Genomic DNA, 71,805 nt, shown 5'->3' with positions numbered 1-71,805 from the left:
AGACCACAGCAGATAGCATGTCGACATTCCTTAGGAAATGGGAACATTTTGTACTTTGCTGACATGCTGCTGTAATTAAGTTCAGCATCCTTGTCTTGGGGTTATTCAGCAGAGCAACCTGGCGGTGCTCATGCTTACGCAACCTTGAAATCCACAAGGCTGCTGTGTTTGGGGATAGTTGGGGTGGAGGGCTGGCGTTGAAGCATCTAGGATATTTCAAAGCAAGGAAGCGCCAAGCAGATGTCAAACAAAGCCAGGCTGATGGATAGAGGATGATGACCTTTGTATCCCTAGGACACTGTTCTGCCGTGCGCATGAATGGATGTGGGACAAATTCAGCGCCGCATATTAGGTGTGGCCGCAGATTCTGAATGGCTAGACAGGAACAGAATTCTTTCCAAGGCTTCAGCTACTTTGCAAATCAATTAAGATAAACCGGAGCGGACTGATTCATCTTGCATGGCCTAGATTTTGCTTTGTTTTGCTAGACTCCTCGTGGACCGCCAATGTGTTTCCAATTTGCAAACCAAGAATGTGTATTCAGCATCTCTTGACAGCTGAGGCACATCTGATTGAAAACATGATGTGCCTCGTTGAATCTGACGGAGGCTCACCGAATCTAGCAGTCCTTGCAAAAGCACCAACAACCAACAGGTACTGGGGCAGGAGTCCTCCAGATGTTTCTGGACTGCAGCTCTCATCATCCTTGAGCACTGGTCATGCTGGTTGTGGCTACTGGGAATTGGAGTCCGGCAGCATCTGGAGGGGTGAAGGTTGCCCACCTCTGTTCTAGGAGGTGGACCATTAACACAAGCCAATAATCCTCTATTGGCCCATGATCCGATTTCTGTCTGCTCATGAAATAATAATAATAATAATTTTTTATTTATACCGCGCCCTTCCCGGTTCAAAAACCGGGCTCAGGGTGGCTAACAACAAATTTAAAACGCTTCATTATAAAAGCAGCATAAAATACAGTATAAAAACATGAATAACAGTAAAATTCAAAAATCAATTTAGGGGAAATAAGCATTAGATAATCCCCAGGGCTAGCTGGCTGAATTGGTCCTACTTGGGCCAGCGAGGAGACCAGGGGAGATTTAGTTGTGGGGTCTCAGAGCGGGTAATCTTCATAAAAGGGGAGGGGGAGGGAAGAGAAGGGAAATAAAATATAAGGATGAATTCAAATTAAAAGCCAGGCAGAATAGCTCTGTCTTACAGGCCCGACAGAAGGGGGTTAAATCCTGAAGGGCCCTAGTCTCATTGAACAGAGCATTCCACCAGGTCGGAGCCATCACTGAAAAGGCCCTGGCCCTGGTGGAGGATAGTCTGACTTCCTTAGGGCCTGGGACCTCTAAACTATGGTTATTCGTGGACCTTAAGGTCCTCTGCAGGGCAGACCAGGAGAGGTGGTTCCGTAGATACGAGGGCCCTAAGCCGCAAAGGTCAAGACCAGCACCTTGAACCTGACCCTATACTTCACCAGGAGCCAGTGCAACTGGTAAAGCACTGGGTGAATATGCTCCCATGGCAGGGATCCCGTGAGGAGTCTCGCTGCAGCATTCTGCACCCGCTTGAGTTTGTGGGACAGTTTCAAGGGCAGCCCTGTGTAGAGCGAATTACAGTAGTCCAGCCTGGAGGTGACCGTCGCATGGATCACTGTGGCCAGATCGGGGCGGGAAAGGTAAGGGACCAACTGCTTAATGCGGCGAAGATGGAAAAATGTCGCCTTAGCTGTTGATGCAACCTGCGCCTCCATGGAAAGGGAGGCATCAAGGATTACACCCAAACTCTTAGCAGAAGGCACTGGCACTAATTGGGCCCCTGCAAGAGAAGGAAGAAGGAAGCTAGTTAGTTCTTATTTAATAGAGCCAGGTTGTGCTGGTCCCGAGGGTTAACCGTGCGGTGAGGTCCATGTCCAGTCCGAGGTCAAGGAGGCTGTCCGTCAAAGCTGAAGCGGGGTCCGAGGCAGGGAGTCGGGTGAGGTCAGGAGCTCTGGCAGAAGAGCAGGACAGGGTGCAGGCAGGAACAGGCCACCAACAATGTTGCTCCCACAACCTGGGACTGGAGCTGGCTGGCTTTTATCTGCCCCGAGGCATAGGGCGGCCCCGGTCCACAGGTGACTCGCCTCTCCTGGCCTGGAGGCAAGCACTCCTCCTGCGGGAACTTAGTTCCCTCCGCCTCTCTGCCCTGAGCCTCTGCAGCTCAGGAGAGGCTGGAGGGTTGCCGGACCCAGAGGCAACCTCAGCTTCCCCTGACAGGGCTGAGAGTGGAGCACCTGCAGGCAATGGGTCCTCCATCACCTCAGGAGCAAGCAGACTCAGCTGGTGCCTGCACCTGAGGATCCAGCACAGGTAAGGACCCTTCAGGCTCAGGCCCCAGCCCCGGCTCAGCTGGTTCTGGAGGCGGGGAATCCTATGCAGGCTGGGATTCTTCAGGTTCAGCATCCGAGTCCGAATCCCAGGCCATTACAGATGACCCATAATCCCACCTGCCACCACTGATCAAATGATGCCAGTGGTATAGAGCCTCAGGAGCATGGAGATTCCTCTTCCTGCTGCCTAATATGTGGAAGATCCTGCCAGTGGCAGAGTGTGAAAGATCTCCAAAGGGGATGGCATAAGGGGCTCAGCCAGAAAGGGGTGAACTACCCTGATATCTTTTGGATTCTGAAATGGCCCCATTGCCATCATATCCAGGCCCACTTGCTGCACCAGAATAACCGTCCTCCTTCCATCTTGGCTGCTGTCACAGACTGGTTGGACGCAGAAGAACGGTGGGAGGAACCAGCTTGGGAACATCCAAGGGGAGAAGGCTCAGAGACCAGGGAGTGGTGGTGGGATGAAGATACGTGGTCAGAGGGAGAAGACTGAGAAGAGGAGGTGTCGGGAGATGAAGAGTTAACAGGGCTTAGTGAGCTGGAAGAGTCTGTGTCAGAAAGAAGCCCAGAATCAGAAGCTGAAGTAGCAGAGGTGGAGGAGGAGACCAAGAGGCTGAGGCGAGCCAATCTGGTGAAGAGTCACAGGTGTTTCCCTCTCTTGCTGTGACATTCTCCCCTCTCCCCTTGTCTTCCAGAACCAGAAGGGGCATGAAAAGGGCAGAGAAAAAGTTGGCTGCACAAAGGCACAGTCTCCAATTGCTTGGGGGTTAACCAAGAGGCGAGGTCCAAGTCCAGTCCATGGTCAATGATGCAATCAGGAGGCAGTCCGTAAAAGTTGAAGCTTGGTGCAGGGCAGGGTACAGGTAGGAACCAACAACATTGCTTCCGGAACTCGGGACTGGGGCTGGCCGGCTTTTATCTGCCCCGAGGCATAGCGCGGCCCCAGTCCTCAGGTGACTCGCCTCTCCTGGCCTGGAGGCGAGCACTCCTCCTGCAGGAACTTAGTTCCCTCCGCCTCTCTGCCCTGAGCCTCTGCAGCCCAGGAGAGGCTGGAGGGTTACCGGACCCAGAGGCAACCTCAGCTTCACCTGACGGGGCTGAGGGTGGAGCACCTGCAGGCAATGGGTCCTCCATCACCTCAGGAGCCAGAGCAGACTCAGCTGGTGCCTGCACCTGAGGATCCAGCACAGGTGAGGACCCTTCAGGCTCATGCCTCAGCTGGTTCTGGAGGCGGGGAATCCTGTGCAGGCTGGGATTCCTCAGGTTCAGCATCCGACTCCGAATCCCAGGCCATCACATTGGAAGAGGCCCTAGAGAGGAGGGGAGGCACTGGCTGAGGAAGATGGGGGCAGGGGGAGCTCACTGCCCCTGGCAGTGCGATCCCGGTGGGGTGCCATCATGGCTGCCCCCCACCATCGCTGGGCGCCACGCCCCCGCAGGCATCACACCACACCCCCAGGACACACGCCACTCCCCTGTGGGCGGCACGCCATGCCCCCAGGATGTGACCATGCCCCCAGGACATGTGCCACACCCCCGGGATGCATGCTAGCCACGCCACGCCTGATCTCCGCCCCCCGGTGCCGGAACATGAAGCTCCGCCACTGAGGAAAAGCAGGGATTTTCAGTCTTGGCAACTGATTCACGGGGCCAGACCTACTATTACTTCAAGGGAAGTAATAGTGCCACTGTATTCTGCTCTGGTCAGACCTCACCTGGAGTACTCTGTCCAGTTCTGGGCACCACAGTTCAAGAAGGATACTGACAAACTGGAACGTGTCCAGAGGAGGGCAACCAAAATGGTCAAAGGCCTGGAAACGATGCCTTATGAGGAACGGCTAAGGGAGCTGGGCATGTTTAGCCTGGAGAAGAGGAGGTTAAGGGGTGATATGATAGCCATGTTCAAATATATAAAAGGATGTCACATAGAGGAGGGAGAAAGGTTGTTTTCTGCTGCTCCAGAGAAGCGGACACGGAGCAATGGATCCAAACTACAAGAAAGAAGATTCCACCTAAACATTAGGAAGAACTTCCTGACAGTTAAGAGCTGTTCGACAGTGGAATTTGCTGCCAAGGAGTGTGGTGGAGTCTCCTTCTTTGGAGGTCTTTAAGCAGAGGCTTGACAACCATATGTCAGGAGTGCTCTGATGGTGTTTCCTGCTTGGCAGGGGGTTGGACTCGATGGCCCTTGTGGTCTCTTCCAACTCTATGATTCTATGATTCTGTTCTATGATTCTACTTAGGTCTGACTCTCAACCAAGTCTGTGAAGATCATGCTTTTTCTAATAAAGCGTTAACTCTGACCATGAATGGTGAGATGTAGCTCTCGAATGCTAACAGCTGCCATCTGTGGCAATGACTGCATGTGCAGCAGTGGCCCTGCCAGTCCAGAAAGCCCAACCAGTCAGTAGCTAGCTTTGGGTTGTTCCCTAAGGTCCAGGCCCAGACTGTTCTCTCTTACAACATAATGTGAAGTTTATTTATTTTATTAAACAAAACTCACATACCTGTTGGTTTGTAAAAATAAAGGAACCGCCCTCTGAACATTATACAACCCCATAGAACAAGACATTAAAACGATTGATAAAAACAGGGTTGAAAACAGGTATTGAGCATATCCAGCTGATGATTAAAAATAAGCACCAGCTAAGAAGTACTGAAACACGTGTAACTTCCACGTGGCATGATATGCTTGCCTAAACAAAACATGTTTTAACCAGGTGCAGAAAATAGTACAGCGTAGGAGCCTGCCTGTTGTCAATAAGCAAGGGGTTTCAAGGTGTAGGGGCTGCCACATTAAAAGACTGGATTCTTACAACTGCAGAACAAGCTGGGAGCCACAGTTTAAGAAGGATTTCCCCCCTATATTTTTTATTAAATTTTCCGTTTTACATTTTAGAATATTCATTTAAACAACCTTAAAAGATCAACGACTTCCCTTCTTCTCTTTCCGTGGTTCATTTTGCATAACGTAAATCCCTGCATATTTTACATAAACAAAACCATTCAGTATTCCATTATTACATTCATCAAAACTTGTTTACACTGTTGAATTTACAGTGGTACCTCGGGTTACATACGCTTCAGGTTACATACGCTTCAGGTTACAGACTCCGATAACCCAGAAATAGTGCTTCAGGTTAAGAACTTTGCTTCAGGATAAGAACAGAAATCGTGCTCCGGCGGCGCGGAGCAGCGGGAGGCCCCATTAGCTAAAGTGGTGCTTCAGGTTAAGAACAGTTTCAGCTTAAGAACGGACCTCTGGAATGAATTATGTACTTAACCCGAGGTACCACTGTATCTTAATGCTGCCAACGTTTTCAATTGTACACAACTTCCCACATATAATCTATAAATATTTTCCCATTTCCTTTAAATGTATGTTCTTCTTGTTCTCTTACTCCTGTCAGCAACCATGCTGCAGCATTCTGCACTCAGCACAGTTTCCAAATCAAGCACAAGGGAAGCCCCACTTAGAGTGCATTGCAGTAATCCAACCTTGAATAAATGCTTTTGCATTTAGTTTAGCTCTGAAAAGTACCTATGGGGTGGTTTTTGTGCAGGTGTCCAGCATATGGAACCAACAGCGGGGTGACCTCATGTCCTGTCTTTGTCTATTTCCTATTCATCCATTTAAGCCAACACATGGACAGCAACATCTGAAAAGAGCTGTAAGCTAATAGCTTACATTTATTTATCTCTTGTGTTTATATCTCACCTTTTTTTCTAAGGTTGGCATCCATGGTTCTCCCTCACAACAGCCCTGTCAGGTAGGTTGGGCTGAGAGGCAGTGGCTGTCCCAAGTTCACCCAGGGAGCTTCTGGGCCAAGTAAGAATTTGAACCTCGGTCTCCACAGTCCTTGGATGTAGGTGGCGCTGTGGTCTAAACCACTGAGCCTAGGACTTGCCGATCAGAAGGTCGGCAGTTCGAATCCCCGTGACGGGGTGAGCTCCCGTTGCTCGGTCCCTGCTCCTGCCAACCTAGAAGTTTGAAAGCACGTCAAAGTGCAAGTAGATAAATAGGTACCCCTCCAGCGGGAAGGTAAACGGCGTTTCTGTGCGCTGCTCTGGTTCGCCAGAAGCGGCTTAGTCATGCTGGCCACATGACCCGGAAGCTGTACGCCGGCTCCCTCGGCCAATAAAGCCAGATGAGCGCCGCAACCCCAGAGTCATCCATGACTGGACCTAACGCTCAGGGGTCTCTTTACCTTTACCTCCAAAGTCCTAGTGCAGCACTCTAACCACAACACCACACTGGCTCAACGATGGTTGCACAGACTTGCACTGCACCTCAAATATTGGCAAACATTAAAATGAAATCTGGATGTCAAATACAGACATTCTGTAGATCTTGAGCATCAATATGTCCGATTCCAAAAAGTGCTCCATTTCCAAATAACACTCAACATACTCGTGTGCCATAATGGGAAGCTGTTGACCTGGAAGGGGAAAGTGGGCAAAAAGCGTGGGATTTCCATCCCCGTGAAAATATTTATGCTTTGGAGATCTGGGTGGTTGAAGGGCTCAGGAATAGGAAATGGAATCTTTCATCTCAGGGTTATCTGAGGAACTGAGATGCCAGACTACTTGCAATCAAAGAAATTTGGTATTTCAGTATGTTTATAGATGTGCATCAGCTCTACGTGTGAGAAAGGAAATCCTTGTGTTAACATCTTTCATGTCTGAAATATACCGTTGGCCAGCACTTATCTCTTGATGCTGCTGAACCAAGGGGGATTTCCCCCCCTCTAAATCTTTGTCCTAAACTGACTTCCCTGCAGCCTTTGCTTCTTGCCTTGATGTTGGTGGATAACGCGAGCAAATGTTTCCCTTTCGTGTGAGCTTTGTGCGCTTCCAAAATCCGCTCTCATCCAGCTTTCTCTCGGGGGTTTTAAATTCCAAATTATCCATTTTTATTTATTTGCTATATATTGTGGGTATGGGGAATCTGCCCTGAGTCCCTTCCGATTCTTGGGCTCCTATATCTGTGGGGGTAGAATGTAAGGGAGCATGCTTGCCAAACCAGTGCCTTTGTCTAGGCGATGGCTTTGGCTGGCTAGTTAAGAGCCACGATTATTGTAACCAAAGAAGTTACACTTCTTTTCCTCTATGTTTTGGTGTTCCTTTGGTGTTTTCCTTTCTCTTTCTCCCTCTGCATTTGTTTTTATTTAGATTAGTTTCTTTTATCTTATTGTATTATGAAAAAGCTTTAATAAAATCTTAAGAAAGAAAGAAAAAGAAAGAGAAGGCGCCTGCTGAAACTCTTCTGGGCCTGTAATACTAAAGGCTTGGTTCTTTGTTGTCGTTGAATGAGCCAGGTATACAGTCTGTGTACATGATCACTGAGCTGAATGAATCAACAAGTGTACAGTGGTACCTCGCAAGACGAATGCCTCGCAAGACGAAAAACTCGCAAGACGAAAGGGTTTTTGGTTTTTTGAGTTGCTTCGCAAGACAAATTTCCCTATGGGCTTGCTTTGCAAGACGGAAACGTCTTGCAAGTTTGTTTCCTTTTTCTTAAAACCGTTAATACCCAGGGTGCATTAGAGGTGCGACTTGACTTCGAGGAGCTACTCATAGCACACGGTGTGGTAGCCTGCTGGAGAATGTTGGGGCCACTTCTTAAAATTACTGCAGGCTTAATACAGTGGTGCTTCGCAAGATGAAAAATTCGCAAGACGAAAAAACTCGCAGAACGAATTAATTTCATCTTGCGAGGCACCACTGTATGCTGTTTCACACAAACGTTTGTACATGGGTGAAGGCAGCTGGTACAGTCATACCTCAGGTTACAGATGCTTCAGGTTGCCTTTTTTCGGGTTACGGACCCGCCAAAACCCGGAAGTACCAGAATGGGTTACTTCCGGGTTTTGGGGTCATGCATGCACAGAAGCACTAAATCACGCTTTGTGCATGTGCAGAAGTGCTGAATCGCAACCTGTGCGTGCACAGATGTGCTGCTGCGGGTTGCGAATGCTGAAGGTTGCGAACGTGCATCCCGCATGGATCACGTTCGCAACCCAAGCATCCACTGTATTCAGTTTAATGTGTGAACCAGCCTATAGTCACATCAAGGTTTGCAATGTAGTGTGTGCCAAGAGAGAGTGATACAAAGGAAACAGAAACAAAGACAAACTCTGCCTGCTCCCATTCCAGAATGCATTTCAGAATTCATCCGAGGAATTCAGGAATTGTGGGATGCTGAGCAAAAGAGTAAACCAGAGGAACAGGGGATAGTAGATAACAAAGCAAGTCCCTCACCTCTTTCTGATATAACATTACATATACAAGGGATGCAGGTGGCGCTGTGGGTTAAACCACAGAACCTCGGACTTGCCAATCAGAAGGTCGGCGGTTCGAATCCCCGTGACAGGGTGAGCTCCCGTTGCTCGGTCCCAGCTCCTGCCAACCTAGCAGTTCAAAAGCACGTAAAAGTGCAAGTAGATAAATAGGTACCGCTCCGGCGGGAAGGTAAACGGCGTTTCCGTGCACTGCTCTGGTTCGCCAGAAGCGGCTTAGTCATGCTGGCCACATGACCCAGAAGCTCCCTCGGCCAATAAAGCGAGATGAGCGCCGCAACCCCAGAGTCGGTCACGACTGGGCCTAATGGTCAGGGGTCCCTTTACCTTTACTTACATATACAAAGTCCATTCCTAACTGCAGAGCTCCACCAAAATGTATACCTCTTCCCTGGGCTTTTTCTTCAGTTCCGGCATCTCTGAGATGGGCGCCATTGCCATTCTAAGAGAACGAGGGAGGTGTTCATGGTGAGTTCTGGCCCCTCTTTTTCTAGAGAAACAGCACCGCCTCTTCCGATCTGCCTTCTAGATCCTTCACAACCGCTCCAAGATTCATCCAGCCGATGGTAACGGAAAATCGGCTGGGAACTCTGAGTGCGCAGTTTATTTGCAGGCAGTTATTTCATTCTGCTTTTAGCAAAGAGTGGGAATTCTGAGTTCACCAAGTTTTATATATCTATATAATTCATGGTTAAGAATAGTTGAGGGGTTCATATTTGCCAAACGGTACTGCAATGCCTTGACTAAAAAAGGAGGAACTTTTTTTGCCCTGCTTGGTGACTCCCCAAGACAGACTCTGCTTGATCAGATCCTTCCGGGCTCTTCTTGGTGACAGAAACAGCCACCTATTGTTCAAATGAAGAACAATTCTGCCTCATTGAAACCAACAGCCACATTTTTATTTTTAACCAACAGGATTATCCGTTTTGACAGATTTCTCCCTAAATGCACCGCGTTCCTTCTGATCGTTAATCAGAACCTTGCCCATTGAACGGGACCCAAAATACACACATTACATTTTCTCTGGAACTTCTCCAACCTTCCACTCTTTTATGATGAGGATTTGATTTCCTTCCTTAAGCACAGGACGCAAATGGTACATCTTGAGCCACACATGAACACACGTCTTGAGGGCCTCTCTTTTTTGGGTGGGAGGAGGGAACACTTTCATCCATGAGCATAACAATCTGTGCATCACTTGAGAATCTGATGGGAGGCAGTCATCCCTAGGTAATAGAGTGAGTGGGGAGAATTGCCCAGTTAATTCTGAAAAGCTGCCTTTGGAAGGGTAGCCCACGAAGTAGGGGGTCAGCAAGTTGCAACCAGCAGAACAAATGCAACCCAGTGGAGGACCCTCAGGTGATCGGCCAACATCTAACGAGGCAGAATATTGGAACTAGGACTGGGCAATATATCAATATATCGCCCAAAACTGGTTTGAAGTTCATGTTGTGATATCGGTGTCATAATTTTGACCTGGCAATCAGGGCCGGATTTAGGTTTGATGAGGCCCTAAGCTACTGAAGGTAATGGGGCCCTTTATATGTCCAGCTGTCCTTTTTCAACAACAAATTGTTGCTGTTTTTTTGTGTTGACTATATGCTATATGGTAATTTGTGGATCTAATAGGTAGCTAAAGCCATTTGCACGTAACAGTCCATGCAGAATGTAGGCACCCTGCATATAGAAATGAGCAAACCAGCGATATTCTAGGAAGCAGGCTAGCAGGCGGGGCCCATTACTTACTCCATAGGAGCCTACACAACACAAAACACTGTTGCTGTATATAGGTTTTATTTTATTTGTTTTTTATCTTATTTTTGGAAATGTACATCCAGTGTTTTTTCCTTTAAATTATTTTGGGGGCCCCAAGAGAGTGGGGCCCTAAGCTATAGCTTGTTTAGCTTATACGTAAATCCAGTACTGCTGGCAATAGATTGCGAATCATGATGTGTGTGTATGGAAATTCTCAGGTGTCAAAAAAGGTTATTTATGTATGCCACTACTGTGGCCTGTGTTTTGTTAGCCAAAAAATGGAAAACCTAGGAGGTCCCAACTAAAGAAGAATGGCAACTTAAGTTGATGGAATATGCACAGCTTGCGGAATTAACATATAGAATAATTGAACAAGAACATATGTTTAGAGAAGATGTTTATAGAATATACGGGGAAAATTGTGTACACTTGAAAACGTTGGCAGCATTAAGATAAATTCAACAGTGTAAATAAGTTTTGATGGATGTAATAATGGAATACTGAATGGTTTAGTTTGTGTAAAATATGCAGGGATTTATATGCAAAATGAACCATGGAAAGAGAAGAACAGAATATTTTAAAGATGTTTAAATGAATATATTTTTTTTTTAAAAAAATTTATTAAGGATTTTCTTGTTTTACAGAAGTGTAGTGCCTCGTATTTTTCTTTCTTTTCCATGTAACATTTTTACAAATCCATTTCATTTGTTGAGGCATTAGGGGGAGAAGAAAAAAGAAAGAGAGAAGAAAAGGGGGGGTGGAGAGAGGGAAGATGGGTGGGGGTGGGGTCGGGTGGCGGTGTTTCTATTATGTTTAATGTGTGTAGAGTTTGGTGTCAGCATTGTTTGTGTTGTTCACTTGTGTTCCTTTGGTGGTGAGAGAGGTTGGGGTTGGCCTAGGGTGTGATTGTAATATTCTAAACTGTAAAACAGAAATACAAATTATATTTATATATATGACTTCCCTGTTTAGGGAAGCTTTTAATATTTGATGAATTATTGTATTTTAATATTTTGCTGGAAGCCGCCCAGAGTGGCTGGGAGAACCCAGCCAGATGGCCGGTGTGTGTGTGTGTGTGTGTGTGTGTGTGTGTGTGTGTGTATTGCCTCCTTCCCCTTGATCATTCTGGTTGCCTTTTTCTGAACTTTCCCTAGCTCCACAATATGCTTTTTGAGGCATGCTGATGTCAGGGAAGGCTTAGAGGATTCACACCAATCAGGAAGCTAGACAAGAACTTTAGTAACTTCTTGTTTAACAGGACAGATGTGGATAACTGCTAAATCCCCCGAAATACAACCAAGTGCATTGACACCTAGTGGCTGAAGTGTATACTGATGTTATCCACATGATACAGCAAGCTCACAATTTACATCGGAGTTATGTTCTGGGGATCGTGCCTGAAGCTAAAATCACATATAGTCAAAACACAAAGGGTGCAGTGGTGGTTGGGGTACTTATCATTATTACCTTCATCTATTCATATTTCCTAATACACTCTTACAACATATCGTACCAATTTTCCTTATTTCTTTGTTATTATTTTACACAGGGGTCACTCAATTGCAGCCACTGATGTCACACCACTGTTATATTTTTGTAAATATATCGTAAACATGACCCATTTTTGAATGATTGTTTTGTATTACCTCTCAACCAGTTAGTCAATTGTGCCATTTCTGCGTACAGTGGTGCCTCGGGTTAAGTACTTAATTCGTTCCGGAGGTCCGTTCTTAACCTGAAACTGTTCTTAACCTGAAGCACTACTTTAGCTAATGGGGCCTCCTGCTGCCGCCGCGCCGCTGGAGCAATATTTCTGTTCTCATCCTGAAGCAAAGTTCTTAACCAGAGGTACTATTTCTGGGTTAGCGGAGTCTGTAACTTGAAGCGTATGTAACCTGAAGCGTATGTAACCCGAGGTACCACTGTATTCTAGTAATTTATTTTGCCATTTCAATCTTGCTGGAATCCTTTTCCAATTACCCACAATATTCACATTTCTCTCAGTTGTGCCACGCAGCTCTGGGAACTGTAGCTCTGAAAGGCGTAGGGGTCTCCTAAAAATTCTCTGCACGCTTGACAAACTACATTTCCCAGGATTCTCCAGAGGAAGTCATGTAGACTGGGAGTGTTGCGGAAACTCTCCCTTTCCACGCCTGATTACTGATGGAAAGCATATGTGCTCCAAACACACTGGATAAACTGTTCAATAACGTTTCCTCCTAGTGGAAAAAGAAAAACCCTCTGTGTTTCTGCCAAAGAGACAGGGAACTAAGGCAATTGGCTGGAGAAGTGCTGCCGATGCAAGTTTGACCAAGCTGTGGCTCCTACGGGTGCCTGCAATGATAATAATAATAATAATAATAATAATAATAATAATAATAATAATAATAATAATTTATTTGTATCCTGCCCTCCCCAGCCGAAGCCGGGCTCAGGACGGCTAACAGCAATAAAATAATACAACATTCTAAGATGATGTAGAGGGAGCATGAATGGAACAGCAGAGATTAATGGAAATTATATCACCCTGAGCGTGAATGAGACATCTTTAAATAGCTGTGGCTCACCACCCCAGAGGATCATGGAAAATGTAGTTTGAGAGTTGTTAGGCAGCCCCTGTTCCTCTCCCACAGCCACAGTTCTTAGAGTTCACTGCCAAGAGGGATTGACTGTGAAATCTCTCTGCAGGGCCTTCTTAGTTGTGGCTCCACTCCCTGTTTTAAGGCATCAAAGTAGGCTTGGCACCCCAGTTAATTGACCGGCTAGCTATTGCTGCTTGACTGTGCTCAAGTCGGACTGTGCTCAAATGTGGCCAAGCGTTCCAAGAGGAATACAGTGGTACCTCGGGTTCTCATCCTGAAGCACTATTTCTGGGTTAGCAGAGTCTGTAACCTGAAGCATATGTAACCTGAAGCGTATGTAACCCGAGGTACCACTGTATGAGCAAAAATCACGGAAATCAACGAAAAGAAAGTTACTGTATTTTTCACTCTATAAGACGCACCAGACCACAAGACGCACCTAGTTTTTGGAGGAGGAAGACAAGAAAAAAAAATATTCTGAATCTTAGAAGCCAGAACAGCAAGAGGGATCGCTGCGCAGTGAAAGCAGCAATCCCTCTTGCTGTTCTGGCTTCTGGGATAGCTGCGCAGCCTGCATTCGCTCCATAAGACGCACACACATTTCCCCTTACTTTTTAGGAGGGAAAAAGTGAGTCTTATAGAGCAAAAAATACGGTAATATTCCTAGAACCATAGAGCTGTAAAATTGGAAGGGACCCCAAGGCACATCTAGTCCAACCCCTCGCAACGCGTGATGGTGAGTGAATGTAGCAGACCCGAAATTTGGAGGCGCCAGCGTGCACCCACCATGACTCTCTGTTAAATCATTCTCCCTGAAGACTGCAGATGTTCTGGCCTGCAATCCCAGCCAGCACAAAACACCTGCGGGGCATCATCTTTGGGAGCGGTTTTGCTGGCCATTTCGTATACCAGCATTTAATTTAAAAGAGAAGCCCTTCCTGAGATAATATTCCCCCGGGGCGCTCAACCTCTCTCCAGCGCACGTCTCGTCCATGGTCTCTGATGGAGTTAACGCAAGGCCCCTTCAATCCTCTTAAGCGTGTTGCCTTTCAGAAGACAGTGAGATCATTTCATTGCAATTTCCCGCGGACAATCTTCCCATTATATGCAGAGGGACATCAATTATGGAGTTAGAGCGGATTGCTTTGTGTGTTCATAAAAGGCCATTTAACCTCGGGTTGCATGTGCCTCTCAAGGCTCCGGATCTCAGGAACTGGCAAGACATCAAAGTAGGCTGGGCACACCAGTTAATTGACCACTCCGCCATCTGACAATCGACTGCCTATTATTTGACTGTCTTCAGATATGGTCAAGCATTCCAAGAAAGCCGCTGGGTAAATGGTACCGAACCTTTCTTCTTTTAACAAAATCATTTTGCTGCCCCTTGTTAGCAAGGGAGCAAATCACCTCCCTCTGTCTTTCTCCTGCAACAGGGATGTCAGAAAAGTCCAGCAAGGACTGGAGAAATTCTAACAAAAGAAAAATGGCAAGAAAAACTGATGAACTATGCGGAGTTGGCAAAGCAGACAGACAGACTTCGGGAAAAGGACAATAGTGATTTTGAAAAAGAGTGGGAACCTTTTATATTATATTTGCAGAAACAAAGAAAGGATATTGACTCGATGGCAGGATTTAAATAAACATTCACAATTTCGTGGATAGGGAACAAATAATGTAACAAAGGGAAAATAGGATAAATTGTAAAAACAGCAGAATACAATGGAGAGGATAGCAAATCAGAAATGGAAGTTGAGGGAAGTCAAAAGAGAGAGAGGGGGATATGTTACATAAACTGTATGTTATGGATATATTTGTGATGAGAAAAAAGAAAATTAATAATTTTTTATTTTTTATTAAAGGAAAGTCCAGCAAGAATGGAAATGGGAGTCAAAATTGCCAATGTTCTGGCCTTGTCCTAAATAAAAAAATGATTGCAGTGAATATTATTGGGACAATAGTGTCAACAAACCTAGCCATTTGGATATTCCAGAGGTCGGTCAGGGCTTTGACAGGGAAATAATTCATAATTGATTGTGCCCAACCTCAACAAATTTGCATTGTGTTTCTTTTGCACTGAAATGAATGTGGTAGAATAACAGAATGACTATGCAATTTGCACAATCAGTTACATACTTTACTCGAGTTGCCACCATGGATGGTGAGACAAATGGCATAGGTTTTGGCGGAAAAGAAACTGCAGGGGAACAGCAACAGTGCTGCATGTGAATAATAATAATAATAATAATAATAATAATAATAATAATAATAATAATAATTTTATTTATATCCTGCCCTCCCCAGCCGAAGCCGGGCTCAGAGCGGCTAACAACAGTAAAATAATACAGCATTCTAAAATCAATTCATTATAAAATCAGTTCAAATCAAATTGATGGCAACCATTGGGCTAGAGTTCTGTGAAGAATTACCAAAGGAGGGGGTCAGGCTGTGCCTTGGCCAAAGGCCTGGTGTCAAGTCCCACAGGGCCCTAGTCTCTTGTGACAGAGCATTCCACCAGATCGGAGACACAGCCGAAAAAGCCCTGGAAGTGACCGTCACGTGGATCACAGTGGCTAGGTCAGGGCGAGAGAGGTAAGAAGCCAACTGCTTAGCTTGGCGGAGATGAAAAAATGCTGCCTTTGTTATAGCTGCAATCTGCGCCTCCATGGAAAGGGAGGTGTCGAAGATTACACCCAAACTCTTAACGGACGGTGCTGGCACTAATTGTGCCCCCGCAAGAGATGGGAGTTGCCCCCCCCAATCCCATATCGTCCCAACCCAGCCAAAGGACCTCTGTCTTCGAAGGATTTAACTTCAACCGGCTCCCACGTAACCATCCAGCCACAGCTTCCAAACATCTGATCATCTGAACATCTGATCTAATGCAAGGTTGTTCTTCAACCTTGGATGTTGTTGAATCACAGCTCCTATCATCACAGACCACTGGCTAAGAGTTTTAGTCTGACAACACATGGGGACCCAAGGTTGTAGGACCCTGGTCTAGATGTTTTTCAGCTCCAATTCCTATCAGCCCCAATCAGTATGGCCAACACTTAGGCATGATGGGAGTTGTGATCTAAAAATATCCGGTGAGTCAACATGGAAGATGGAACACTGCTGTGGAGCCCTCCCATTGGCCAATGTTGCTTTTTTTGGCAGGAGTCAGTTACTGTACCAGTCCCATATTTCATGGATTGGTGCTCTGGTCAGAGCCTTTGCTGGTGTCATCAGTTTCTCATTAGTGGAGACAGTGGAAACAATATTGCACAGCCTGTATCTATAACTCCAGGAATGCGTAACTGGATTACAGCAAAGAGGAATCCCAAGAGATGAAGGAGATTAAGGGAAGAAGAGAAAGGTCAGGTCAATGGAGATGGGGAGGAGATTGAAATGCGTAAGGAAGTCTCCAGAGCTAATTGGGGTCACCTACACTAGTGGAAAAATGCATGCTGGTTCAGCTGTCAGTCAATGTAAAGCCATCAGGAGTGGCCTGTTCATCATGTCAATGTCTGCTTAAAAACAAGCTGCGCAAAGCAACCACATTACTTGAAAAAAACACCCCACATATGTCTCTGATGTTTTATCTTGGCACCATGTTCTCCCCCCCGCCTTCACTGTCCTTGCCTTCATTTGCCTACCCAGCCTTGAAATCCAATCAGCTGTGGCGATTTTATTGGTAAGCATCCATGACATACATGCCCAAGTCCAAAGTAGAACTGTGGCCTTGGGGACCAAATTGCATGGATCAGCACTGCAGGATTGAAGGGCCATGCAAGCAAATGAAGGCCAGGGCAGCGAAGGCAAGGAAGTACAATGGTCTTCCAAGAGGAATAGCTTGCGGGATGTGTCAGTTACAAATGGGAAAAGGTGGAACCCTCTTGCCAAACAAGACATAGGCTTCTGGAAATGATGCTGATGATGAACTGATATCGAAGCATCTCATAGAATCGTAGAATCGGAAGGGACCCCAAAGGCCATCTAATTAAACTCCTTTACAAAGTTCAAGAGGACAGGTGTTTATCCCAAGGAATGTACAGACTAAGATATGATACACAATAAACACATGAGACGTAACCGGCTGTGTTCTTAGATAAATAAGATATACTATTCATAGTATCAAACTGTAAATTTCAACAGAAGTAACTCATAAAGTTCAACAAACGAACAAAGCAGAAGACCCGGTGGATCAGATCATTCTATAGTCAGGTCCATCCATGGAATGGTGTCTGTTCCACCTGTCTGTTCATAAAGTCCAAACCATCCACATGAAAGGTTGTTACAGTTCCACAAAATCCTTTCACAAAGTCTAAGACAAGGATTTCCGGAATACAGTGGTACCTCGGGTTAAGAACTTAATTCGTTCTGGAGGTCCGTTCTTAACCTGAAACTGTTCTTAACCTGAAGCACCACTTTAGCTAATGGGACCTCCTGCTGCCATGGCGCCGCCGCTGCACGATTTCTGTTCTCATCCTGGAGCAAAGTTCGTAACCCGAGGTAATATTTCTGGGTTAGCCAAGTCTGTAACCTGAAGCGTATGCAACCTGAAGCGTATGTAACCCAAGGTACCACTGTATTGGCCTTGTTTCGCTGTCCTGGACTTCATCAGTAGTTGAAGCTCATATGTAATATTACAGGACAGTGGATCTTATGGCATAGTAATAGAACTGTAACAACCTTTGTTGAACTTTATGAGTTACTTCTGCTGAAATTTACAATTTGATACTATGAGTAGTATATCTTATTTACCTAAGAACACAGCCGGTTATGTCTCATGTGTTTATTGAGTATGCTTTATGTGCCCATAGGTTTGTTTGTTGTTAAGATATGATACAGGCAAGAATATGCATTTATCTGAGTTGCAGCAGTAAGATTTGACAGGATTCAACACTTTCAAAATGGCAGTCTCAGGTGACATTAGTTGACATTATTGCTCTCAGTGATTTTGCAGTAGTAAAGGTAAAAGGTAAGTCCGGTCAAAGGCAACTATAGGGTTGTGGCGCTCATCTCACTTTCAGGCTGAAGGAGCTGGCATTTGTCCACAGACAGCTTTCCGGGTCATGTGGCCAGCAGGACTAAACCGCTTCTGGCGCAATGGAACACTGTGACGGAAACCAGAGCACATGGAAATGCTGTTTACCTTCCCGCCACAGTGGTACCTGTTTATCTACTTGCACTGTTGTGCTTTCGAACTACTAGGCTGGCAGGAACAGGGACCGAGCAACGCGAGCTCACCCCATTGCGGGGATTTGAACCGCCAACCTTCTGATCAGCAAGCCCAAGAGGTTCAGTGGTTTAGACCTCAGCACCACCCGCTCCCAGGTTTTTGCAGTAGTAATCGCTTGCACATGGACATTGTAAATGTTTTTTTTAAAAAACAGTTATAAAAAGGGGGCCTGACCCTTTTACCTCTGAAGATGACCAAGGACTTTGTGACTGACTTCAACACAAACATACACCATTCCAAAACTGGCTGTAGGAAATCCAGTCTTTGGAATGTGGTTGTGTGTGTGTGAACCGTCCCAAGTGAGACATATAGGAAAGAATTTTCAGGTTTCCGTTCGTGTCGCCTGAACAGCCTCGACTCCTTTTTTGGTCATTCTTAAAGCTGCAGGGCATCAGGAGTCAGGGATGGGCAAATATGCCAATGTTGGATCCTCCCTTTTCTAAGCCTAAATTCCTCTCTCCACATCACTTTGCTTCTTTAAAATGTCCTCTCAGAAATCCATCAGTATGTTAGTGCAAACTTCTAATACACCTGTTTTATGCAATTTTGCCTAGCATACACCTGTTCACAGAGCATTTTTCATTGAAACCTTGTCAGATGCATTCATGTGCATGTTTAACCCCAATATGTGCAGTTTTGTGTACATTATTTGATTCAATGACTGCGTTGACAAATTTGGGAAAGCGGCAGTTTTGAAGGTCGGCTGTCTTTCTGGTTCATGCATTGCTTCAGAAAGTGTAAATCAGGTGGGTTCACCTTTAAATGTGAACTGGCATCCAGTTTCACTCCCATCTTGCTTAGGAATACAGATCTCTTTGCTCTGACGGTGGAGAGGAGCTTGAGGAATTTGCAAGAGCAACAGAAATCACCAGAAAACCCATAGAGCATTCACTGCGATCTGAAATTACCAATAATGCAGTCATTCTCATTTTGGGTTAAACTCACTCTCAGTGTTGCCCATCTGAATTCAGGGAAATGCTGTTGTGGTGCGTTTGATTCCTGAGCTGCTACAAGCGGCTTCTGGAAGCCTATTATGGGACGTGGGTTGTTTTGTTTTCTTAAGTCGTAAGAGCAGAAGAAGGACCCACAACAAAATAGCCACTGTTCTTGTTGACCTGACATAACTCTTGGCAATGACAATGGGTAGATCACAGTCAGTCTTTTTATACTGTGAGTAGATCGCAGCCTCTTGGGAGTCCAACTAGATTCCAATGTGGGGGGGTGTGACAAAATTTTCTGCACCGGGTACCACCTGTCTTTGCTACGCCACTGGTTGCAATAAAGTGAGTTGTGGGCAACTTACAGCTGCCAGGAGCAATGCCTGGAGACCTTCCACATGCACTGCATCAGGAAGATGGCCTGCATCCCATGGCAGGACAGAGTCTCAAACAAATATGTGACCTCTCAGGCCTACTTTCCCAGCATGCTCACACTTCTGCCTCAGCTACATCTGCACTGGCTTGGTCATGTCCACAGAATGGAAGTCTGCAGGATCCCCAAGGACTTGACCTACAGGGAGCCAGCAGGCCCATTGGCAGACCAACTCTGTGTTACAAAGATGTCTGTGAACATGATGTGAAGGCAGGCAACCTCAACCCTGCCGCCTGGGAATCCCTTTTGGATGGCTGCAGTGCCTGGCAACAGTCAGGTCAAGTATCCACTGCAGTGACTAGAGGAGAAATGACCGCTGGGAGGAGCCCACAGAGAAGAAACGCCATGGTGCATCTTCAGCAGCCCAGCTGAACGCCTTCATCTGCCCCGGCTGCAACAAAACATGTCCCTCCTGTATCAGTCTCTACATCCTTCAAAAAGTTTGACTTCCTCCCCAACGGCACACTCCTCTTTATTGGCACCCTGACACCCATCTCAGTGGACACGGGTGGTGCTGTGGTCTAAACCACTGAGCCTAGGGCTTGCTGATCAGAAGGTCGTTGGTTCGAATCCCCGCGACGGGGTGAGCTCCCGTTGTTCAGTCCCTGCTCCTACCCACCTAGCAGTTCGAAAGCACATCAAAGTGCAAGTAGAAAAATAGGTAACACTCTGGCAGAAGGTAAACGGCATTTCCATGCACTGCTTTGGTTCGCCAGAAGCGGCTTAGTCATGCTGGCCACATGACCCAGAAGTTGTCTGTGGACAAACGCCGGCTCCCTCAGCCTATAGAGTGAGATGAGCACACAACCCCAGAGTCGTCTGTGACTGGACCTAACGGTCAGGGGGTATCTTTACCTTTAACACCCATGTCAGCTGCTTTCCATACCTATTTGTCTTTTATGAAACTGGGACTGTTTAAAATCTTGTTCTCATAAATGCTAAGGACCTTTGCCTTAGCAGACAAAGTACCTGTTGCTTCTTTTAGTTCCTGCATAGTCCAAAGGCAGATTAACTCTGTGTTGAAGTCTCCCCCTGAACAACAACACCCCAGCCTTAAAAGTTTCTTCTGCTGAAGTGGAATGTGGATCCAGCTGCATCTTATGTGCTTTTTTAAAAAGCAGACATTATGGAAGCTAAACAGGATATGCAACTATTATTTAAAAACCCCGAAGCCAGCTGAATTTGAATGGATTGTGTGTTCCAAGAGCTTGCTTTTGTTTCTGCCCTGATCCAGTCTGTTGAGAAAGTAGATGTCAGCATTTCAAAAAGTAGGAAAGGAAAACCCTTTCGAAACGTTTTGCAAAAGTGTTCAAGCGACCCATGAAGAGCCGTGGCAGTCAAATTGCTTGGATCATAGTATGTCAAAAGGGAAACATTTTGCATGCTTTTTGGGGGCGGGCGGGTTGGGGTTGGTGGGGAGTTGTTCTTAAAAGAAATCTCAGCTTTGGCATCCTAGGAAACTTATTTTGTAAATTGAGCCAAGTCAGCCCATTTTCCTGCCCAGCTCTCTCTACTTTTTGGCAATACTAGTCAGTTTGGTGTAGTTGAACACCACTCCAGTCTCTGAGCGATGCGAAATTCCAGGGGTCCAGGCATATACCCATGCTTCTTTTTAGATATACAATATCTTTATTGTCATTGTCCCATACAGAACAATGAAATTGAAAATCTGCATAAAACATTCAAAAACTCCTAAAAAAACCCCATTTTAAAATACACTATACTATAGAGACCCCTTATGCTGCATTTAGAAACAGAATTGCATTTGCGTATAAACTGTTTCTCAGACGGCTAGTCCTAGTCTTTATAACCCTGTACCTTTTTCCAGAAGGCAGAAGCTGAAAGAGATCATTTCTGGGGTGTGCACTATCCTGCGCTATCTCTGCAGCTTTCTTGTGGCACCTGACAGCGTAGATTTGATCCAAGGTGGGAAGAGTGCACCCAATTATTCTCTCCGCAGTCTTTACAACCCTAGACAGCATTGTTTTCCCCCTGGCCGTGCAGCTCCCAAACCATACACACGGATCATAAGTTAATACACTCTCCACAGTACAATGGTAAAATGCCATCAACAGGTCCTTTGAGAGACTGATTTTCCGGAGGATTCTCAGAAAATATAACCTCTTCTGTGCTCTCTTCATCAGGTCTTTGCTGTTTTCTCACCAGGTTAGGTCATCTCTCAACTTCATTGCGTGGACAGGCGGAGTCCCCCGATCCTGCACGGTCCCCCCGTCATGTGGAATAACGACTCAAGACAACGTGCTATGGGATTAAATTGGCCACAACTTTATTAAATTTCAAATGTGGGTAGACCTTGGCTCAGGCATTGGGCGTTCTCCCTCCCCGGTCCCCAGCCGGGGACCTAGGGAGCATCAGGGTTATCCAGTGTGTGTGTGGGGGGGGATAGGCCGGCTCTGGAGAACATATGTTCAAGCAGAGATAGCCGCCCCCGTAACGCCGCCGCCGCAGGGGAGAGCAATGACGACCTTTCGGTGTACGGCCAAAGCGTCCCTTCAGAAAACCCCTTTAACAGGGAACCCTGGTATCGCCGCCGCAAAGAGGAAGATGGACAAAAGGATTCCGCCCAAGGCCTGATACCGCCAAAGTTGTGACGTTTTGCTATGGGAAAGGCAAAACCTGCCAATGCAGGGAAATTCCTTTCCGGCCCTTTAACAGCGACCTTAACGTAGCAGCGCCCGCATACCTGTGAAGAAAAGTTAACCTGCAAAACCTGTGAAGAAAAGTTAACCTGCAAAATAAGACATTAACTGAGGGTGGGTAGGGTGGGAGAAGCTCTGGAGCCAAGTGAGGATTCCCAGGTAAGATCCTCCCTCTATTGTGTGGGCAGGTAATCCCTCCCCTACCTGGCCTGGTCTCCTTGGCAACGCTTCCCCCAGGTGGGATTGGACAACTGACTGAGGTAGGCGGAGACCTCCAGGTATCCCACCTGAGGGAGGCAAAGCCAAGCCTATGCTGTTGGAGCCGCTCCAGATCTAGGGGCTTCACGCGTCCACGCAAAGGGCGCCCCCCCGTTTTAAGCGGGGAGCGGTCATTCCCACAAATCGAAACACCGAGACCTGTTCCACACACTTCCCCTCAATAATAAGTAGCTGAATATTCATTTTACATTTCCTAAAGTCCACAATAATCTATTTTGTTTTCTTTAAGCTAAGGAGTAAGGAAATGAAAGACAGTGGAGATTGTGGTGTCCTTATGATATATGGTTTATTTACCCATAAATAACCTGAGCCTACAGTGGAGGCATTGTTGTTGTTTAGTTGTTTAGTCGTGTCCGACTCTTCGTGACTCCATGAACCAGAGCAGTCCCAAAAAGGTCTTGTTTCTCCCATATCTGCAACCTCAAATTTAAGCAGTAATCAAGCATTTTTCTTCACATTTCAGCCCCAGAACCTTAACTCAGGCTCTGGCTTTTCCTTCCACAGCTGTGTGGGGATTAGAACCCAGATCTTTTTCTGAACCATGCCTAACACACTATATGTCCTGGAATCTCTTTCTCCTCCATTTAAAATGCTGACATTTCCTGCACACTGGGGGTTGGGGTTTGCGGTTGGGGTTTGCCGGCAAGGTCAGCTGACCAGCAGCAAGAGGGCAGGGCAAGTCACATGATCACAAGGCCATCGACACCCCAAAGGCCGTGGAAAGCAGCTGCTATGATTTACAAACAGGTGAACAACTTCTTGGGAGAAAAGCAATGACAAACCTAGACAGCATCTTAAAAAGCAGAGACATCACCTTGCCAACAAAGGTCTGTATAGTTAAAGCTATGGTTTTCCCAGTAGTGATGTATGGAAGTGAGAGGTGGACCATAAAGAAGGCTGATCGCCGAAGAATGGATGCTTTTGAATTATGGTGCTGGAGGAGACTCTTGAGAGTCCCATGGACTGCAGGAAGATCAAACCTATCCATTCTGAAGGAAATCAGCCCTGAGTGCTCACTGGAAGGACAGATTGTGAAGCTGAGGCTCCAATACTTTGGCCACCTCATGAGAAGAGGAGACTCCCTGGAAAAGACCCTGATGTTGGGAAAGATGGAGGGCACAAGGAGAAGGGGACAACAGAGGACGAGATGGTTGGACAGTGTTCTCGAAGCTACCAGCATGAGTTTGACCAAACTGCGGGAGACAGTGGAAGACAGGAGTGCCTGGTGCGCTCTGGTCCATGGGGTCACGAAGAGTCAGACACGAGTAAACGACTAAACAACAACAACAACAGAACAACTTCAGGTGCAAAGCATCCCAAAGGCCAGCCAAACTAATTTTCTTTTGCACCAGAGGCAACTAGCTGCCTGATGGTAGATCATCCTACCATCTAATTGACATTTGCCCCTTGTGTATACAGTGGTACCTCGGGTTACAGATGCTTCAGGTTACAGACACTTCAGGTTACAGACTCCTCTAACCCAGAAATAGTACCTCAGGTTAAGAACTTTGCTTCAGGATGAGAACAGAAATCGTGCGGTGGTGCAGCGGCAGCGGGAGGCCCCATTAGCTAAGTGGTACCTCAGGTTAAGAACAGTTTCAGGTTAAGAATGGACCTCCAGAACGAATTAGGTACCACTGTACATGCCATGGTACAATGTCTGTTGAATGAAATCCAATTCAGTCAGCCAAAAACATAGACTTAGGCAAAGGAGATGAAGCTGTGAGAGTTGATGTCAACATGCAGGGAATCTGGGGGTCATTTCTCATGCTTCTCGGTATCCCTGGGCAACAGTGTGCTTTGGGAACCATAGGAACTCCCTTTTTCCCATGGCTCCCAGCATCTCTAGTCTCTGCTGTGTCCACAGGTGTGCTTATGGTCCACCAGAGATGCTGCCACAACACGGGACCTTCAAGTTGCCGCTGCGTCTTGGGAGCTAAAGAGGGATGAAGGAGTCCCTCCCTGGTGGGCCTCTAGGATAGCGGGGGATCGGTCCACTCCAGAACCAGACCCCCTATATTAAAGGGGAAGGCTTGAAAACGGGGGAGCGCAGAAATCAGGAGGGGAAAGGGTTACGGCGACGGGGTGTGGCAGGGACAGAGAAGAAAGAACAAGGAGTGGGGTGGCAGGGAACAATTTCTACGGAGGAAGGAGCTGGAAAGGAGGAAAAATGGGGAGAACAGCTGTTCTAAGGACTGACAGAGGAAACAGAAAGGTCACCAAATACAAAGAAGGGCTTTGTTTCATCGGGAAGAGGCTCCCTGAAAAACACAAACAGGAGGAGGGGAAAAAAAACTGACAGGCTTGTGGAGCTGGCCTGCATCCTGAATTGGTGTGGTATAGCCTTTGCCTCTCCACAGCGCTCAGGAGAAGGGGTCGTGGCTCAGCCGTATAGCCTCTATCTTGCACGCCAAAGGTTCCAGGTTCGATTCCCAACATCTCCTGGGAGAGGGTTGGGGGAGACTCCATGTCTGATAATCTGGAAAGCCACTGCCAGTCAGTGCAGACCAGGGGTTGGCAAGGCTTACCGGGCATGGGCCAAATCACTCCCACAGAGATCCTCCGTGGGCCGGGCCGGTGAAGCACAGCATGCGCAGATGCTGAAAATCATGCCTGCACAGAAGAAGACGAAGAAGAAGAAGAAGAAGAAGAAGAAGAAGAAGAAGAAGAGTAGTAGTAGTAGTAGTTTGGATTTGATATCCCACTTTATCACTACCCAAAGGAGTCTCAAAGCGGCTAACATTCTCCTTTCCCTTCCACCCCCACAACAAACACTCTGTGAGGTGCGTGGGGCTGAGAGACTTCAGAGAAGTGTGACTGGCCCAAGGTCATCCAGCAGCTGCATGTGGAGGAGCGGGGAAGCAAACCCGGTTCACCAGATTACGAGTCCACCGCTCTTAACTACTACACCACACTGGCTCTGGGGTTTGGGCAAGCACAGAAGTGATTCCTGGCACCGCGGACATGCGCAGACGTGATTTCCGGCATCTGGGCATGCGCAGAAGTGATTTCCGGAGCCGCAGAAGAGAGTCCCCGCGCCGCGCTGCACCGGTTTAGCGCAGCACGTGGGGACTCGCCAAGTGGGCGGCTCAGTTTGGGAACGGCTCGTGGGCTGGTTAGACAGCCTCCACGGGCCGCTTCTGGCCCATGGGCCTTAGGTTGCCAACCCCTAGTGGGCAGTTGGTCAGGGTCAACCTAAGGCTGTTTCCTATTGTTCACAGGTGAAGACCCAAATGGAAAGCAGACTGGTTGGGTGAAATCTCCATGGCCATTAAGAGTGACTCACTCCAAAGTTGGAAGCAGCAATGCTACTGAATGCCAGTTGATGGAAACCACGGAAGGAGAGAGGGCTCTTGTGCTCATGGTCTCCTTGCTGGTTTCCCACAGGGATCTGGCCGCCCCCTGGGAGAACAGGATGCTGGACTAGGTGGGCCATTGGTCTGATCCAACAGCTTCTTCTGTTCTTAGGTTCTTGCTCTATTTAGTGTTTTGTTGCGGTTTCTTTTGTTGTATAAGGAAGGACTTGATCCAAATAACTGTATGGCAATATATTCTGAAAATCTTCACTGTCCCTGAAGGACCAGGTGCACAGCCTGGGAGTCATTTTGGACTCGCAGCTGTCCATGGAGGCACAGGTCAATTCTGTGTCCAGGGCAGCTGTTTATCAGCTCCACCTGGTACGCAGGCTAAGACCCTACCTGCCCGCAGACTGTCTCGCCAGAGTGGTGCATGCTCTGGTTATCTCTCGCTTGGATTACTGCAATGCGCTCTACGTGGGGCTACCTTTGAAGGTGACCCGGAAACTACAACTAATCCTGTATGTGGCAGCTAGACTGGCGACTGGAAGCGGCCGCCGAAACCACATAACACTGGTCTTGAAAGACCTACATTGGCTCCCAGTACGTTTCCGAGCACAATTCAAAGTGTTGGTGCTATGTTTAAATCCCTAAACGGCCTCGGTCCAGTATACCTGAAGGAGCGTCTCCACTCCCATCGTTCTACCCAGACACTGAGGTCCAGCGCCAAGGGCCTTCTGGCGGTTCCCTCACAGCAAGAAGCCAAGTTACAGTGAACCAGGCAGAGGGCCTTCTCAGTGGTGGCACCCGCCCTGTGGAACACCCTCCCACCAGATGTCAAAGAGAAGAACAACTAGCAGACTTTTAGATGACATCTAAAGGCAGCCCTGTTAAGGGAAGCTTTTAATGTTTGATGCATTACTGTATTTTAATATTTTGTTGGGAGCCGCCCAGAGTGGCTGGGGAAGCCCAGCCAGATGGGCAGGGTATAAATAATAAATTATTGTTGTTGTTGTTGTCTAGTCCAGCATCCTGTTCCCACAGTGGCCAACCAGATGCCTGTGGGAAACCAGCATCAGGATTCGAGCACAAAAGCCCTCTGTCCTTCTGTGGTTCCCAGCAACTGCTTTTCAGAAGCATTTACTGCCTCTTACTGTTGGGGCAGAGTATAACCATCATGGCCAACAGCCATAGATAGCCCTCTGTGATTTTGTCCAGTCCTCTTTTAAAGCCCTCTAGGTTGGTGGCCATTGGTGTGTCCTGTGGAAATGAGTTCTACAGTTCAACTATGTGCTGTGTAAAGAAGTAGAGGAGCATTGGGAGATCTTGCAATCGCAGCGGGGCGCTTTTGGCTGGGATCACCCTAGTCCCAGGTTGGTTCCTGCTGTGTTAGATTTTGCTGAGATCTCATCATGCTATTTCTTGGAGGTTTCCTCCTCACACGAGATGGAACGGGCTAGGGTTTTCCTTTTTTAAAATGCAGCTAGGTCTCTGTAAGGCAGCGGTTCTCAACCTGTGGGTCTCCAGATGTTGTTGGACTACAACTCCCATTATCCCTGATATCCGGCATTCCTAGCTAGGGGTGATGGGAGTTGTAGTCCAACAACATCTGGGGAACCACAGGTTGAGAAAGGCTGCAGTAAGGTAAAATGACCCCTGGACGGTTAAGTCCAGTCAAAGGCGACTATGGTGTTTTGGCGCTCATCTCGCTTTCAGGCCGAGGGAGCTGGCGTTTGACCACAGACAGCTTTCCGGGTCATGTGGCCAGCAGGTCTAAACCGCTTCTGGTGCAACAGAACACCATGACAGAAGCCAGAGTGCACAGAAACACTGTTTACCTTCCCGCCGTAGCGGTACCTATTTATCTACTTGCACTAGCATGCTTTCGAACTGCTAGGTTGGCAGGAGCTGGGACACAGCAGCTGGAGATCACTCCGTTGCAGGGATTTGAACCGCCGATCTTCTGATCAGCAAACCCAAGAGGCTCAGTGGTTTAGACCACAGCACCACCCATGTCCCTAGGTCTCTGTGTGCATACTCTTTAGCATCAAGTGTCAAGGTAAATGTTTACATATCACTTTGTTTATTCCGTTGAGCATGGCTGACCCAACTTCATTCCAGGCCACTTCTGTGGCCACGGCACCAGCTTGGTGAGACTGAAAAAAAAGAGAGAAAGGCTTGAAGTTGATGCTTCCTTATCACCTTGCTCTGAAGCACACACCATACCTCCTGCCTTGAGTGATGCTATTCAACACGCCATGTCCATCTTCCTTCTAAATTCCCTGGAATGCCATATATTATAATGGCACTGGTAAAGGCAGCCAGTGTGTTGACCCCGGATTTGGAGGTAAAATCATACATTCGTACTTTGGAAGCCAAATGGAATCCATTCCAGAAGTCCGTTCCAGTTCCAAAACATTCAGAAATCAAAGCACAGCTTCTGATTGGCTTCAGGAAGCTCCTGCCGCCAATCAGAAGCCCCGTCGGATGTCTGACTTCCGAAAGAATGTTCGAAAACCAGAACATGCACTTCTGGTTTTCGATCGACCAGGAGCCTATTTGTTCGGGAGCCAAGGCATTCAGAATCCAAGGTACGACTGTATAATCATAGACTTGCAGAGTTGGATCGTCTTGTTCAATGCAGGAATCTCAAGGATCCATGAAGAGGACCATTCAACCTCTGCTGGAAAAACTCCTATGAAAGAGACCCCACCATCTCCCGAGGGAGTCTATTCCACTGACTGACAGCTCTCCATGTCAGAAACTTCTTCCTGATCTTAAGCCGGAACCTCATTTCTTGTAACTCTTTTAAGCCATCCACGTTGCCTCCCCCAGCAGTGAGTTCCATAGTTTGACAAAACACCGCATGGATAAGTACTTTTTTTTTATCGGGCATCTTGTAGCCAGGGGCAGAGGAAGGGGGGTGCGGTCCGCCCTGGGTGTCGCCACTGAGGGGGGTGACAAAATGCCGGGCGGCACTCACCGTAGGGCCTGCACCGCGCCTGAGCCATGCGTCTCTCCTGGGTGACGTGGTGGCTTGGGCGCCTTCAGGCTCCGCGCTGCCCCAAGTGGTCCGCCTGCTGCCTCCCCCCAGCTGTAGGGCGGCTGAGGGGGAGGAGGCAGGCAGACTCCTCGGAGGCCCCATGGAGCATCCTGCCCTGGCTCGCCGCACCCCCACGGGCAGCTGGCCCACCCCCGTGGATGTCTGGCCCCGCCCCTGGGCGCAGGGCACAGGCTTTGCCCCAGACGCCCAATCGACTTTCTCTGCCGCTTCTTGTATCAGGGGATCTCCTCCCTCAGCTGGCATTTAAACTGGGGGAAGTCCATTTCAACTCTTCTCCATCTATGAAATAAATAAGCAACCCAATGTTCTCTCATCTCATCCAGCGCAATCTGAATGGTCACTGAACGCTGCCTAAACTGAAATTTCAATGGAAGTTGGGAGGACACTTTCCAGGAAGAACTTTTAAGATTCACAAGGTGTGTGTGTGGATTCTATACATCTTTGCTAGTGAATGCCCAGAAAACTTCAATGCAGGCCTCTTAATCCTCCCTTTAGCAATGGTTTCCTGAAGGCACATGGTGCATCAGTTTTGAGAAGTGGAGTTAGACATGGGTTTGGTCAGTGCCTGGGAGCTTGACGGTGCAAGGCCATATGTGTCTACTGCAAAGTAAGCTTCATTGAGTTCACTGGGACTTGCTCCCAGGTAGGTATAGGATTGCAAGCCTAAGACATTCTATAATTAGAAAGGTAAGAAGAAATAACAACAACAACAACAACAATTTATTTATTATACCCCGCCCATCTGGCTGGGTTTCCCCAGCCACTCTGGGCGGCTCCCAACAGAATACTAAAAACACGATAAAACATCAAGCATTAAAAACTTCCCTACACAGGACTGCCTTCAGATGTCTTCTAAAAGTCTGATAGTTGTTTATTTCTTTGACATCTGATGGGAGGGCATTCCACAGGGCGGGTACCACTTCCGAGAAGGCCCTCTGCCTGGTTTCCTGTAACCTCACTTCTCACAGTGAGGGAACCACCAAAAGGCCCTCGGAGCTGGACCTCAGTGTCCGGGCTGGACGATGGGGGTGGAGACACTCCTTCGGGTATACTGGATCGAGGCTGTTTAGGGCTTGAAAGGTCAGCACCAACACTTTGAATTGTGCTCGGAAACATACATATACATGTACATATACAAGGTTAGAGTTGTCATCAACTTTTCTCCTTAAGATAATTTTTGAGATGATCTTGGAGGGTTCTGCTCCAGCTATGTGAGGAATTTGAAGAAATGAGTTTGGCTAAAGCTAGCACAGCTTCATAAAAAGTTTCATACATAGTGTGGCATGAGGAGACAAAAAATTCAGTTCTCATCCAAAGGCAATTCTATCCAATTTGTACATTCTAAAACAATGTGAGGAAGAACACCATCCATCGGAATTCATACTTGACTGAATTTTGCAATGCATTTCTCTCAACAAAGAATGGTTGCCAAAAAATAAAAAAAGAACTTGACACTTCTAAGTCGTGTTTATTTTATTAAGGGAAAGTGTGCTTGAAAAGCAAACATATTTGGGAAAACAATGTACCATATGATATTAGGGGGAAATGCTGCCAAAAAGGTCTGTGTCAGTCATTACTGCATGCGAACATGTATTGATTAGGAGAAATGAACACAAAAAATGATGGTGAATTTTCATGAGGATTTTGAAATGTGTGTGTGTGTATCTGGGAGACCTGGACTCAGCCATAAAACTCACTGGGTGACCTTCGGCCAGTCACTGCCCTTCAGTCTAACCTACCTTAAAGGGTTGTTGTGGGGATTAAATGAGGCAGGAGAGAACCATGAATGCCCCCTCAAGCTCCTTGGGGAAACAGGAGGGATATACATGCAACAAACAACAAGAGCAACAACATATCCAAACTTGGTGCAGAACTGAATTTAAGGCTGGGAAATCGAGAAACGGAGGGGACCAACATTTGCAGATGTTTCCATCCCTAGTTGGGATCAGAAGCTAATCGTAACAACCTTTTTTGAATAAACCACGCAGGCACTGCCATATCTGTTAGCAGCTCTGTAGCATAAGTAAAACCACTTACCTTGGAAATTGCATAACCCAAGTTTTAGAATGAGTTCAGTCCCCATAGAGCGCAATGGACTTCTATAACCCTTATAGTTGATAACAGGTGGGGTATGTGAAATGGATTTTTCCACTCCCTTTTATTGCAGCAATTAAACTTTTCTTTTTAGCATTCAATTTGCTGTCCCTCCTTGTTCACCAAAGGGGAGAATAAATAGCCCCTGAGCATGTTAAGAGACCCAGTTAGTTCAGAGAGAAAGGCAGGGAAAGAGGGATGGAAGGGGAAAGAGATTCAGAAGCCCGGTAAGAGCTTTCGCTCAGGTCTGTCTCCTGCCTCCCTCGCTATCTGGAGAGCGCAGCGAAGATCTTAGCAGCTCTGCAGGCAAACCCTCCCCGCTGCTCTTGCAGTGAGAATGCCTTTAAAAAGCACTTGGGAACAAGGGCACAGCAGAGTTTGCGAAGGAAGGCAGAGAAGTTGCCTGGGCGGGGGAAGCCGGTGGAGGAAGGAGGGAGGGGTAAGAAATAAATTGGCAGGCAACTCGTGGTGCCTTGCATCCGTACCAGAGGCAGCATCAATTGTCAATGTTCCTTTCCTCCCTTTGTACAACACCCCTTTCCCTCCTACAGACCACCCAAAGCCCTATAAATAACCAGAGCGCTCTCTTCCTCCCTCAGACTCCTCTCTCTTCAGCAAGGAAGCCTGCGAGCGAGAAGGCAAGAGGGAACAGGGCAGAGATGGCCAGCGAATTCAAGAAGAAGAAGTTCTGGAGGGCGGTGGTGGCTGAGTTCTTCGCTATGAGCCTCTTCATCTTCATCAGCATTGGCGCGGCGCTGGGCATGAATTTCCCCATCCCCAGCGCCAACGACACCGTGCCGCGGGTCCAAGACAACGTGAAAGTCTCCCTGGCTTTCGGGATCTCTATCGCCACCATGGCCCAAAGCGTGGGGCACATCAGCGGCTGTCACCTGAACCCGGCCGTGACTCTGGGCCTCCTGCTCAGCTGCCAGATCAGCATTTTGAGGGCTGTCATGTACATTATCGCCCAGTGCTTGGGGGCAGTCGTGGCCACAGCCATCCTTTCCGGGATCACGTCTGGGCTGGCGGACAACTCTTTGGGGCTCAATGCGGTAAGGCGACCCATCCCAGACTTCCTTCTCTGCTCCTCTTCCTCTGTACCTGTGTCTGTCTGCGGGTTAAAGCTCCAGAAAACCACATAAGGAGATTTGCTCTACTCAACTGCCTTGGGGGGCAGGTTATAAAGACATAGCAGAAATTGATAACTGAACAGGTGATGTGTAGGGAGAAGGGATGGTGCTTTGAAATGAAAGTTGGAGATGTTATTGCACCTAGGAACAGCAAAGGAAGGAGGGAAATGGAAGGATCAACCGGGGGTGGGTGGGAAGTCAGCTTTTAAAATTGCATAAAATTTGTACTAATTTGGTCACAGTTTGTTAAAAAACGATGGGAAATCAGTTTTAAAAACCGGCAAAAACACCCAAAACCCTCAAGGAAACCAATAGCCTTGAAAGGCCAGATGTTTGGCCACTGATTTCCAGAGCCACTTGTTAAAAGGGTGTGGAGGTTGCTGGGTCTCTTTCCAGGGATGTTAGGAGTCATAAGGTGGCAAAGGTAGCAGATGTGCCAGAAGGCGGCCAGCTTTTATTTTCATTGGTCCAGCAGGGCCCTTACGCTTCTACTCACTCTGCAACAGGACAGGGTTCGGCAGGTGCCACACGTTCTGGCTAGATGCAAAGGGAGGCGAATGGGTTTTGCAGAACGAAGGCATCTGGGGGGAGGCAGCTGATAAATTCTGTCTTTTGCAGGAAGGTTCCAAGCTTGGCAGTTCTGCTGGCTGTCTCTGTGGCTGGTCACACTGGGTGGGAATTTCCATACCCAGCTGTGAATGGCCATAGAGCCCTGCCAGAAGAAAGTTGACAATCCCATTAAGATTCTTTCTTTCTTTCTTTCTTTCTTTCTTTCTTTCTTTCTTTCTTTCTTTCTTTCTTTCTTTCTTTCTTTCTTTCTCTCTCTCTCTCTCTCTCTCTCTCTCTCTCTCTCTCTCACACACACACACACACACACACACACACACACACTAGCTATGGAGACAAATGTAACAGGAGCGGCAGATGGGATGGATGCAAATGAGAGATCTCCTTGAAGACCATATTACAGGTGTTCAGGATTTCCATGGTTTTTCTTGGAAATAGCTTCATGGCAGGTAGAAATTCAGCTGCTGGTGGTAACCAATTCCCCATCTCAGCATTTCATTCCGGGGGGGGGGGGGGAAACCACACCTGTTGATTTTCTGCCTGGCAGCTGCTATTCTGAAAAGAACAGGAACTGGGAGACACCTGCTTGTTTCAGTCTGGCTAAAACCCCTTAGGCGTTGCTTCGCATGGGCTTTGACCGAATGGATTTACTGGCGAAAAGCACTAGCTCCAGGAGAGCGAAGGATTCAACCCTAACCTTTGCCACCACATACATATCTTGTAATCGTCAGCAACTGTGTATTTCTTATCCTTTTCTATGGTTGCTTATTACCTTGGAGGTATTCAGAGTCACCAAAGCCATTGTAGGGCTGTCCAGTGTTGAGTTCGAGTGGGCTGAAGTATCTTTAAGAGTGGCACTGAAGCGAGAATTCCTTTTCCTTACCCAGAACAGTAACAACAGCGGCTGGTTCCTCCGGTCCTATGCTGCCAAGTTTCCGCAAGTGGGAGCTGCAACAGAAAGTTGCAGTGCATCCTTAACCCCTAACAGGAATGCTCCTAATCAGAGTCCCAGTCATGCCTTTCCATTGTTAGGGGCTAAAGCCAATTCACTCTACCTTCTTGGCTTCCCGTCGCTCTTTTCCAACTCAGCAGTTCTTGACTTTTGGTGATCCCTGAGCGTGTCGAATCTTCATTAACCTTGCTTTTGTTATGGGGGGAGAGTTGGCCTCTTTCCCTGTTTTCATTTTATTCTTTAAAAGATCACCTGCCCTTTTGCAAACCTTGAGGCTCCTCTGAGCATGCTTCTCTCTGGTTTGGCTCCAGTTTTGCTGGCACTCAAAACAGGTGATCAACATTGGAGGAAGCAGTGGGTTTGGTCCTGGGGTACATAGAGTCCATGCCTACATAATACCCGTACTCCACCTTCAGAGGGATTTAAGCACTGAGCACAGGTATCTCCTGCTCTTTGCTGACTGAAGGAGAACCACAGGAACACTGGCATTTGTTGGAGGCAATCCGACTGGTCATGCTCTACCCCAGTGTTCCCCAACCTTGGGTCTCCAGCTGTTTTTGGACTACAACTCCCATCATCCCTCGCTAGCAAGACCAGTGGTCAAGGATGATGGGAATTGTAGTCCAAAAACAGCTGGAGGCCCAAGGTTGGGGAACACTGCTCTACCCCTTGCTCTTGGTAAGAAGGGATAACTGCTACAGTTGTCTCTTGAGAGCTGACCCATCTCTCAAAGTAGCTAGGGCTCATCTCCTAGAACAGGGAAACTGATGCCCTCTAGATGTTGCCGGACTACAACTCCCATCATCCCTGACCGTTGACCATGCTGGCTGGGACTGATGGCAGTTACAGTCCAACAATATCTGTAGGGTCACAGGTTCCTATACCCACCCTGGATTCGGGGACAGCCATCTCCAATTTGGCATCCTCCGCTGTTGTTGGACACACCCAGCCAGCATGGTCAATGGACACACTCAGATCAATATTGGACCACAACACCCGTGGTCAATGGACAAGGACCATGGGAGTTGTAGTTCAATGTCGATCTGAGTGCACCAGGCTGGAGGGAGACTGTTCTAGGACCGGAAACCCAGTGAGTTAAGAGCTGCTTCTTGCATAAATACTTGTGGGAGACGTGGCGTCAATCACTACGGGGGGGGGGGAGGCAGCTGAAAGAAGGAGGGGGTCCCACTCATCTCCTGAACCTGCTTTTTCCAGAGGCCCAGAGTCATAGCAAACTGGGACGTGGGTGGCGCTGTGAGCATAGAACTTGCTGATCAGAAGGTCGGCGGTTCGAATCCCCATGACGGGGTGAGCTCCTGTTGCTCAGTCCCTGCTCCTGCCAACCTAGCAGTTCGAAAGCACGTCAAAGTGCAAGTAGATAAATAGGTACCGCTCTGGTGGGAAGGTAAACGGTGTTTCCGTGCGCTGCTCTGGTTCGCCAGAAGCGGCTTAGTCATGCTGGCCACATGACCCAGAAGCTGTACGCTGGCTCCCTCGGCCAATAAAGCGAGGTGAGTGCTGCAACCCCAGAGTCGGCCACGACTGGACCTATTGGTCAGGGGTCCCTTTACCTTTAGAGTCATAGCATGTTGTCTGCATCTCCACCGAGGGCCAAAAAGCAGCTGGTGGGGGGGATCTTAAGCTGAAAAAGGACAAGGGGGGGTTAAAGACCCTCTCCCTAGTCACTCAGCCACCTTTCACTAAGCTGCAGCTTGCCTTGGAATGTTGTGTGTTAAGAGAGAGAGAGAGAGAGAGAGAGAGAGAGAGAGAGAGAGAGACCTACAGAGAGTATCGCCCAACTCCACTTAAACATGTCCTTTGGAGCCTTAGAGCTCCAGAAAATTGCAGCGTCTGGTCGCCCCACCCGCCTCCCTCCCACCAGCTGGCTTTCATCCAGCGCACCAGCGGAGCAGTACTTCATTCAACTTGTTTTTATTATTGCTTGTTAGCCGCCCTGAGCCCAGCCTTGGCTGGGGAGGGCGGGGTATAAATAAAAATTATTATTATTATTATTATTATTATTATTATTATTATTATTATTATTACTGCTCCAGACCTTTTAAACATTTACTCTGCCTTAAACAAGCCCCCTCCTTCTCCGCGGCTACTGAAGACGGGCTCCTAGGTTTCAAGTGAGGGGTGCCGGAAATTGCGGTGGGGGCGCGAGGGTGTGCAGAAGGAGCCTGCCCCTCGTAGGAGGCGTACAGCAAGGCTAGGGGATGTCGATGGGCTACAACTAAGTATGGACACCCCCCTGAGGTCCTTAGAGAGAAAGGCGGGATATAAATGCAAATGACAACAATGACAATCATAATATTAATTTCAGTTCCATTCGTTGTTCCTAGTCTTGAGTTTGGTTCACCACTTTTCTGTATTGCTTTGTCCTTTGTTCAAAACGAAACCAAAGCGCTCGCCGAAATTTGCCAGCGTTTTAGTGTGCGTTCCTCCTAATCTACACATTTTTGCACCCCACTAAATTTAATGCATTTTTGTATGTGGTTTTCACCAAATACACGCATCTTCACGAACGTGTCTCTCCAACAAGTGCATTTTCTTGCACGTATTTTTGTTGTTGGGGGAATTGCATTGCAAAATTCAGAGAAGGGAAAATTTAGGATAGCTGAGTCTCATTTTGGGCGTTGCTTTTGGAAAGTACGAATTTAAGTACCAAATTGATTTTCTTCCCCATCCTCATCTACTTTTTTTAAAAATAAAAGGCACATTAATTGCTTCCACACAATTAATGTGACGTGCAGTTTGACCCTGAGACCCTGGAAAACATCCACCTCTTAGAACAGTTAAGACCTAGAATTTTTGTCCATCTGCTGCTTTTATCCATGCTTTATTGTCAGTTTCTAAAAGTAGTTTTCTCTTGGGTTGCAAGCCAAGTTGGAAAAACAAAGGGCCGGCCAGCAAATTGTATAAGTAAATCAGCAAATAAATTAGCGGAACGACCGCCTGACTCAATAGAAGGTGACCACAAATGCCCATGATGAATCAGAAAGAGTTCCAGCCAACGCCCAAGAACATAGGAAGCTACGTTATAATGAGTCAGCTCAGTAGAGTCTACACTGGTTGGCAGGAGCTCTCTGGGATTTAAGATGGGGAGCCCCCACCCAGCCCTACCTTGAAATACCAGGAACTGAACCCAGAACCTTCTACTTGCTAACCACAGAGCCACAGCCTGAAGTGAGCCATACTGGTGAGATCAGAAAAGCTTCTGGTCTTATCAACGCTTGTTTTGCTTTCCTCAGAATTGCACAGGCTTTTATCCTAAGGAGGAAATTAATCTTCACTGATAATTCTTTTGCTTTGGGCGCAATGAGGGGTGAGCTCTAAGGCCTTATCAGCTGTAGCTGAGAGATCTTCTTCATCAAGCCCTTTGTGGCTTAGGGCCCCCGTGCTTATGGGACTGCCTCTCCTGGTATGCCCCGCAGAGAAGTCTATGAATAATCATAGTTTAGAGGTCCCGGGCCCTAAGGAAGTCGGATTATCCTCCACCAGGGCCAGGGCCTTCTCAGTGATGGCTCTGACCTGGTGGAATACTGTGTCCCATGAGACCAGGGCCCTGCAGGATTTAACTTCCTTCCGCAGGGACTGTAAGACAGAGCTATTCTGCCTGGCTTTCAATCTGAACATGGCCTGATCTTTTGTTCCCCTTCCTTCTCTCCCCCTCCCCTTTTTGTGAAGATTACCCGCTCTGGGATCCCACAGCTGGTTCTCCCCTGGTCTCCTCACTGGCCCAAATAGAACTAACTTAGGCAGCTAGCCCTGGTGATCATCTAATGTTTATTGGATGGATTTTCCCCCTAAATTGATTTTTGATTTTATTCTTATTTACGCTTTATACCGTATTTCATGCTGGGTTTTTTTTGTAGCATCAATTAAGTGTTTTAAATTTGTTGTTAGCCGCCCTGAGCTGGGTTTTCTGAACCGGGAAGGGCGGGGTATAAATAAAAAAAATTTATTATTATTATTATTACTATTATTATTAGCCCTAAACTCTCAACAAGACCTCTGGTGCTGGTGAAAGACTTTCCAGGGGTGTCAACTTGACTAAAACATTGGGGGGGGGGCAGGTAAACCTCAACCCACATAATCGATCCCATGACACGATGCACACACACCATTTGAATGGCAATGCCCATCTTTTGGGGGGTGGCGGTGAAGGGACCTCAGCCCCTAGCAGTTGGCTCCTACAAGACTTTTCAACACCCAAACAACAGCTTGGGACCACAACATGGGTTAAAAAGTTGTAGTGTCATATCCCTGCTAGGTCCCAATCCAGTTTACATCTCACCTTGAGCTCATAGTTCTGCCCCTCCTCGCTGAATCCCCACAACAGCCTTGTGAGATAGGCTAGGTCCTAGTCCAACGCTCTAACCACTACACTACACTGCTGGCCTAAATATGGAAGCCTGCTTACTTTGAAGCGGACCCCGCTGAAATGACAGGCTGACCTTCCAGCAAGAATAATGAAGGCTTGGCCCATAGCCAACTGCAGCAGCTCTCCAGAGCTGCCGTGTAGGGCAGGGTGAATCTGTCAACTGGACTTCAACTCCCATCACCCTTGACCATTGACCATACTGGCAGGGGCTGATGGGAACTGTAGTTGTGAATCTTTGGTTTCTCCTTTTCCCTGTCTTCATTTTTTTTTATAGTAATATTTATTGGCATTTTAACAAAATAAAGAAAACAGTATCTCACAAAAAGAAAAAAGAAAAAGAAAAATACATACCAAAAAGACAAAAAAAAAAGACAAAAAAGCACATGTATAATTTCAATGCCTTATGTTCATAAACCTTACTTTCCCGACCTCCTCATACCTCCCCTTACTGCATTCCAATCTCTAACTCATTTTCTTCAACAAATCCTTCCCTTAATTTCTTATTAAGATTTTTAGCTTTCTTTTCATATTTACATGATGGTTACAGCAAACAACCACTTAATCTCAAAATCAACATCGTCTTAACATTCCACAATTTTACAGTGTTTCTTTAAATTTCTTCCAATCTTCTTCCATCGTCTCTTTTCTCTGGTCTCGGATTCTGCCTGTCATCTCTGCCAGTCCCATGTAGTCTATAACTTTCATCTGCCATTCTTCCACAGTGGGTAGTTCTTCTGTCTTCCAATACTTCGCAATAAGTATTCTTGCTGCTGTTGTAGCATTCCTATTCCCTGTCTTCAGTTCTCCATAGCCCCACATCAATTTACAACATTTCATTTCAAGTCCCTGTGAAAATTCACAAGCATTTTAGTACAGATCTTTCCTGATTATCTACTGGGTGCAATTCATTTTTTGCAAAGCAATTTCCCCCTGACATTTCCCTTATTATGCGCATTTGTTATGCCTGCTCTCCCTCAGCATATTCACCTTTGTATGTATTACTTGCTGGGGGTGGGTGGGGGTTGCATTGCAAAATTCGGTGAAGCCTGAATTGATTCCCTCCCCCTCTTTCTCCTTCTGTGATGGAACTTCTATTTGGGGACTTCCCTGGCTTTTTTCTAGCCCATGTAGGACCGGTCCGGATAGTTAGCCTTGGTGAAGACTTGACGTTTTCTCCCCCCCCCCCAAAGTTTTTTTTATTTGAGTTTCTACTGAAATGAGGCTGCCTTTTAATGTTGTATTTTAATCTTGTTTTTTAAGTTGTATTTCAATCAATTGTTTTTATACCTGGTGTTAGCCGCCCTGAGCCCAGTCTTGGCTGGGGAGGGCGGGGTATAAATAAAATTTATTATTGAATGCGAAGGATGGCTGTGTTTTGGTTTGTGTATTCCCCCCCAAAAAAGTGACAATTTAGGTAGGTTTGCCTTTAAATGTGGTTCAGATCAATTCCCCTCCCCTCCTGCCACCCCCATTAACCTGAAACAGCTCAGAGTCGGTCTCTAAAACGGAGGCTTGCTCATTCTCTCCGAAACCACCGCTGTAGAACTGGCCCACGCAGCAAAAAAAGAAGGTAAAGACCGTGCTGGTCGCGATGCCAAGGGATGCTGTGTCCTCCAGAAAACAGTTGGAGGAGCTGACAAGAGCTATTAAAGATGTGTGGTCTGGTTTCCAAGGGAGCACGGCTTCCCCAGAGTCGTCATAAAAAAAACCCTCTGGTGTTCTGGGATTCCTCAGCTTGGAGACAGCTTTTCCCATTCAGAAGAATCTTTATTTGCACCAGCCACAGCAATAAAATGAAATACAACGTACTGAAGACAGAGGTGAAAACTTAGCAATACAAAATACATTCTAGAGCAGGCACAGGCAAACTCGGCCCTCCAGATGTTTTGAGACTACAATTCCCATCATCCCTGACCACTGGTCCTGCTAGCTAGGGATCATTGAAGTTGTAGACCAAAAACATCTGGAGCAGGCTTCCTCAAACTCGGCCCTACAGATCTTTTGAGACTACAGTTCCCATCATCCCTGACCACAGGTCCTGTTCGCTAGGGATGATGGGAGTTGTAGTCCCAAACATCTGGAGGGCCGAGTTTGCCTATGCCTGCTCTAGAGGTTTACATCAATAATCAAATAATAGATACTATTCTAATTGCCCCTGCTAAAAAAATTGCAGATTTTGCTGTCACCTGATTATCTTGATCTGCCAGAAGTAAGTAGCAATGGTTGAGTGACCAGATATGGATAGTAATCGAGGGGTAATAACTCTGCAAATCTTTATAAAGAAGGGAAGCTAGAAGCTCATGAGCTACTGATTCAATACTGCCATCTCCACATGGAAATAACCGTTTTCCCAGCAGGATTTTTTGAAATCGACCCTCAAGTACAGCTAAAAGGCAATACAGTGGTACCTCGGGTTACAGACGCTTCAGGTTACAGACTCCACTAACCCAGAAATAGTACCTCGGGTTAAGAACTTTGCTTCAGGATGAGAACAGAATCGTGTGGGGGTGGTGCAGCAGCAGCTGGAGGCCCCATTAGCTAAAGTGGTACCTCAGGTTAAGAACGGACCTCCGGAACGAATTAAGTACATAACCAGAGGTACCACTGTGTATTTAATCTCGCTTAAGTCAGAGCGTGTCTGTATTTTGGAATGATTTAATTTTGCAAATAGCGTGCTGACGTGTCAAAATGACTAGGTGGGACATAATCATACCGTGGACCAAATGTCCTTAGTGTGGCCAAATTATTCTGTCACTCAGTATCATATAGGCGCTGTCTAATTAAATTATTTGCTTTACTGAAGGCCAGTGCTAATAATGGTTGTGGCGATAAACCAGAAAAGTAAAGCTTTCGGTTGACAGTTTTCGTCCAAGTGCTCTTGGGATAATCTTGCTAAGGGTAGTAGACCAGTGGGGTTTAAATTTAGCCGACGCCAATAATTAAATGTCCTACGCCAAATCTGTAATTCAACTGAGGGGACATTAGCCTCCAAGAGCAATGAACACAGGATGGAACAGGAAAATGGTTTCCTTAGGAATTTGATTGAACAGCTTCTGTAGACCCGGCATGGAGAAAGCTCCGGAAAACCAAGCGGTTGTGTGAAGAGGGTTCGTTTCTCCTGAATTTTCTGCTCCTTTATCATTTTGGTTTGATCTTCTTCTTCTTGAGCGATGCAAACTGGGAGTCACGGCCGCCCATGGGAGACAGGGCTGAAGCCAACTCAGGGAGCGAGAAAGGAGCCAGAGTGAGGCAAATTCACAACAAGCGCTTAAACCACTCATGGCTCCCAACGAATAATTCTGCAAGCTACAGTTTGTTACAGGTGCTGGAGCTGCTTATTCCCCTCAGAAAACTTCATTTCCCAGAGTTCCCCGTGAAGAGCGATTTATTGTTAAGTCGCTCTGGGAATTGTAGCCTTGTGAGGGGGAATGGGAGGTCTCCTAACAGTTCTCAGCACCCTTCAACCGCAGCTTTGGGAGAAGCCATGACTGTTTAAAGTGGGGTCATAGTGCTTTAAATGTAACATGTGAACATGGCCCATGTGGGCGAGGCCGTCCCTGGATAACTTTGTCGAGACTCATCGTTTCCCAGATGTTTTCCCTCAGGAGGAGCGGCCATCTTAGCTCCAAATGTCACACGAGGTGAAAACCTAGGGGGCTGTAGGATAAACCCTTCCATTTCCAGGTCCCATCGGCACCAAATATTTAAGACAGTCTCACACCACGTTAAGCAGGCCTGGCTCCCCCACAAAGTCTTCTGGGAACTGTAGTTTATTAAGGGCGCTGAGATCTGCCAGGAGACCCCAAATTCTCCTCAGGGAGCTACAGTTCCCAGAGTGTTTCGAAAACCAACCGCTCTTCCCAGGGACCTCGGGGCATGGTAGCTATGGCTACGGCTTCAAATGGTTTAGAAAGAACATCATAAAAATTGCAAATGTGACATGTTAAAACGACTGTAGGAGCTGAAACTCTGCTGGGTTTCAACAAAAATTACCCTGCATGTTTGCATTAGGGGAAGGGCAAAGGAATCTCTCCAACTGCATTATCCCCGCATGAAGGGATGGACAGAAGTGCTAAAAGTGGTTCTCCGTGGAGAGAAAATACATGCCCAATTATCTCGCGGCATCAAGCTGTCAGCTCCTTACCTGAATATGAAAGGTCCAGCTTCCCCCATCCCTAGTCGCCCAGCTCAGTTCCCCATCTCCATCCTCTCCCTCCCTCCCAGGTCTCTACAGACCTCCGCCTGCAATCCTGCAACCCACTCTATATTTATACGGTTTCGAACTATATTATTAACTGTCCCCGGAGCCTTAAAGTTTCCACAGACTTGCAAGAACTTAAAAATATAAGAACTGCTGGAGTGGATCTGGCCAAAATGAGCCAGCCAGATGTCTCGAGAAAATTCCAAGGCAGGGAAAGATGTGGATATTCCCAAGTTTGTAGAATCTGCAAGCATTCAGGCACTGGAGTTACAGTGTCTCTGAAATGGAATTTCTATGTTTTAGCTCTTTCAACTTTTTAAAAAATGTTATAGATTATGTAATATAATGTACTTTGAATTATACTTTTCTTTCCACCCCTTCCACCTCACAGAGGGAGGCTTCTCTAAAAGCCTTAGCAACTAATGAACAGAAGCAATAAAGCCTTTGAATCTGTATAACCCGCTGCAACAAAATGTTGCAGCCTGAAGTGTTTCTGTTCAGGATTCAAGCCACCCTATTCCATGCTTCCCTGTTTTTCTATTCTTGCAGCTCCACCCAACATACACTCACCGTTTTGTAGCCACTGAGCATGCTCATTGGCGTGTTTTTTTTCTCTGCAAGGCTTGTTGTTGTTGTTTAGTCGTTTAGTTGTGTCCGACTCTTCGTGACCCCATGGACCAGAGAATGCCAGGCACTTCTGTCTTCCACTGCCTCCCGCAGTTTGGTCAAACTCATGCTGGTAGCTTTAAGAACACTGTCCAACCATCTCGTCCTCTGTCGTCCCCTTCTCCTTGTGCCCTCCATCTTTCCCAACATCAGGGTCTTTTCCAGGGAGTCTTCTCTTCTCATGAGGTGGCCAAAGTCTTGGAGCCTCAGCTTCAGGATCTGTCCTTCCAGTGAGCACTCAGGGCTGATTTCCTTAAGAACGGATAGGTTTGATCTTCTTGCAGTCCATGGGACTCTCAAGAGTCTCCTCCAGCACCATAATTCAAAAGCACCAATTCTTTGGTGATCAGCCTTCTTTATGGTCCAGCTCTCACTTCCATACATCACTACTGGGAAAACCATAGCTTTAACTATACGGACCTTAGTTGGCAAGGTGATGTTTCTTAGGATCCCTCAAACTTTCTGACCCCTTCGCCTTGTGCACGCAAGACACCTCCTTGGCTGCATAAGGATTCACACTCAGAGAACAGAGCTTAGTATTAGTATCCATGATGGCTGTTCTAGGGCATCTTAAAACATAAATACATCCATTCATCCATGAACTCCTCTCAACATTGGCTTGGAACAAATGAGTTTTGACGTGCCTTTGAGAAACAGCTAAATAAGGGTTTCCGTCGATCATTCAAAGGAAGGCACTTCGACACCAAGGATGCCACCATCAAAAATGCCGAAGTCGGTGATCCAATAGATCTTGCCTCATTGGGAGGCCGTATACAGGACAGGATCTTTCCTAGGGATCACCATCTTCGGTGGAGAGTGATCTTCTGGGAGAAGATGCTCTGAGATTCCCTGAGAACAGGCTAGGTAACGCTCTATAGGTAATAAGCTGTTAAGAGGCTGCCTATTCCCCTCAGAAAACTTCATTTCCCAGAGTTCTCCGTGAAGAGCAATTTATTGTTAAGTCGCTCTGGGAATTGTAGCCTTGTGAGGGGAATGGGAGGTCTCCTAACAGTTCTCAGCACCCTTAAACCGCAGCTATCAGAATTCTTTGGGGGAAGCCATGACTGTTTAAAGTGGGGTCATAGTGCTTTAAATGTAACATGTGGACATGGCCCATGTGGGCAAGGCTGTCCTTGGATAACTTTGTCGAGACTCATCATTTCCCAGATGTTTTCCCTCAGGAGGAGCGGCCATCTTAGCTCCAAATGTCACACGAGGTGAAGACCTAGGGGGCTGTAGGATAAATCCCTCCATTTCCAGGTCCCATCGGCACCAAATATTTAAGACAGTCCCATACTACATTAAGCAGGCCTGGCTCCCCCACAAAGTCTTCTGGGAACTGTAGTTTATTGAGGGTGCTAAGATCTGTTAGGAGACCCCAAATTCTCCTCAGGGAGCTACAGTTCCCAGAGCGGTTCGAAAACCAACCGCTCTTCCCAGGGAGTGCAAATACTTAGAATGGGCAAGGTATAATTTTATTATTATTATTATAAATAATATAATAATTATATTGTCTCCATTGCAGGCAATGAAGAAAACCTTATTAGGGCAAATGGGGTAAAGGTAAAGGGACCCCTGACCATTCGGTCCAGTCGTGACCGACTCTGGGGTTGCGGCGCTCATCTCGCTTTATTGGCCCAGGGAGCCGGCGTACAGCTTCCGGGTCATGTGGCCAGTATGACTAAGCCGCTTCTGGCGAACCAGAGAAGCACATGGAAACACCGTTTACCTTCCCACCAGAGCGATACCTATTTATCTACTTGCACTTTTGACGTGCTTTTGAACTGCTAGGTTGGCAGGAGCTGGGACTGAGCAACGGGAGCTCACCCGGTCGCGGGGATTCAAACCGCCGACCTTCTGATTGGCAAGCCCTTGGCTCTGTGGTTTAACCCACAGCGCCACCCGCGTAGCTGTCAACTTTTTCCTTTTCTTGCAAGGAAACCTATTCGGAATAAGAAAATTTCCCTTAAAAAAAGGGAAACGTTGACAGCTATGGGGAGAAGTTGCTCTGAGATTCCCTGAGAACAGGCTAGGTAACACTCTATAGGCAATGATAAGTACAAATACTTTGAATGGGCAAGGTATAGTTTTATTATTATTATAAATAATATAATAATTATATTGTCTCCGTTGCGGGCAATGAAGAAAACCTTATTAGGGCAAATGGGGTGCTTCCCTACCAATCTATCTGCTCTCGACTAGCTTCCATCTGCCTCCCATCTTAGTTACAACTAGCTCAGTGGGGCGGATGCCTCAATTATCACCAGCTGCCAGCAGTTGCCTTCGCTCCTGGGCAATTGTCCAGGGGGCACAGATGTATTTTTCACGAATTAGCGTTTCAGCAGCTGCAGGCCTTTGCAGCATCTGATGCCAGTGAGTTCCATAAGTTATGGTTGCCATATTTTGAAGAGCAAAAAAAGAGGACACATTTGCCAGCTTCTACTTTTTAACTGTGGATTGCTGTAGCCACTCTACCCATGAAAAAGAGGACGCGTCCTGGAAAAAGAGGACATATGGCAACCCAACGAGGTTCATGGTGCATGGTAGGATGTGGGTGGAGCTGTGGGCTAAACCACTGAGCCTCTTGGGCTTGCCGATCGGAAGGTCGGTGGTTCGAATCCCTGCAATGGGGTGAGCTCCCGTTGCTCTGTCCCAGTTCCTGCCAATCTAGCAGTTCGAAAGCACACCAGTGCAAGTAGATAAATAGGTACCGCTCCAGTGGGAAGGTAAACAGCGTTTCCATGTGCGCTGGTTTCCGTCACGGTGTTCTGTTGTGCCAGAAGCGGTTTAGTCCTGCTGGCCACATGAACCGGAAAGCTGTCTGTGGACAAACACTGGCTCCCTCAGCCTGAAAGCAAGATGAGCGCTGCAACCCCATAGTTGCCTTTGACTGGACTTAACTGTCCAGGGGCCCTTTAAAGGTAAAGGGACCCCTGACCATTAGGTCCAGTTGTGACCGACTCTGGGGTTGCGGCACTCATCTCATTTTATTGGCCGAGGGAGCCGGCGTACAGCTTCCGGGTCATGTGGCCAGCATGACTAAGCCGCTTCTGGCGAACCAGAGCAGCGCACAGAAATGCCGTTTACCTCCCCGCTGGAGTGGTACCTATTTATCTACTTGCACTTTGATGTGCTTTCGAACTGCTAGGTTGGCAGGAGCAGGGACTGAGCAACGGGAGCTCACCCCGTCATGGGGATTCGAACCGCCAACCTTCTGATCGGCAAGTCCTAGGCTCTGTGGCTTAACCCACAGCGCCACCCGTGTCCCACTCCAGGGGCCCTTTACCTTTACCTTTTTACCATGGTATATGCTCATTATGCACGGCTGAGCTGTTTGACACAGTGCTAAGTGGATGCAGCAGGTCTCGGATAAAATGAAGCCACTTTTTCTAGAATGGCAATATACCTCAATTCTCAGCAGCCAGGTTAGGAAAATAAATGCACTGTCTAATGAACTCAGAGAGAGAGATACTCCCTTTGCCTCTGACATACGCTTTGCATTAGAGGTGGGAGAATAGAAGGGGTCTCCATGGAAATGGGTAGGGCGGCAGCTGTTGTTTTTCAGCAAGAGCAAAAGGGGAGGAAGTTTACGAAGCCTAGAACTGATGCTGTAGGAAAGGGATGGATAGGAGGAAGCGAATGTCCGCATGGGAAAGAAATGCAACAATAGCAGAGCAGGCTGGAAGTAGATTTCCCGGAACCTGTTATGATATGTCAATGGAAAAAGCCCCACTCTGCTTGAAGGCAGCACCAAGAGAGAGAGAGAGAGAAGTAGAAAGGGCATGTGATTTAAAAACCCAAAGCTGTCTCCTGTAGCCATTGCCTAAGCAGCTGCGATGCTACGGAATCTTCACAAACATTCCAAGTGCTGAGGTTGGAGGGAGACGCAGCGAGTGTTGAGATCTGATGCTTATAATAGGCGAGGGAGCCTCACACAGGATCTAGGAACAGATCGAGCTTTGTGAAGTTCTGTGAGGTTGATGCCAAGTGCCAGGATCCTGTCAGTTCATTGGTGGGCATGTAATAGAAATCTTGGCCTTGCAGGGTGACTCAGTAAGAATACAGTGGTACCTCAGGTTACATACGCTTCAGGTTACAGACTCTGCTAACCCAGAAATAGTACCTCGGGTTAAGAACTTTGCTTCAGGATGAGAACAGAAATCGTGCTCCGGCGGAGCGGCGGCAGCAGGAGGAGTCCCCATTAGCTAAAGTGGTGCTTCAGGTTAAGAACAGTTTCAGGTTAAGTACAGACCTCTGGAACGAATTAAGTACTTAACCCGAGGTACCACTGTATAATAATAATAGTAATTTTATTATTTATACCCTACCCAACAGTATGCCCTTACTGCAGAAGGAGAAGCCTAGTTCATTTTCAGCAGGATGGGCCGTAGTTCCCTTCTGCTCTAACCATTGCAACTTTAATTGATGCATGATGGGCAGGAAAGCAATAACTGAAGTTTTTCCTGGCAGGGAGATACAGTGATGGGAAAAGCCTGCCGTGCCCAGTCTCTGCCAAATCTGCAAAGGAAGGTGGCATCCTGAGATCTCAGCAGCGGATTATGGCACTGTGGAACCTCATATCTATAAATCCTCACCCACCTTGGTCTGCGGTGCATGCCAATGCAAAACCCAGCAGTTTTCTCTCATCCTCTCTTGCACATGGGCCACTGAAAGCTTCTCCGCTGTGGTCTTCCATTGCCTTCCCACACATCTATCCAGGACTGTGCTGGCAAAATCTCCCTCATCCTCTCTCTTTGCATGCACCACGTGGGCCTCGACTTCCAATTCAGTCCTGGATGCCACTACAGACTCTCCATTCCTACATCCAAGGCTTTTTATCTCTGCTCTCCTGCTATGATACATCCCAGCTATGGAAGTGAGATAAATCTGCTGTGTTTGCATTTCAATGCCAGCCTACTAATTCTGCCTTTCCGAAGCAGTGTTTGACCGGCAACGCAGCTTGCCTTTGGAATTTGCACTTCTCCCAATGTTGTGATCAGTTCCGCACCCAAATAACATGTACCAAAACAGTGGGGGCAAATTGTGCATAGATATGCATATCATAGCAAAAGCAACATATAGAAATGCATTACCGTATTTTTTGCTCTATAAGACTCACTTTTTCCCTCCTAAAAAGTAAGGGGAAATGTGTGTGCGTCTTATGGAGCGAATGCAGGCTGCGCAGCTATCACAGAAGCCAGAACAGCAAGAGGGATTGCTGCTTTCACTGCGTAGCGATCCCTCTTGCTGTTCTGGCTTCTGAGATTCAGAATATTTTTTTTTCTTGTTTTCCTCCTCCAAAAACTAGGTGCGTCTTGTGGTCTGGTGCATCTTATAGAGCGAAGAATACAGTATATTAGGGGGAGTTGGTTTGTAGAAGCGTGTATCTCAGATGAAATTGCATAGAAAAAAGTGTGTATATTAGGAAAGATTTGTTGGTGAATTCTCAAGACGACTTTCAAAAAGAATAATCACCATCTGATGTAGAAGTCTGGAGAACCAAAGGCTGGAAGAGTCTCTGTTCGGAGTCTGGGAGGTGCTGATCATATCACTCAGAACGGACTCAGCAAGGATCAAATCCCTGAAGCATCCGTACTTGTAACCAAACCTAAGGGCATTTAGCTGAAATAACCACGCATGAGAGGCAGTGGTGGTGTAGTGGTTAGAGAGTCGGACTAAGACCTGGGAGGCAAGGGTTCAAATCCCCACTTGGTTGTGATGCTTGGGTCAGTCACTGCCTCTCAGCCAGACCAACCTCATAGGGTTGTTGTAAGAATTAAAAATGAGGAGGAAGAACCATGTATGCACCTTTGGAAGAAAAGGTGGAATGTAAATGCAAGGAAACAAACAAATATATAAATTCTCCCCCTCTGCAGCCCAGCCTCTGATTTTCTTCTCTGCATCTGTTGCTTCCTCTGTGCTAAATATTTGATTGTAGGATCCTAGGGGCAGAGACTTTTTCTCATTTACTCTGCAAAGGGCTTGCATGTTGGTGGTGCTACATAAAGACAAGTATCACCACCCAAGGAGGTAACTTTTGCACTCCTCATTTGCTTGCGTCCTGGGACTCTACTTTCTCTCCATCTTCCATTATGGGACACACTTTAAAATTCTTACTATGTATTTTATCCTCACATCCCAATCTTATTCCATATAATTTCTTGAAAAGGTAAAGGTAAAGGGACCACTGACTGTTAAGTCCAGTTGCGGACGACTCTGGGGTTGCGGTGCTCATCTTGCTTTACTGGCCAAGGGAGCCGACATTTGTCCGCAGACAGTTTTTCCGGGTCATGTGGCCAGCATGACTAGGCAGCTTCTGGTGAACCAGAGCAGTTCAAGGAAACGCCGTTTACCTTCCCGCCAGAGCGGTACCTATTTATCTACTTGCACTTTGACGTGTTTTCAAACTGCTAGGTTGGCAGGAACAGGGACCAAGCAACGGGAGCTCACCCCGTCATGGGGATTTGAACTGCCAACCTTCCAATCTGCAAGCCCTAGGCTCTGTGGTTTAGACCACAGCACCACCCGCATCCCTATATACTATCTTATTCCTTCCTAATCCTGGGACTTTCTTTATATGTTATATGCACAGCCTACTCACAGCCTACTGAGTTATGAGCACTTTCTTCATGATAATTGCAAGTCAATGGGTTTTTATTATTATTACTTTTGGTTGTTGTTGTTTGCTTTTTATGCCCAAGCACAGATGTAGCTGTTGCTTTTGACATTTTTTTTAAAATTGTGATTGATGGTATCAGTTATCAGTTTCTTGATGGTCTGGAGAAAGTTTTTGGTTTCCTAAAAAGAAAGTGAAGCAATTCCCTTTTATTTGTGATGCTCAGGTGGTGGGTGCTGTTGGTTAGGAACAGGAACAGAACCGCCCACATACAAATGACAGGTGCCAACAGGCTCAGTGGAACCCCAAGGTTTGCAAAAGCTAACAAGAGAAAAGAAAGAAAGAATAGAAGAATATAAACCCTAAAATAGAGAGGAAGGAAGAAACCCCCAACAGCCAAAGGAGAAGTGATTGCTTAGTGGCTGTGGCAAAGTTGTTTGAAAGTTGGGGTGCAAGGATGGAAAAGTGGGAGGAAAGGGGACAGAATGGAGGGGCCAGAATCCCCAAAAAGGACCATTCCACACTGCAACACTTTGTTGCACGTCCCACCTGTGTATTAATTAAAACACAAAATTCATTTCAAGGTGATTGCTTCAGGGTTTCCTTGGAGCTGGAGATAAAGAGGGCTGGGTTTTAGGAAGGGAAACTGTCTTTAAGGTTGTAGAATCATGGAATTGTAGAAGAGTTGAAAGGAACCCAGTGGGTCTGTGAAGGAATCACAGCTAAAGGATCCCAGAGAGAGGGCAAGGGCAGTCTTTGGACATTCAAATTCCAGCAACACCCTGTGCAAGGTCAAAATTTGGTGCCCCTACCTCCTACCTTCCATTCTGTTCAATTCTCTATGTCATGGTGACAACGCCCTGATAGATAGATAATTTATTACGGCCGGAGACCAGCTTATGAAACACACTTGGGGGTGCAACCCCAAAAGGAAAACAAACATTTAAAACAATGTACAACAATAAATTTAAAATTTATAAATGCGATAAGCGTATAGACACTTAAAACTTAAAGATAAGCTACCGCAGAGAGATGACCCAGAGTCACACATGGTGATCAGAAGGTCGGCGGTTTGAATCCCCGCGATGGGGTGAGCTCCCGTTGCTCTGTCCCAGCTCCTGCCAACCTAGCAGTTCGAAAGCACACCAGTGCAAGTAGCTAAATAAGTACCGCTGTAGCGGGAAGGTAAATGGCATTTCCGTGAGCTCTGTTTTCCATCATGATATTCCATTGTGCTAGAAGCTTTTTAGTCATTCTGGCTACCCAGAAAGCTGTCTGTGGACAAACTCTGGCTCCCTCGACCTGAAGGCAAGATGAGTACAACAACCCCATAGTCGCCTTTGAGTGGACTTAACCGTCCAGGGGTCCTTTACCTTTTTTACCTTTAGGAGGGACTGTCATTCCTTGGAGGTATTTAAGCAGAGGTTGGGTGGCCATCTGTCATGGATGCTTTAGCTGAGATTCCTGCATTGCAGGGGGCTGGACTAGATGGCCGTTGGGGTCCCTTCCAATGCTACAATTCTATAATTCTAAACAGATCAGGAGCACCTTTCTCCTACCAAACAGGTAACCTTGCCCAGCTGGGATCCAGGCTAAAGATTTGTCAGGGATGGTGATGGAGGACTGGACAAACTTCTTGAGACTCTTGCTTGCCAAACGAAACTTTGCCTTCCAGACCGAAACAGGAGAGGAAGCCTTTGAAAGTGCCAGCGGAAGGGCTTTAACTTAGCAATCTGGGCCAGGGATGATGGAGAGGCCAAGGGAAAGGTGAACGGATCCGTCCCTAAGTGTTTCCCTAAGTGTTTGATATCAAGGCAGGATTACTACTGGAATGACTGCATTTTAAAAAAATGTCTCGATCCAGATCTCAACGAACTGAGTGGCAAAAGCGTCTGGTTCTCGGCCAGCAGCTAAAAGTCGGGGAATGTGTCAACACTTAAAAGGCTTGGCTCCTTGAGATGCCTAGGAGCTGGCAAACACGGTTAATGGAGTAAAGCTACTTGTTTCCTCTTCCAGCTAAGTCTCTCTTCCAACTGGGCTCTTAGGGTTGGGTCTCCCACCCTTCCACCCCACTTCAAATGCTTTTGTGAGAAAAGGTTGCAGCGGGAGGTGCCAAGAGGTAGGGAAAAGTGCACACCCAACACTTAAAGCCCATTTAAAACACATGGGGGAGAGGCCTGGGAAGTGTAGTTTGCAACAATCCCAGCTCTCTTAAAAAAACTACAGTTCCCAGGATTCTTTGTGGGAAGTCATGTGCTTTAAATGTACATAGCTGTCAACTTACAGATTTGAAAATAAGGGACCAGCAGCCTCGAAAATAAGGGATCAGCAGCCAAAATAAGGGATTTTCCAAGCACGGGTATGTTCAACTTCTGAGCCCCTCCGAGCCAAAGGCAGAAAGCCCAGCCAGCAGCCAAACGAAGCCTCAAGCGGTGGTTCCCACAGCGCAGCAACCCGGCAAAGGGGATGCAGCAAGGAAAACCACAGCCACCTCTCCGCTGGGAAGCGCTGAGCAAAGGCGATTCCCCAGGCAACGCGGCCGATTTGATTGGCACAAGGCATGCAAGCTCTACCCCCCAATCATTCTTAGACTCCTTATTGGGTGAGCAACACAGCCAAGTAACACAGTTGGAGCCTCCCTCCTCCCTGGCCGGCAGGGAGGGAGGGAGAGGAGCTGCTTCCTTTGAAACCTGGGAAATTTAAGGGACATCATCAATAAGGGACAGCAGCGGGACACAGTGCTGGGATAAGGGACTTTCCCGCCAAATAAGGGACAGTTGACAGCTATGTCAATGTATGGTGCGTATTTGCAGCCCTGAGGATGCCCTGACAGGCTTGGGAAACTCCTTCAGCTATTAGGAAACGCTAATAGTATGAGGGATTTTGTTGTTGTTTGGGGTGGGGTGGGGAAAAGCAGGCTAAGGCCACAATTGGACCGTGCCTAGAAAACACAGACCCTCCAAGTGTCCCTATTTTCCAGGGACAGTCCCAGATTTACAGAAGCTGCCCTGGTTTCTCACTTGATCCAGGAATGTCTGGCTTTTCCTTAGGACATCCCTATTTTCATCGGAGAAATATTGGCCTATATGGAGTTATGCAACCCCTGAGCCAAGGACATGTGTAACTAGACAACCTTTAGAAGACATCTGAAGGCAGGCCTGCATAGGGAAGCTTTTGAATGTTTAATTATGTTTTTATATATGTTGGAAGCCGCCCAGCATGGCTGAGGCAACCCAGTCAGATGGATGGGGTATAAAGATTATTACAGTGGTACCTCGGGTTACATACGCTTCAGGTTACATACGCTTCAGGTTACAGATTCCGCTAACCCAGAAATAGTACCTTGGGTTAAGAACTTTGCTTCAGGATGAGAACAGAAATCGTGCTCCAGCGGCGTGGCAGCAGCAGGAGGCCCCATTAGCTAAAGTGGTGCTTCAGGTTAAGAACAGTTTCAGGTTAAATATGGACCTCTGGAACGAATTAAGTACTTAACCTGAAGTACCACTGTATTATTATTATTATTATTATCATCAACGTTATTATTATTGAATAGGACACCCCTATTTTCATTGGAGAAATGTTGGAGGGTATGAAAGCACAGGGCTGAGTGTTTTACCTTTGCCTCACCACTTTCCCCCAGAGAACTCACTCTTTAGCGCTAAATCGGAACAAACAGCAATTCGCGGAAAACCTGATTGCTGTTTGTTCTGGTTCGGCACTGAGCTGTGGGTTTCCCCAGGGCAAACAGCAGGGCAAACAGAAGAATGGACAAACCCCCTTGTTGATAAGCATGAGCCACTGATGTAGCGACTTGAATGCAGCACAGATCCACAGGAAACCCCGGCAAGCGTTGCTATGTTAGGAAGATTGTTTATGCAGCAAGCTGAAATCCATCGTTTGGATGACACACACAGTTGTGGTCACTTAGGGTGCCATGGCAAATTTGGGACAAACAAGGGTGTTCAGCCTGATTGATGGGGCTTCTCCATCTGCAGGTTCCCTGGATACATTCCCCTTCGTTTCTTCGCTTGCCACACCCGTGTCCTTGGTGATGACATTTATTCTCCTAACATTGGTTTGGTCGCAATCCATTGTGGTTCTGTTTCAAAAAAGGAAAAGTTGGGGGTGGAGAGCGGTTCATATTCCCCCTTTGCTGTTCTCAAATCGCTTTCTGAGTAAGTGCCTATTTTAGTAGTTGCATCTGTACCTATCTTGCTGAGATCAGCGGAGTTTTAATTTATTTCTCCCTGTGGCAAAACTCTTCGGCTTCCAGCTTCATCAGCTACTACTTTCCCCCTTTCCCCTCTTTCATAATAGTAAAACTTTGGGTCACCCAAACACACACACACACTGGCAGGAGATTCAGCCTAGGTCAATAGAAATACTTACCGTATTTTTTGCTCTATAAGACTCATTTTTTCCCTCCTAAAAAGTAAGGGGAAATGTGTGTGCGTCTTATGGAGCGAATGCACGCTGTGCAGCTATCTCAGAAGCCAGAACAGCAAGAGGGATTGCTACTTTCACTGCGTAGCTATCCCTCTTGCTGTTCTGGCTTCTGAGATTCAGAGTATTTTTTTTTCTTGTTTTCCTCCTCCAAAAACTAGGTGTGTCTTGTGGTCTGGTGCGTCCTATAGAGCAAAGGTGCATCTTGTGGTCTGGTGCATCTTATAGAGTGAAAAATACGGTAATATAAGCATGGATGAAGCAAGGGGGGAGGGCATTGCCCCAGGTGAAATTTCTTCAAGGAAGCATTTTGCTCCACATGCCAGCCCGACACTGCCTTGCAAATCCAACACCACATCTCAGCCTCGCAAAGCAGCGTGATCTGGACTGATTCTGTCTGATCTGGACAGATTGAAAGGGCGAGTGCTTGCCCCACTGCCCCCTCCTCATATCGCCCCCTGTACCCCACCCCACTGGCATGCTGGTGCACGAACACCCTGGGCGCCACGAGGACACGCTCTGGCACTGGTGGAGCATCTCTGCCTTGCATGCATGAGATCTCAGTTTCAATCTCCAGCACTTCTCTAAAACCCTGGGGAGAAAGCTGTTGCTTGTTTGCATAGACAATAGTGAGCTAGATAGACAAGGTAAAAGGACCCCTGGATGGTTAAGCCCAGTCAACTTTGACTATGGGGTGCAGCGCTCATCTCTGCTTTCAGGCTGAGGGAGCCGGCATTTGTCCACAGACAGCTTTTCCAGGTCATGTGACCAGCAGGACTAAACCGCTTCTGGCTCAACGGGACACCGTGACGGAAACCAGAGCGCACGGAAACTCCATTTACCTTCCTGCTGCAGTGGTACCTATTTATCTACTCGTGCTGGCGTGCTTTCGAACTGCTGAGTTGGCAGAAGCTGGGACAGAGCAACAGGAGCTCACCCCACCGTTGTGGGGATTTGAACTGCCGACCTTCTGATCGGCAAGCCCAAGAGGCTCGGTGGTTTAGACCATGGTGCCACCCGTGTCCCTGAGCTAGATAGACAAATGGCTTGAACCAGTTTAAGGCAGTTTTCTTATGGTCCTAAAGATGGTTGACTCAATCTCTTTTCAGCCCATTACAGCAAGACTCTTCTTGTGTTTCTTCCTTCCCTCCCTCCTCCTCTATTTCCCCAACATAGCGTTGCCCATGGCAACCATTTGTTTATTTGGGAGACGTCAATTGGATCCTTTTGGGCAGAGGGCTAAACTTGCTCACAACGATCTGAAGTCATTGCAAACGACTTCATTTGCATGACCCCCTCCAGGGTGGCTGCAAGTGGTTTGAACATCCTCTCCAATGAGAGCCACGCAGGGCCCTGTTCTTGACAGAAGCTTGTTCCATGATCCAGCTATTAATGCAGTCGAGGCAAAACCCCGTGCAACACATTCGCTTTCCCCAATAGCATTCTGGGATCCATAATGATCCCCAACTCAGCTTGCCACACAGATGGTGCATCACCTCTTGGTACATATAAACCAGGGGTCAGCAAACGTTTTCAGGAGGGGGCCGGTCCACTGTCCCTCAGACCTTGTGGGGGGCCGGACTATATTTCAGGGGAAAGAAATGAACAAATTCCTATTCCCCACAAATAACCCAGAGATGCATTTTAAATAAAAGGATACATTCTACTCATGTAAAAACACGCTGACCGTCTGCGGGCTGGATTTAGAAGGCGATTGGGCTGGATCTGGCCCCCGGGCCTTAGTTTGCCTACCCATGATATAAACAATGAACCGCTTGCGGTAAACTTTGCTGCTGTTTCCTGTGTTTGTGCAGGGCGAGTTGTCAGTGTAACATCTGCCTTGCAGAGAAAATTTAAGGAGGGTCGAGCTGGAACTGCTAGCCCACAAAATTCATGGACCACTTTAAGTTTCCTTCGTCTTACAGCTTCTCTCGAGAATCAAACTCCTTGCATTGTTCTCCTGAGATGCAGTTCAGTTGGTTCTTGAACACTTTTCCGTTTGTGGTTGTGTTTTTCCATTGTAAACTTCTAAACTATGGTTTATTTGTTGTAACCCATCCTATTGAAAACTCTCTCGCGAAACCTACCGGCTCACACCCTTTAGTTTGCCATGTCCAAAGCCTTTCTGATTTATTCCCAGCTGTCTTTAGCCTCCCTCCATGAAAAGCATTCCCACAGGGATGAGACAATGGCATCCTCTAAATGAGACAACTCAACAAACGGAATGGTTCTGCGCTGGCAACCATGAATGAGAGACCCAAAGAAATACAGATAGTTACTGTCTGTCTGCTGGGCTCATAATACTCTTCTTTTTATATACCTTGAAGCTAAAAGGGACCATAATTCTTCTCTTTACAGTCTGTTACCCCCACCTGCAACTAAGACACACAAAAATGATTCCTGGTTTCTTGCCATGCTCTAGAGCAGTGTTTCCCAACCTTGGGCCTCCAGCTGTTTTTGAACTACAATTCCCATCATCCCTGACCACTGGTCTTGCTAGCTAGGGATGATGGGAGTTGTAGTCCAAAAACAGCTGGAGGCCCAAGGTTGGGAAACACTGCTCTAGAGTTATGGGGGATCTGCCGGTTTGTTGTTAGTTGAGGTTGGCTGAGGAATGAGCCATGCTCTCTCTTCTGACAAGGACTGGACCACCTTAGGCTGAAAGTGAGGGGCTGCTTGCTTGCCCCCCCCCCCCCCGAAGAAACCCCACCCCGGACATGCTTGTTGTTGTTGTTGTTGTTTAGTCGTTTAGTCGTGTCCGACTCTTCGTGACCCCATGGACCAGAGCACGCCAGGCACCTCTGTCCTCCACTACTTCCCGCAGTTTGGTCAGACTCATGCTGGTAACCTCGAAAACACTATCCAACCATCTCGTCCTCTGTCGCCCCCTTCTCCTTGTGCCCTCCATCTTTCCCAGCATCAGTGTCTTCTCCAGGGAGTCTTCTCTTCTCATGAGGTGGCCAAAGTACTGGAGCCTCAGCTTCACGATCTGTCCTTCCAGTGAGCACTCTGGGCTGATTTCCTTAAGAATGGATGCATTTGATCTTCTTGCAGTCCATGGGACTCTCAAGAGTCTTCTCCAGCACCATAATTCAAAAGCATCAATTCTTCGGCGATCAGCCTTCTTGATGGTCCAGCTCTCACTTCCATACATCACTACTGGGAAAACCATGGCTTTAACTATACGGACCTTTGTTGGCAAGGTGACGTCTCTACTTCTCAAGATGCTGTCTAGGCCTGTCATTGCCCTTCTCCCAAGAAGAAGGCGTCTTTTAATTTCGTGGCTGCTGTCACCATCTGCAGTGATCATGGAGCCCAAGAAAGTAAAATCTCTCACTGCCTCCATTTCTTCCCCTTCTATTTGCCAGGAGGTGATGGGACCAGTGGCCATGATCTTCGTTTTTTTGATGTTGAGCTTCAGACCATATTTTGCGCTCTCCTCTTTCACCCTCATTAAAAGGTTCTTTAATTCCTCCTCACTTTCTGCCATCAAGGTTGTGTCATCTGCATATCTGAGGTTGTTGATATTTCTTCCGGCAATCTTAATTCCAGCTTGGTGGAATTTAATTCCCGGACATGCTAGGTGCTAGATAATAATAATAATAATAATAATAATAATAATAATAATAATAATAATAATACATTTTATTTATACCCCACCCTCCCCAGCCAGAGCCGGGCTCAGGGCGGCTAACACCAGTAAAATCACAGTAAAAACATAATAGGAAAAAACCCCAATTTAAAATACAGGTTAAAATGCAATTTAAAATGCAGCCTCATTTTACTAATAGCCCATAGATCAAAACCATAAGGGGAGGGAAACATAAGGGTCAGATTGAGTCCAAACCAAAGGCCAGGTGGAACAGCTCTGTCTTGCAGGCCCTGCGGAAAGATGTCAAGTCCCGCAGGGCCCTAGTCTCTTGTGGCAGAGCGTTCCACCAAGTCGGGGCCAGTGCTGATAAGGCCCTAGCTGAGACCAATCTAACCACCTTGCAGCTCGGGACCTCCAAAGTGTTGTTATTTGTGGACTTTAAGGTCCTCTGCGGGGCATATGCAAAGAAGTCCCACCCGTTCCAGAAGTGGTGCAAACTTGGATAGACAGTTCTATCACCTGCTCTTGCCGATTGCATGAACTGGGCTCTACTGGGGAATCCAGTTAGGAACATCAGTTGTTGAAATAGAGAAGTCCTTCCAAGCTTTACAGAACCCCAATTAGAAATGTCGCTAGTTCTGGGTTTGGAAGAATGTCAAAACGCATCTCAAAATTTCCCTAGGGGCAAAACAAGGGGGCACCTGCTGTGATGCATTGTGGGAGGTCTCCAGTTCAAGATACTCTTCTCCACCCCTGTCCCTAAACGATCAGCACTCAGTATGTCCTGAACATGCTCCGTTCTCATTAGGCTGTTTTTAGACACCCCTCCCCCAGTTCCCCTCCCAAAGGTATTTTGAACTTCTGCAAACTTTAGAGTTTGCTTGAGTCTCCTGTTTCTGCTGCAGAAACTGTGGCGTTTGTAGAATCATAGAATTGCAGGTTTGGGAGGGACCCAAAGGGTTATCTACTCCAGATTGCCCCCTGCAATGTGGGAATCACAGCTCAACTTCAGAAACAGAGCAATAGATTCCATGCGGACTGTCACCCAGTCCCACCCACCTCAAGCCTGGAGTGGTACAGGCCATGAAATGTTCAATTCCTTGATTCTGATGATTGGTCCTCGCAAAATGGTATGTAAGAAAGGGCCAACCGCTGGTATGGAATTCATGGTGCCCAAATGACCCTGTTCCTCTTCTTCTTTCCCCTTCTTCTTTCTTTGGTGATCATTCATAGCCAAGTAAAATTGTCTTCCATAAACACTGTTTTAACAGTGAGTCCATAAGTGACTGTGGAGGCCAATTCTGGAACCACGCATCCTTCCACAGTGGGGACATTGGTTTCTGGGCAGGAGTTGATCACGGTGTGGATTTGCCAAGCATGCCTTCCTCTTAGCATGTTTCTCCCTTGTGTCCTGAGTTCGAGTGTCTTCAAAGCTCATGACACCTTTGGTAAAGGCTGTTCTCCAACTGGAGAGCTCGCAGGCAGTGTTTCCCAATTGTTGGTGTTTATACTACATTTTTTAAGATTTGCCTTGAGACAGTCTTGAAACCTTTTTTGTTGACCACCAGCACTACGCTTTCCATTTTTAAGTTCGGAATAGAGTAGTTGATGTTGAAGAACCATTGCTTCGACACTGGTGATCTTTGCTTCTTTTAGTACACTGATATTAGTTCGCCTGTCTTCCCAAGTGATGTGTAAAAAATTTTGGAGACACCATTGATGGAATCTTTTGAGGAGTTGGAGAGGGCGTTCATAAGTGGTCCATGTTTCACAAGCATACAGTAAGGTTGGTAGTACTGTCCTAGTGGGGTGGTTTGACCACTGATTTGCATGTGGGAATTGCAAATTCGTAAGGCCAGAGCCATAAGGCAAGGTGAGGTGGCTGCTTCAGGCAACAGGATCCAATAGGACAGCAGATCCCGGTGTCAAACCTTCTCCCCTGCCCCTGTTCCTGATGTAGATCTTCCATGACCCCTTCTTCCCTGGTGAGGAAGGGTGGGGATGCCATTTTAGGGCCCACCTCGGACGCCAAAATGTCTTAGGCCAGCCTTGTCCCTCCTTAAATCCTTCCTGCACATGCAACCCATCAAAGGAAGAAGAAGAGGCTTCTCCATGGCGTGCTAGCTTTGCACGCCGAGGGAGATTTTAACATCTGCTAGAACTCAGTTTTATAGACGTTTAATAACCCTGTCCAAACATTTCCTTTTGCGACCTTTTGCATTCTGGTTTACTGAAGTTTTATGGGTACACTCAAAGTTTTTAATGCACCGTGGCCATATTTTGCATGCAATTGAAATTATTGCCGGGGTGGGCTTTCTGTTATAGATTCTTGATGCAGATTTTCATAGTGTTTTCTCCATCAGTTGTGTGCGTGTGATGAACCAGCCAATCCCAGTTTATACAAAAATGAATTTAATTGCAGATATCCTGTTACCTAATGAAAGGCTGTTTTGATCGTAAGGGACCGTGCTTTGCACACTATGGCATCCTCTTGCATAACAAACAAATAGCATCATTTTTCCTGCCGTGTTCAACAATCTTCCCCGTCCCATTTGCTACCCTTTGTAAAAATAACAATGATAATCTGACAGGGGCAGAGGATATCTAGCTGCTGGGAAAGAATGTAGGCTGGTTTACCTTGATCCAGTTCAATTTCCTGTTTCTTTCTTTTTATGTAAGCGAGATAGCAATGGATATGAAACATTCTCTCTTCATTACTCTCACGCTTCCTTAAAATTCTGGAAGTGGCTCTCCTGTTATGGAAGCAACATGCACCAGAGCTTGTTTATGCAACCATAACACAAAGGTCAGGTTAGTTTCTGAGCAGAATTCAAACTCCTGGCTTTGATCTATAAAGCTTTAGGTGGCTAAGGACCCCAATACCTCCAGCACCACCTCACTCCACATGAATTGAATGCGACCCTGAGATGATCAACTGAGGCTCTTCTCCATATGCCCCTTCCACGGCAGGTCCTGATAGTGGCAACATGAGAACGGGCCTTTTCTGTGGTGGCTCCCCACTTGTGGAATGCTCTCCTTCCAGGGAGGCACACCTGACACCATCCTCAACTATTTTTAGGTGACAGGTTAAAAGCTATCCCTTTTATCCAGGCCCTTTGTCCTTAATTTGAAGGGCACCAGGCTGCAGGATCTGTAGAACCTGTATAAATTGGGTTTTAGGTGTTTATTGATTTTGTCCGTTCTAATTGACTTTAATGTTTAGACCGTTTTTGTAAGTCATTTTGGGAGACAGACAGACAGACAGACAGACAGACAGATAAAGGGTGCCATTTCAAAGTTTTCATTAGGAGATAATATCCTCTGTCCAGGACTTTATGACCTAGTTTTCTATGACGTGGTAAACCTGGGTCTGTTCTATACCATATTAGAGGCTGACATTTCGGGGTGCTTCTCCGTATTAAAACAACCAAAAACTAGATGTTCAGGAGAGAGATTCTGCCTTAGTGTTTTCTCTGAGAGGCTAGCTTTCTGTGAGCAGACTGCAAATGATGGCTATTTCACCCCAAATGTGTTGGCTCCGCTAAGCGCGTGTATGGATATCGTTAGCGAGGCAGCGGGAGACGATGATGGCTCTAGATATGAGTGGATCCGAAAACATGAAAGAAACCAGCAAATGTTGAAAGGCAAAGCATTCTACCCAAAAGCCATGCATTAAAGTCTTCTCTGAAGCCACAGCAAATACTTATCTCCAGGAAATTGCGCTTCAAATTTTGGAGAACAGATTACTTTCAAGTTTTTCTGAGCATGATTTCCTGTGCTTTTCCTATCCCAGACTGGGCACAAGATGAGTTCAACATGTTGTTGTAATGTATGGCTTTGTAAAATAAAATCCTGGACGTAGTGATAGACTGTGCTATCAGCTTGTTTCAATAATATATTGAGCCGTTTCCCACTTCTTATTGTCTTATTGTGTAACTGGTTGTCGCCTTTGCTGTGCCATGAAGATTTGGAGAAGAAAGAGGGGAACAAAATGGACTTTACGGTGTCTCCTCCAAATCTCCTAGGAAGCTCCTATACAGCTTCTCAGATTCACACAATGCCATTTTTCACACCGGGTGCGTGAGAACAGGGCTGCTGCTGTTTCCAAGAATCTGCATGTGTAGAATTGCTTCGTAACACAGCGAACATCTGCTGTTCTCACTTCTCGAAGTGAAATGCACACATTCACAGCTGTGCATTCTCAAGCTTTGCCACATCGCGTTCTCCAAAGTTGATTTGTTGTTTTTGAGATCATCCCCAAAGTAAATTAAGGAGTACCAGAAGCAGGGTGTTTATCCTCAGATGCGGGGAAAATTGACATTAACGTACTAACAAAGTGGGGGCTCATTTATCTAGAAAAGTGCATTGAATATAAGTTTGCATAGTCTGAAAATTTCCAAGAAATAGCTTTAGTGTATCCAGAACACTGAAGGCATTCGCTCCCTTTGGGGATGTAAAAAAATGAAGGCTAGATGTTTGCTGCTGACTTTTATCCTCTCAGATACAGATGACCTTTTACATCAGAGAGCAGATGTCTAGCTCCAATTAACACATTCCCTAGGAAAAGGTACCACTTGGACATGTTGGTGCAAGCCACAACAGCAGCAATTCATATCTGGTTGGCTGGGTTCATGCTTCTATGTTGTATCACCCAATTCTGTTTTGATCAGGATGCTGTTCTCAACAACTGGGACTGTGAACCTGTTACCTTTCCTCTTTGGACAGTGCAAACTGTAGGCTCATGCCAATCCACACCACTTGTTGCAAGTAGAGATGGGAAATTTGTTTTGGTTTTCATTTAAATGTGACCCTACCTAATTCACAGTTCTGGAAGCAACACACAAAGTAAAACGCTTCTCTGAATTTTGCAATGCAGTCCTCCAGCCAAGTAAGGTTTACAAACGTGCATACACTGAGCTGAAGTGTGCACCTGTCTGTGAAAACAGCATACATAAATTGCATTGCATTAGGGGATGTTGTATTGCAAAAAAAATATATGTGTATCTCACGCAAAAAAAAAGTGCACGGTAGGAAAAATTCGCCGTAAAATACTGATGAATTTTCATGAGGGTTTTCTCTCTCTCTTTAAAGCAAACTAATGTGGAAAACTGAAATTAAGAGAGGGAAAATGAGAAACCAATAGAAGCCAAAACGGATTTCCCCATCCCTAATTGTTGTTCTGGTCTACAGAGTGAGAAACCTAAGTAGGGAGTTGAGAGGAATGCTTTCTTGAGTTTCGAACTCAGACTGTCCTTCGGATTCTGTACTTCTTCAGATTTCTAAATGCAGTCATTGGTTCAGAAGCACACTAACGTTTCTAGCGACTGCCATTAAAATAAGGGTACAATGATGTGCTGCTAGTTTTAAATTACATCATTTTAATTTAGTCTGTCCACTGTTTATCTGCCTAGTTCTGTTTGCATATCCTTGCATTTCCTACACAAACAGCCATGGTTGGGTGGCTGATAGATTCTTCAGTCAAGGACAGACAATTTGGAAATGTTGGTAGCAGACTTATTTAATTATATTGGCTTGGACAGCCTGCACAGAAACTTTTTTCGTTTGTTTCAGGTTCTCCTTGTTAGGTTCTAACCTATAATATCCATTGTCCGTAAGATCTATTATATTTCACCTAAACTTTGGACTGGCCCTGCTCACACAGAGGAGTTCTGGGTTCTGAGTCATCAAGTGGCAAAATGCTTATGTGGAGGAGACCCTAATACTGAACTGTTGTTTGTGTGAAATTCTCCATCTCAGATACAGGATTTGCAGGTAGAATATTGCCTCCTTCAGCATGTAAGAAATAACTTCTCCTTCTCTTGGCTTTGCCCTTTCACAGCTGGCAAATGGAATCAATCCAGGACAAGGCCTTGGCATCGAGATCATTGCTACCTTGCAGTTGGTGCTCTGTGTGCTTGCCACGACAGATAGGAGGAGGACCGACGTCACTGGATCGGCACCCTTGGCCATTGGCCTCTCAGTGGCCCTGGGGCATCTTCTTGCTGTGAGTATAAACTTGAATCAGGGAACGCTTTGCAGTCTCCGGGACTGCAAAGCACATTAGGGTATCTGCTTGTGAACTGCCGAGGATTAGCAAATGCATAACACAGCACACACAGGCAGAAGAAGCTGCCCATTTGCATAGAGCCTGCATATGCTAAGTTGTGCATATAGACACGATTTTAGAAATGAACTGCATCTTGCTATAGGGGAAGTTGCCAGGGACTTCTGTGCCAGCTTAGTCTGCTGCCAGGTGCTTTGGATAGATGACTTCAGTTACTTCAAACAGAGCTGAAAACAAAACTAGGTCTCTCCACACACAGCCTGCATTCAAGCCTTTTTCCTCCTGAAGAGAGGTATTTAGCACACCATCCTCTTTGGTGGCTTGAGAGAGAACCAAGACTAACTCACACAAAATGGAGATTCGCAACTGAATACCCCTCGTGTGTGATCTAAGTTAAACACCACGTGAGAGAGTAGCAGAGATACATCAACAGTTCATCATTTACCTGTTAGATTCTCCTTTGTTCAGCTACAGTGGAAGTTTCCATGCTGTTTATTTAGCAGCACAAAATACAGAGTTATACAGAGTTGTTTTCCACTTCAGTGTGCAGTTAAACAATCATACTTAACAAATGAAAGGTGCTCTTCAAAGCAGGACACTGCTTCATCTTGAGCTATATTCAAAAAAGGATGCAGTAAAGAATATAGAACCAGGATCAGCAGGGATGGAGGTGGTGATCCAAAGGTCTCTTTCCCCAGAATGGCCTTTTGCTCATGGGTGCTGCCACCTACACACAACTCTTCTGCTCTGGGTTTAGTTATAAAATGGCATAGAAGGTACCTATTGGCCTGAAGAACACTGTGATGCCCACCTCTTCCTGATCCATATCCAAGTCCTGACAAACATAAACACATAAGAGGAGCCCACTTAGACCACTATCCTCTTCTCACAACAGCCAGTCAGATGCCCATGGAAGTTGATAAGCAGGACTTGAGTACAACAGTGTTCTCCCCACCTGTGATTCCTAGAATTGGGTGTAGAGAGGTATACTGCCTCTGCAATGGATGCTGTCAGGAACCGTGCTGAGGAGGGCTGCACTGAGGAAGAATGGTGGGAGCCACCCCCTTCCTTCTGATCCTGATCCTGAATCTTCCCAGGAGCAGGACAGTATAGATTTGGAAAAGTGGTTTGCAGAGGGGCATAGTTCAGGAGGCAGAAGCTGGGAAATACTGGATGGGGAACAGCTAGCAGAAGATACACTGGAAGAGAGAGAGAGTTAACAGATTCACAGTCTCTGGGTAGTATCCACCCCCCTTCCCCAAACTCCCGGAGAGCTCAGAAAGTGTCAGAACAGAAAGCACAGAGGCTACAAACTCAGATTACAAGTGACGCAGATTAATAGGGACGGAGGGAGGAGTGACCTTAACTGGGAGCACCGCCATTCTGGTTAGATGCTTTCCTTTGTCCTTCGCTTTGTTTATTAAAGAAATTAACTGGTAAGAAGTCCCTTTCGTTTGATCTGCTCATTTACGGCCACGGGGGAGGAAGTCGATTCCCCGAAGCCTGACAGATGCTCTCTTCGAGGGATGCTTCCTGAGATCTTTTTCACTGGAAATGTGGAAAAGTAGTTTCAACGTGCAACTGGATATGAATTAACTACCTGTTTGCATTTGGGAGGTAGACAGGGTCCCTCAACAGACTGCCAATACCTGATAGAAAACCTGCCTTCTTGTGATTGTCGCTCTCTCTTCACTCACCTTAGATCGACTATACTGGTTGTGGAATCAACCCTGCAAGATCTTTCGGGTCCGCTTTGATTACCACTAACTTCACCAATCACTGGGTAAGTTTCAGGTCTTAACACTGAAATGGGTGCCCGTTTGCAGAGGTACCGTATATGCTACTTGTGGTATGTGCTGCAAGCAGAGGAGAGTTCTGCTACGACTGTCGGTTGCCATTTCTGCCTGCTTTTCGTGGGTTGCCCATATAGGAGATATGATAGCCATCTTCAAATATCTGAAGGGCTTTCACACTGAAGGTGGAGCAGACTTGCTCTCTGCTTCTCCAGAGAGTGAGACCAGAACCAGTGGATTCAGATTACAAGGAGACTTTGGCTATACATTAGGAAGAACGTTCTGGCTGTTAGACGGTAGAACGGACAGCCTTGGAAAGGTTAGAAGGCCATCTCTCAGGGATTATTTATCTGTGATTTCTGCATTTGAGGTGGGTTGGACTAGACACACCTGTTTGTTCGTTTGCAATATTACAAAACAACAACAACACAGAGACTGGATTAAAAAGGGAAGCAAATAACTTAGCAGTGTGCTGTTACCAAGCTATGGGCAAAACTAAAACTAATCAGATCTTCTTAGCTTCTTTTCCCTGCTGGTGTCACCCAGAATTAATCACCTGCATACAACCAGTTCTAAATCACTTTAGTTCCTGCTCACATTACGCCACCTATTGACTACAGCACTATTCATCTTCTCCTCTAAAAATCTTCTCTTGGGTGGAGACAGTTTGAGGACTTCTCTTCACTGCCAAGAAATGATGAACTGGGCGGGGGGTGGAAATAATAATAATAATAATAATAATAATAATAATAATAATAATTTTTATTTATACCCCGCCCTCCCCATCCAAGACCGGGCTCAGGGCAGCTAACACCTGATATAAAATAATTGATCGAAATACAACTCAAAAAACAAGATTAAAATACAACATTAAAACATTAAACCATTAAAATGCAGCCTCCTTTCAGTGGAAACTCAAATCAAAAACTTTTGGGGGGATAAAACGTCAAGTCTTCACCAAGGCTAACTATCCAGACTGGTCCTACATGGGCCAGAATAAAGTCAGGGAAGTCCCCAAATAGGAGTTCCATCACAGAAGGAGAAAGGAAAAAGGAAAGGGGGGGAAGGAATCAAATTGATTCCAAGCCAAAGGCCAGGCGGAACAACTCTGTCTTACAGGCCCTGTGGAAAGAAATCAGATCCCACAGGGCCCTGGTCTCATGAGACAGAGCGTTCCACCAGGCCGGAGCCAGTGTTGAAAAGGCCCTGGCTCTGGTTGAGGCTAATCTGACTTCCTTAGGGCCCGGGACCTCTAGGGTATTGCTATTTATGGACCTTAAGGTCCTCCATGGGGCATACTGGGAGAGGCGGTCCTGTAGGTATGAGGGTCCTAGGAAATGTGATAATTGCTTATGCCTCTGAAATAACTGGTTGCAAAATGGCAATGTTTCTCTGTGAACTTCTCTGTCAAATGTGTCTTCCGTTGACCTTGCATTTCAGATTTTCTGGGTTGGCCCGCTGATTGGAGGGGCCAGCGCCGCCCTCATCTATGACTTCATCCTGGCTCCTAGGAGCAGCGATGTAACCGATCGCATGAAGGTCTGGACCAGTGGCCAGGTGGAAGAATATGATCTCGATGCCGATGACTCCAGGGTGGAGATGAAACCAAAATAGAGGGGAACCGAGACAGGAAGAAAAAGAAGACAAACAAAACCAATCTCTGGAGATTTTTATCAGTATTATAGACTCTTTGTAAAGCAACAAGCAATTCTTCCCAAAAATTTTATAAGTCATTAGAGTTTTCCTTCTCTTATTTCGTGCCTATTCTTTCCAGACTTTTAGATCTGTGGCTGCACAGTGAGACAAAACAAAATTGGTGGGGTGGGTGGGAAGGAGATGACTATATTTTGTACTATATATGTGTGAAAGAGCTAGGGAGAAGATTTGCAAGTAGTGATTCTGGAAGCCCAGGTTTAGATTTCTTAATCCAAAGGGACTGGCTTCTCCTGCAGTTTGATGGGCATATTGCAATGAAGCCCACACGAACAGCCTACAGGCAGCCAGAAAGGGATATCTGAAGAGATTTCACCTGCCAAATTCTAGAAATGAAAAAAAAAAGTAAATGGAAGTGCCTGGTAAGAAGATTTTGAATACGGAGGGCCAATTTTTTTATGCTGCAGATTGTGCCTATCTCTAGAAAGTGTCTGAGGCACCAGAAGTGGTTTGTTGTTTTCTAAAAATCCCATGCAGACCCATTTAAGAACAGGCTCCAGAAGGAAGTTGGTGTTATTTAGTGCTATTTTTCCAGAAAAAGAGGTGCTGGAACTCACCATGAACACCTCCCTTCTTTTCTTATAATGGCAATGGCACTCTCCTGAGTTCTGGTGAGTCCCAGCTGAAAAAAAGCCCTGGTGTTACTTAGGTGCATAATCTTACTTACAAATAATCTGCGTTTATATATTATATGCATGTCGCTGCATACAAAATCCAAAAGAGAGGCATAAGGCTAAAGTATGGAATATCTCTTATTTCTTACAACTTGAAAGGACTTCTCTTCCCCTTTGTAGACATCTGTTGGCAATTTATTTATTTTCAAAGCCACACCTTGACGGAAAGTTGGCAGGGGCCAGGTATAATTTTTGTCACCTGGCCCACCGATTGCCCTGGAGATCAAAGGCTAGCATACCAGCTACCAGGAAATTCCCAAGTCAATGTCAATGAAATTAGTGGGGGTTAATGCAATTGGTTTTTCAAAGCTCTCCTATATTCCCAATGAGGTTTGTGCAGGATAATCGCCCGGTGGGCTGTGCCAGTAAACATTATTGTATGTAATTAACGTCAGCCCAGGTTTATTCATGTCTGTTAACACGCATTCCTCTTCACGACGCACCACTAATTCTGCCGCATGTAAAAACGCTACCGACTCCCAATAAATGTTTACACCTTATAGTTTTGCATGTATGTAAACTGTATCTGTACATACCCATATTATAAACCAGCTTCCCTTCCCATCCCCCACCAACCTGCTTTGGGATGACATCAGTCATCAACTCCAATCAACATGGCAGCAGATGATGGGATTTGTAGTCCAAAACATCAGAATGGGGCCAGAGAATACATGTCTAAAGAATAAATCAAATATTTTCACAATTTTTCACAAATTTCAAATCAGGAAAAACTTCCAAATTCTTTTATTGTTCAAAAGCTTGCTTTGAGGGATACTTAACGTAAAGTATCAAAATTTTGTGGACGGATTTTATAGTAACGATGTTGTGCATTAGCTTGAACTCATTAGATTTGCAAGTTTATTTAATAATAATAGTATATTTTTATTTGTACCCCACCCTCCCCGGCTGGAGCTGGGCTCAGAGCGGCTCAAATCATATAAATAATACAATATGCATAAGAACAAGCAGTCGATTGATTAAAATGCATCCCAAAATTGATTCAAATAAATTAAAATTAAAACTGGACAAATGACAATCCTCAGGTTAAAATTGAAAGTGATTAATACTCAAAAGGACCAATTGTTTCCATTGATATTATAAGGACCTGTGAAACCTTTCTCCCCCATGCTGACATCCCACCAGCAACGAAAAATGCAATCCTATCCCGGATTAGGAATATTGGAGGAAAAAATAGATGGGGATAATCTGAACTGGTTTTCTACAAATGAATTTAAATTAGAAGAATGTACTGGAGATTCTTCCTCCCAGAAAAAAAACCACTTCAGTCCTAAGTCCTCAATAAACAGCAGTAACCAGGAAAAAGATATGGTGATAATTTTTCCTTTATCTCTCTTTCAAGAGCAACATCCATTTCCCAAGGTATTCTGGAGTAGTTCAGTTCTCACAACAGCCCTGTTAGGTAGGCGAGATGGAGCGATAGGGACTGTTCCGAGGTCACTCAGTGGGCTGAGCTATATGGCAAAGCGGGAATTTGATTCAAACTCTCTGTAGTTTAACTCTGGCACTATTTTACTTGACCTTTCTGGCTCAGTTTAGCAAACACTCAAATCTTCATAACCATCACAACACCCATATTGGGAAGTCGCTCCCCTAGGAGGAAAGATGGTGGCCTTGGGGATTTTTTTTAGTTCAGAGAAAAGGTGACTAAGAGATGGGATAGTAGAAGACAACACATATATATTGGCTCCCACTACGTTTCCGAGCACAATTCAAAGTGTTGGTGCTGACCTTTCAAGCCCTAAACGGCCTTGGTCCAGTATACCTGAAGGAGCGTCTCCACTCCCATCGTTCAGCCCGGACACTGAGGTCCAGCGCCGAGGGCCTTCTGGTGGTTCCCTCGCGGTGAGAAATGAGGTTACAGGGAACCAGGCAGAGGGCCTTCTCGGTAGTGGCGCCTGCCCTGTGGAACGCCCTCCCAGCAGATGTCAAGGCAATAAACAACTCTTTTACTTTTAAAAGACACCTGAAGACGGCCCTGTTTAGGGAAGTTTTTAATGTCTGATGCTGTATTGTTTTTGATATTTGGATGGAAGCCGCCCAGAGTGGCTGGGGAGACCCAGTCAGATGGGCGGGGTATAAATAATAAATTATAATTATTATTAACTCTCCAACATGCTAACTCTCCAATGGCTTGACTTCATCTAAGAAGCCCCACACTTCCACTGGCTCCCAAGACAGATGGATTGCCAACCATGGTAGAATTTAATAAAATTACGCTTGGAGAAAATGGATAGATATATTTCTCTCTCTCTTGCAACACTAGAACTCTCAGACATGCAATGAAACTGAATGTTGGTAGATTCAGGACAGATAAATGGAAGTACGTCTTCATGCAGAATATAATTAAACTTTGGAACTCACTGTCACAGGATGCCATACTGGCCATCTTTGAAAGAGGCTTGAAAAGAGGATTCAACAAATGTATGGAGGACAAGGCTGTTAATAGTTCTCTCTCTCTCTCTCTCTCTCTCTCTCTATATATATATATATATATATTACCTCCACTGTCAGAGACAATATGCCTCTGAGTATCAGTTTCTGGGAATCGCAGGTGGTCAGAGCATCCTTGCATTCATGTCCAGTTTCTTAGTTTCCCACAGACATCTGGTTGGCCACGTTGAGAACAATATGCTGGACCAGATGTGATGTACGGAAGCCCTCAGGAGTCAAACTGTTTTTTAAGTAGGGCTTCATTCCAATTGTTGTCTTGCATCCCCATAAAGCAGTCTTCTTAACATCCAGGAATCAGCACACACAGGCAGGATTGCATACAAAGTGGGGACGTCTACCAAGAAGAGATAGGGGGAAGCAAGTTCTGGCACCTGCCAGTCTTGCCCATAAGTTTCTCTGTTTGTATTCTGTTTCCTTGAATAAAGAATCAACTTCACTGATCGTCTCTCAGTCTCCGTGCTGACCTGCAGCTGAACCAGACCTGTCACAGAGCAACTTATAAAATACAAAGCCTTTTTTTACAATAATCGGAAAGTACAATACAAGACCCAAGACCCACGTACCTACGGGGCCGCCTCTCCTGGTATGCCCCACGGAGGACCTTGAAGTCCACAAATAACAACACTTTGGAGGTCCCGAGCCTCAAGGAGGTTAGATTGGTTTCAACTAGGGCCAGGGCCTTTTCAGCACTGGCCCCAACATGGTGGAACGCTCTGTCACAAGGAACTAGGGCCCTGCGGGACTTGACATCTTTCTGCAGGGCCTGCAAGACAGAGCTGTTCTGCCTGGCCTTTGGTTTGGACTCGGACTGACCCTTATGTTTCCCTCCCCTTGATTTATCGGCTACTTTAAAATGAAGCTGCATTTTAAATTGCATTTTAACCTGTATTTTAAATTGCCCCCCCTTCCCCCCTATTATGTTTTTACTGTGATTTTATTGGTGTTAGCCGCCCAGAGCCCAGCTCTGGCTGGGGAGGGCGGGGTATAAATAAAATTTATTATTATTATTAAGATTCCTAAAAAGTTCAATGCCACAATAAGACAGGCAAGAGCTTAGCCCTAACCCCACCCCACCAAAAGATGGGCAACACAGAACTGGGTACCTTAACTACCAAAGGCCTTAGTGTACTAAGATGTCTCAACGTTGTCTTGGGGGGCGCATTTCCCTAGGGACAGCATTCCACACACAGGGGGGCACCATTGAAAAGTCCAAGTAAAGTTCGTTGTACAGCTACAACTTTTCAAAGAGGTTTTTTTTTAATATAAAAAAGACATTTTACTCAGGGAAGTGGGGGAATGGCTCTATGATTCCACAGAGGCTAGCCAATCAGAGCTGTGCGCAGGTGGCTTTTGCTGGAAATGCAGCAGAATTGGTTCCTCCTGCGCTCGATTTTGTAGGTAAGATGGCGCAGGTCTCCCTCAACAGCTTCATGGCGGCTTGACAGCGCTAATAATAGCCTTGCATGCCCCGAAAACAACAATGTTAATGAATCCCACTAGGCAGGAAGTTTCCATTGTCTTCCTGATACGCAAC

General features: G+C 46.4%; 1 protein-coding gene across 2 annotated transcripts; it reads left to right on the top strand.

Moving 5' to 3' along the window:
• Window positions 1-31,405: 31,405 nt before the first annotated feature.
• Window positions 31,406-68,299, top strand: AQP1 (aquaporin 1 (Colton blood group)). 2 transcript variants are annotated; one of them, XM_028749706.2, is made up of 5 exons: window positions 31,406-31,503; window positions 31,601-32,053; window positions 63,395-63,559; window positions 65,322-65,402; window positions 66,853-68,299. In XM_028749706.2, exons 2-5 carry the CDS (start codon window positions 31,661-31,663, stop codon window positions 67,024-67,026), a joined length of 813 nt encoding a protein of 270 aa, XP_028605539.1. In that variant the 5' UTR covers window positions 31,406-31,503; window positions 31,601-31,660; the 3' UTR covers window positions 67,027-68,299. The 2 variants fall into 2 exon arrangements, with proteins under 2 accessions (XP_028605539.1, XP_028605540.2); XM_028749707.2 differs by having other exon boundaries at window positions 31,448-32,053.
• Window positions 68,300-71,805: the final 3,506 nt, after the last annotated feature.

This window comes from Podarcis muralis, chromosome 12 (genome assembly GCF_964188315.1).
Source record: "Podarcis muralis chromosome 12, rPodMur119.hap1.1, whole genome shotgun sequence".
NCBI lineage: Eukaryota > Metazoa > Chordata > Lepidosauria > Squamata > Lacertidae > Podarcis > Podarcis muralis.
Note: the sequence above shows the minus strand (reverse complement) of the source record. Positions and strands in the feature narration are given on the sequence as shown.

What these genes read in the sequence shown, in the direction of transcription:
- AQP1 (XM_028749707.2), top strand. Translation starts at nt 31,508, where the DNA reads ATGTTCCTTTCCTCCCTTTGTACAACACCCCTTTCCCTCCTACAGACC. An exon ending in ACTCTTTGGGGCTCAATGCG is followed by an intron (nt 32,054 to 63,394) that starts GTAAGGCGACCC and finishes GCCCTTTCACAG; the next exon opens with CTGGCAAATGGAATCAATCC. An exon ending in CTAACTTCACCAATCACTGG is followed by an intron (nt 65,403 to 66,852) that starts GTAAGTTTCAGG and finishes CTTGCATTTCAG; the next exon opens with ATTTTCTGGGTTGGCCCGCT.